A 71,443-nucleotide genomic window follows, 5' to 3' on the forward strand; every position below is an offset into this window, starting at 1 on the left:
TATCAAGTAGCAATAAAATATAATAAAAAAATTCCACCCAATTGGGACGAATTTAAAATGGCCGGAGATGATTGGTTTTCTGGATTTATGAAAAGACATCCACATTTATCTATACGAACTCCAGAAGCTACAAGCTTGGCTAGGGCCTCTGGTTTTAATTAAACCAGTGTAGATTTATTTTTTAGCCTATACAGAGACATTATTGATAAATATAAGTTACCACCATCCGCAATATATAATATGGATGAAAGTGGGTTAACAACTGTTCAAAATCATAGTAAAATAATAGCTCAGAGAGGTCAAAAGCAAGTTGCAGCTATGACATCTTCTGAGAGAGGAACCCTTGTATCAATAGCTCTCGCTATTAATGCTGTAGGAAATACTACACCAATGTTTATTTTCACATGGAAAATATTCTTTGAACATTTTATAAGAGATGGACCTAATGGTTGTATAGGCCGCTCAAATGGGTCCGGTTGGATGCAAGAAGCAGAATTTATGGATTACTTAGAACATTTCGCTGATCATGTGAGGCCACTATCTGAAAGGCCTGTTTTATTGATTCTAGACAATCATAGTTCGCACCAATCTCTTGGTGCCATAGATTTTTGCTTAAAATCTGGTATTATCTTACTCTCCTTACCTCCACACACCACTTATAAAATGCAACCCCTTGACAGGTGCGTTTTTGGGCCATTAAAAAAATATTATATTAACTCTGTAGGCTACTGGATAAGCAGCAATCCAAATAAATTATTTAGTATTTATGACATTCCAAAAATAGCAAGAGATATATTACCTCTAGCCCTAACTATTAAAAATATTATTAAATCATTTGAGGTAACAGGCATATATCCTTATAATTCTGATATATTTGAAGAAATTGATTATTTATCCATAATTTTTAAAGACAATAGTCAGACATCATTAGAAAAATCTACATCAGAACTTCCTGTAAATTTAGAAAATAATACCTTACTGGCCTCAGAGCCACAAGAGGCTACAACTTCTCTAAATTATAATGATATAAGTCAATACAAACAAGATAATTTATTTGATATTGAGAATATATCTCCATTTCCCGAAATTGTGAGAAATATAGACAACAAAAGAAGGAAAAAATCTGAAATATTTACATCTTCGCCTTATAAAAAGATCCTATTATCAAAAATAAATAAAAAAAGTGGAGCCAAAATCTCAAAAAATATTATATTACCTCTGGGTAATAACAAAGAGAATGAAAAGAAGTTCAGATTAACTAAAAATATTAAAAAAATAATTGAAAATATTTGCATTTTATGTCACAAAAAATATAAAAAAAATTATGAAAAGGAAGATTGGTACCAATGCATGGGTTGTATTGGATGGGCACACGGAAGTTGTGCCAAATTTGATAATTTTTTTATGTGCAATAAATGTATTTAAATACTTATCTTTCACTATGTTTATGATTAAAAAAAAATTTTATTATTACTTTTTTTCCCCAAAATAAATTTCCTAAATTTTGCTAAAATTTTTTTTATATAGTTATTGATTATGAATTACAATATTAACAAAAAATCAAATGTGTCATAGTTTTTAGTCTTACTGGATTACTCATTTAAAATTTTAAATTTATTTAGACCTCTATTTTATGAGTGTCCCAACTATCACATATGTGTGTCCCAACTAGTGTTGTTAATCGGCTTAGCCGAGTCGGCTGGAACACAACTGACCCAAATTTGGGGTCGTTTTTTTCGACCTCGACCCGAGTTCAAGCCGTAAAAAAACGACCTCGATCCAAAATATGGGTCGTTTTTTTGGACCTCAACCCGAGTCCAAGCCGAAAAAAACAACCTAGACTAAAAATATGGGTCATTTTTTTCGACTCAGACTTAAAGCTTGGTTGTTTTTTTCGACTCAGACTTGAAGCTTGGTTGTTTTTTTCCACTCAGACTTGAAGTTTATTTTTTTAAGGCCAATGTGTAAAAATATATTTTGCAAACATGTTAAATTAAAATTTCAGTGAAGATGTAATCGTCATTTTTGAACCTTTTTCAATTTTTTTAAGACAAATGGGTAAAATTATATTTTGTAAACATGTTAAATTAAATATCAGTGAAGATGTACCATAGGAAAGTGAAAATTGTCATAATCGTCATTTTTGAACTTTTTTCAATTTAATTGAAGCAGATAGATAAGAATATAGACTGTAAACATGTTAAATCAATTTTTAAGTGATGAAAAACCTTGAAAAAATTAAAATAGCCATGTTGATAATTTATTTGGAATATTTTGAAGAAAATGGTTAAAATATAAATTATAAACTAGTTAATTAAAATTAATTATTTTTACCCATTTGTCTAAAAAAAATTCAAAAAACACGATTATGACAATTGTCACTTTCCTAAGGTAGATCTTCAATGAAATTTTAATTTAACATGTTTACAAAATATATTTTTACTAGTGCTGTAAACATTTTTTAAAAAATCGAACGCGTTCAACGTTCATTGACAAAGATCGAACGCGTTCACGTTCAAATTCAAAAAAAGGAACGCGTTCAAGTTCATGAACGCGTTCATACGTTCAAGTTCATGAACGCGTTCATACGTTTAAAATTTTATGATAAATTTTTTTTAAAATTTAATTTGATATAAATAAATGCCATATATTTTTCAACACATTATATTAGCCATGATAAAAAATAATAGTTTTATTTTGATAATATAATTATAAATACAATATAATAGAGCGATAAAAAAATAAATTTATAAAAAAATTTTCTTATTAATTTTTAATAATAATTGCTTTTCAAAATTTTCATCTGATAGGCATGAACGCTTGTTAGTTAATACAGCGTTAGCTATACTAAAGACTCGCTCAACAGGGGCAGATGAAGGGATTGCGGTGTTATACTTGATAAATAATTCTTTTAAAAGGGGGAATTTATTAAAAACATTTAATGTTTTATCCATTGTTTCAAAAAATTGAGCTATGTTATCATCTACCAATCTGCCCTCTTCTTCCTCGTCAAAAAAAAAGGATATCTCGGAATTGATTTTAAAACAGTGAAATATTTTTGATATTTGGGCCATGGTAATTCTAATTCATCTAATATTGAATTTTGATTTTCAGAATCTGATGATAAAATATTTATATCCATGCAAATGCTAATCTATTAAATTAAAATATAAAATATTCAAATTAATAAACTTTAATCTTATCTTCTCTAGCAGTAGCACTATGGTACGTTAATTGCAATATGAAAGAGGAAAAAGTAAAAACAGCTGATTAAAAAATATAAGACTTTTTTGTTAAAAAATTGGATTAAATATTAATTTTTCAAATAAATAAAAATATAAGACTTTTTTGTTAAAAAATGCGGATTAATATTAATTTTTCAAATAAATAAAAATAAAAAGTGTTTTTAAAATTGAACGAACGTAAAATTGAACGCGTTCATCAAAGAAAAGGAACGCGTTCACGTTCAAAGTTCGTCAAAAAAAAAGGAACGCCGTTCATCAACTTTTTTTAAAAAAACGAACTTCGTTCAAGAACGCGTTCATCGTTTACAACACTAATTTTTACCCATTTGCCTTAAAAAAATTCAAAAAAGTTTAAAAATGACGATTATGACAATTGTCACTTTCCTATGGTACATCTTCACTGAAATTTAAATTTAACATGTTTACAAAATATATTTTTACCCATTTGGCTTAAAGAAATTGAAAAAAGTTCAAAAATGACGATTATGACAATTGTCACTTTCCTATGGTACATCTTCAATGAAATTTTAATTTAACATGTTTACAAAATATATTTTTAACCATTTGTCTAAAAAAAATTCAAAAAAGTCCAAAAATGACGAATATGACAATTGTCACTTTCCTATGGTACATCTTCACTGAAATTTAAATTTAACATGTTTATAAAATATATTTTTACCCATTTGCCTTAAAAAAATTAAAAAACATCCTCAATGAAATTTAAATTTAACATGTTTACAAAATATATTTTTACCCATTTGTCTAAAAAAAATTCAAAAAAGTTCAAAAATGACGATTATGACAATTGTCACTTTCCTGGTACATCTTCACTGAAATTTAAATTTAACATGTTTATAAAATATATTTTTACCCATTTGCCTTAAAAAAATTGAAAAAAATTCAAAAATGATAATTATGACAATTGTCACTTTCCTATGGTACATCCTCAATGAAATTTACAAAATCTATTTTTACCCATTTGTCTAGAAAAAATTCAAAAAAGTTCAAAAATGACGATTATGACTGAAGAATTTTGAGACACTTCGTTTAAATGATTTTGAGATCGGGTCGTAGTCATAATAATTTATTATCGAAATGGTTTAACAAAATAACTTAATAAAAATTTCAAAATTATTTTAAACATAAAAATATTAATAAAGATTTTCAAAATTATTTTACAGAAAAAATAAAGTATATCTAAACTATAAAAAATTCGTCCCTTTTTATAGGGAAAATAAAAGGCGCAATTATAAATTAAAATTAAATTGGCGCAAAGTGAAAAAAAGAACGTTTTTGTGGAACCGAGTTGTGTTAGTTTTATCGTACATAATTGGGAATAAAACTTACCCCCCTAAACTTCCCGAAACTCAAAATATACCTTGGGATGCAGGGTGGTCTCTCGGACCCAACGGTCTAACTCATATTTTCGGATCACCTTACTGAGGACTCCTAAAGTAAGAAATCCAGTAAAGTGAGAGAAAACACAAAAGCCATATGTTTTATTTTCACTGTGTTTAATTTAAAACAAAAGAAGGACCAAAAAGAGAAATCTTTTTTTTAACTTTCATTTTATTGTAAACAAAGGATGGGTATTAAAAATTTTTTTATTTATCTTTAACATAAACAAAAGAGGGGGATTAAAAAACTTTTTCATCTTAACTATAATAAAAGAGGAGGATAAAAAAAAACTTTTTTTTTCATATTTAACAATGACAAGTGTCACTTTCCTATGGTACATCTTCACTGAAATTTAAATTTAGCATGTTTATAAAAAATATTTTTATCCATTTGCCTTAAAAAAATTGAAAAAAATTAAAAAATGACAATTGTCACTTTCCTATGGTACATCTTCACTGAAATTTTAATTTTACATGATTGCAAAATATATTTTTACATATTTGCCTTAAAAAATAAACTTCAAGTCTGAGTCGAAAAATACCACCAATATTTTGGGTCGAGGTCGTTTTTTTTGGCTTGGACTCGGGTCGAAGTCGAAAAAAACGACCCATATTTTGGGTCGAGGTCGTTTTTTTCGGCTTGAACTCAGGTCGAGGTCGAAAAAAACGACCCGAACTTAGGGTCGGGGTCGCGACTCGCAGCGTTTTAACAACACTAGTCCCAACGTACACAGAGTCTGTCATCGTTAGGACAAAAAAATATTTTTTTTAAAATTAATTTTCTAAAAAATATAATCATCATAAAGTGTATATTAATTATTTCAAATAGCCTATACTTTTGGGATTCCGAAGATGTTTTAATTATTCAGATTAGTCTATTAATATTTATTTTAATTATTAAGGTTTGAACGAAAAATGTCCAAACCATCCCCGGTCTCCCCTACCATTTTCATATGTTATTAAATGACTGTCTTTTTTCCTATAGTAGGTGTTGGTTAAGTCAAGGTCGAATGCTTGCGCAAATTTCAGTACATGCTTTCCTTCATCATTCCTTTCTCCGTACCCAAAATCACCATGATGCCTTTTGTAGCTATCTCTTGTTTTTCCCACATGCGCATTTAAGTCACAACCTATTATGATTAGGTCATCCTTAGGGATTTCCATTACAGCTTCATCAAGGAATAGCTCTAAAGTCATCTTTCTCTTCTTCCTTGCAACCCGTTTGAGGAGCATATACTGAAAGGATGTGTAGTATTGATTGACCAATGCAGAGTTTTATCTTCATTAGTCTATCAGAGATCCTGTTGACTTCTACTAATGAGGAGGTTAGATCTTGAATGAGGATGATGCCGACACCGTTCCTATTGCTAACAATCCCATTATAGTACAATTTATACCCATCTCCAATCATTAAAGTCTTCTGGCCTTCTCATTTCGTCTCTTGTATGCACGCTATATCAACTTTTCTCTTGTTCAACATTGATGCCAATTCTCTTATCTTACCTTTAAGTGTCCCAATATTCAAACTTGCTAATCTTGTCTTCTTTGCTTTGACCATTATTCTACTTTTCGCAGGATGGAGGTCTACACCCTGCGCGTCGCTTGGAGGGAACGCCCTAGCTTTCATATTCATATTTTCATTAGTTTCCTTCATTTTGTTTATTGGACAAGTATCCTTCACCAGGCTGTCCAGGCCTGACGGTGACCGGGGTGTTATCTCTAAGCTCCGTAATTCATCTTACCATATGTCTTTACACATTAGTCATCGAAGAAAAACTTGAAAGTTTTTATGCTCCTTATCAGGATTGAACCTGCGTCCTCTGCGTCTTTCTGTTTCCAAGCATACATCTAACCCATTAGGCCGAATCATATATTCTAAAACTATTGAGGGGTAAAATGGTTATGGATCGCTTAGTCTAATGGTAAAAGTATATATTAATTAAAAGTTTGGTAGTTTATGTGGAATATTGCTACCAATAATTATTGAGTTAATGTATTGAATTGTAAAATTTGATATGGTAAAAAATATTTGTAGTTGAATGAGTTTTTGTTTTAAATTTTATAGGATTAAAATTCAAAAGAATAAATGAAGTAAAATATGGGGGTCAAGTGGTGTTAAAGTTTAACTTGCTTTAATTTTTTTTATTTATCGTTGGTAAAAGAAGGTTGGAAGATAAAATGTTTATATGAGTTGAGATTGTAATGAGTTTGTTAATATAAAGTTGTTTGTTATAAAAACTAATTAATTATTAAAGGATTAAGAAATAAAAGTAGTAGATCATAAAAAGAAAAATTGTAAAATTTGATAATTTTGATAAACGGTAAAGTTTAGTTTGTTTTAATTTTTTTTATTTATCGTTGGTAAAAGAAGGTTGGAAGATAAAATGTTTAAATGAGTTAGGATTGTAATTGTCAATATAAAGTTGTTTGTTATAAAAAGTAATTAATTATTAAAGGATTAAGAAGAAAAATTAGTAGATCGTAAAAAGAAAAATTGTAAAATTTGATAATTTTGATAAGCGATATTGGGAAGAGAAGAAACGTAAATTGCGAAAAGGCAACTGGTGGTTAAATGGGGAAATAATTGAAAATATAATGGTAAGAGAATAAAGAAATAATAAAATGAAAATAATAATGTTGTTGTTTTGTGTAATGGTTTATTATGTAAAAAAAAGGGGGTATTGTGAATATGTTGTTAAAGTGATTAAGTTCTTGTTATAAAAAAAAGAATAATAATTGTATCTGGGATAATGTTAAAAGGAATGAATAGTGATTACACTTTGCATGTAATTTAAAAAAATCAAATTAACTCGTAATATTTCCTCCAATCAACTACAATGATTCGGCACAATTAACTATAATAATGCTAGAGTAATAATAAGATAGAATGATCAGGACTGACCAATGATGCCATAGATCAATCAAGCTATGACTCATTAACCAGGATAATTTTTGATAACAACCAAAACAATCGCTTAATCACATATCAAATCGTCGTATACGTTAGAAATGAACGATACAATAGTACAATAGTAAGATGACAACTAATAACAATAACGTATAGATATCAAGAAAATATCAACGATGCGAAGTTCTCGCTCAACGTCGATATCAAGTGAACATCAATGATGTGAAGTTTTGGATCAACGGTAATGCTGTCAGGGATATTATTGATGAACATGGAAGAATTTTTTAAAAAATTATTAAATTATAAGTGATTCATGCATTAATTTTCGTACGATGATTAATTTTTATTAATAGTTACGGGAACATTGTTGGATGCACTACATTGAAAAGGGGGTACATGTTGTATTATAATAAATATTTATTTATTATATAAAAAAATAATTGATAAAAAAATAATTGATAAAAAAATAATATTGAAAAAATAAATATATATATTTTGTTAATTCTTCGATTTGTGTTATGTTTGTAAAGGTGGGAATTTAAAGAAAAATATTTAGAAGTGTAAAACAAAATCTATTCTCAAAATTCTATAATTCAGAGCTTCTTTAACAGATAAGTTCAATGAATGTGGATCTAGCCAAAGGTGAAAGACTCGAAATAAATTAATAATGGAGTTATTCACAAGAGGTAGATCTCAATCCTTCGGTTTTACAGAGATCGGAAATATTGTTAGGGCTGTCAAGGATTTTGCCCATTCCGTCTTTACTTTATTCAAAAAGGGATCGTAGACTGAGAGATGTTGGTCGATTAGTCTATGTGCCTGAAGATGGCTAGCAATGAACGCTCATATTGAGATCGACAGTGGGAATCTTATACCAAGTCCGCCATGTTTGGAAGGAAGTGTAGCTTGATGTCAAGCAATGTGAGTAAACTTGATATTTAAGCAGTCACTAATAATTACTCGTATTCTGGTTTCGAATCTTTTCAGATGCAACCTTTCTAAAAATAATGGGCTCGATTGTAGGGCGTAAAGAATTTTAGGGATGTTAAATAAATTCCTTATTAAAAAAAAGACCTTGTGAGCAGAGAGACAGGGAAGAATGCGTTTTAAATTTTCAAATATATCGTTCATATAAGTCCGTGAAGTTGGCGGAACGATGTGAGAATCAATTAACAAAACCTATGCCAATATTTAGAGTCCTAATTGATCTTCAAACCAAACATCAGCGGAATCAAAGGTTAATGAGTTATAAGCAAAATAAGGAAAGTGTGAAATTTTGAAGCTGGCGGAACGATTTGAGGATCAATTACCGAAACCTATAGCATTGTGTAGCCCGTTAATTGATCCTAATTGATCTTCTAACCGGAAAGCAGCGGACTGAACCGTTACTGAGTTATGAGCAAAATAAGAAAGTGTTGGCACTTTGCCAAAACCGAATAAAATATAATGATCTGAAACTTGGCAATTATGTAGTATTCAATATGAACATTAATAATCTCCAAGCTGGATATCGGTAACACTAACCGCAACCGAGTTATAACCGTTTTAAAAATGTGAAGTTAGCGGAATTTTTTTTAAAAGTGAGGATCAATTACCGAAATTTATGCCAGAGTGTAAAGCGTTAATTGATCCTCTAGAATCCTTAACCGCATACCAACGGATTAAACCATTGGTGAGTTATGAGCAAAATAACAAATGTTGGCACTTTGCCAAAACCGATAATAAAAAGGAGTATGTTTTGAAACTTGGCAATTATAGTATTCAATATGTACGTTAATAATCCCCAAACCGGTATCGGTATCACTAACCGTAACCGAGCTATATCCGTTTTTAAAAAGTGTAGTTAGCAGAATTATTTTTAGAAAATGAGGATCAATTACCGAAAATTATGGCAACGTGTAGTTCGTTAATTGATCCTCCAGAATCTTTATACCAGCGGAATGAACCATTCGTGAGTTATGAGCAAAATAGTTAGCGGCTTTTCTAGAGAAGTCGAAACCCTTCTCGGTAGGTAGAGTTACAATGTCAATTTCTATGTGTATACTGCAGAGAAGATAGAGATCCGAAAATCCCTATTTACCAACTTCATAGTATTTTCAATCCTATTCTTATCATATTATGTTTATATATATGAATAATTATATCTATCTCTAGAAATTATCAAAACGACTAAAAAAAGTTATTAATATAAATATAAGTCCAATTCCATTATGTGTTCGAAAATATAATTCTCAAGCGTGATCTCTTTTAGTTTTTTTATCAACGTAACACTAAAAACTGATATAAATTTCATCTTTAGAGCATCCATAATTTTTCAGGTCTAAATTTGACTTTGAAATATTATTTGTTGATAACTCACTACCCTTTCACTTATTGACATTCCGTTTAAAGAAGATAGAGGATCAATTAAAGCACAAAATATTGACTTTAACTAAAAAATAATTGCTCGAATTTAAAAATTTGACAAAATGCCAAAACTTTTCTATTTTGCTCATAACTGAACGGTTTATTCTGCTGGTATACGGTTTAAAATTTCTGGAGTATCAATTAACGGGCTAAACATTGGCATAATTATTGATCCTTTTTAAAAATTACGCTAACTTCACGTATTTAAAACAACGGTTATAACTCAGTAACGGTTAGTGATACCGATATCCGGTTTAGAGATTTTTAATGCACATATTGAATACTAAATAATTGCCAAGTTTCAAAACATAATCTTTTTTATTATCGGTTTTGGCAAAGTGCCAACATTTTTTATTTTGCTCATAACTCACGAATGGTTCATGCCGCTGGTATATAGTTTAAAAATTCCGGAGGATTAATTAACGGGCTACACATTGGCTTAATTTTCGGTAATTGATCTTCACTTTCTAAAAATAATTCAGTAAACTTCACGCTTTTAAACGGTTATAACTCGATAACTGTTAGTGATACCGATATCCAGTTTAGAGATTTTTAATGCACAATTGAATACTAAATAATTTCTAAGTTTCAAAACATAATCTTTTTATGATCGGTTTTGGAAAAGTGCCAACATTTTTTATATTGCTCATAACTCACGAACGGTTTATTCCGCTGGTATATGGTTTAAAGATTCTGGAGAATCAATTAACGGGCTACACTTAGGCATAAATTTCGGTAATTGATTCTCACTTTTAAAAAAAATTCCGCTAACTTCACGTTTTAAAACGTTATAACTCGGTTTCGGCTAGTGATACCGATATCCAGCTTGGAGATTATTAATGTACATATTCAATACTATATAATTGCCAAATTTCAGATCATTATCTTTTATATTTTTGGTTTTGGCTAAGTGCCAACACTTTCTTATTTTGCCTCATAACTCAGTAACGGTTCATTCCGCTGCTTTCCGGATATAAGATCAATTAGGATCAATTAACGGGCTACACAATGGTATAGGCTTCGGTAATTGATCCTCATATCGTTCCGCCAGCTTCAAAATTTCATACTTTCCTTATTTTGCTTATAACTCATTAACCTTTGATTGATGTTTGGTTTGAAGATCAATTAGGACTCTAAATATTGGCATAGGTTTTGTTAATTGATTCTCACATCGTTCCGCATACTTCACGAACCTCGTTCATATCGCTAAAAAAAAGAATTTACTAACTCCTCACTATGGGAGAGCCCAAATGCGATAAATTTTTCAAGGGGACATGCTTAAAGCCAAAAACGTTTAATGGAATTGTATTGATTTTACAATATTTGGTTTTGATTTCGTTGGAGATGACCCCATCATCAATGAACCATAAATGTAGAGGTAGCAAGCAATCATTTTTATTTTAGTGATCAAATCATGGATACCCAGACAAAATATGGAGCCTAGGGGATCACCCTGTTGAATACCTTCAGAAGAGGTTAAGATATAATGGCCAAATACCAAATGGGATGGTTTTTTATAGGATTAAAGGATATTGTTTGTAAAAGCTGGGAAATGTTTTATGAATTGTGAAATGATTAATTTTCTGTGAATGCTATTGTAAGAATTTCTAAAGTCGATTTTAACAAGGTGAGAGCTATTGTAGCATTCTGAGAATAAATACGAGGTATATATGCAGCCGCTTTACATCCTGAGCTAGTTCCAACACCTAATTGAAGAGGAAGAAGTGTGTTAGAAACTTGTGCAGAAATCCTGCTAGCTATAAGCTTGGAACATAATCTACTATATACAGTACCAAAGGCAATAGGCCTAATATCACCATTCTTTTTTCTCAGGGCGACAACCTTGGCTCCAAAAGAAGACCCTTACGAAATCTGGGACCTCACCATTAATGACATTGTTGCATAATTGAGTTATTTTATCCAATAAAGAGGTTTGACTGTTGAGGATGGGAGTAGTTAATTCTTGAAGAAATAAAGGTTAAACTCCTTCAAATCCAGGAGCCGCGTCCTTCTGAAAAGATCTATCTGATTTAAATACTTCTTCCGAAGTGAAAATCGGAGAAGGGTTCTTAGTTTCATAAATCACTATAGCTTCCAGTGTCTGGGGATGCTTTTCTAGTAGTCTTTGGTATGACACCGCGTCCACTGGAGCGAGTGTGTCAAAGGTACATAGTTTGAGAGCACCATTTATGTCCAAATTGTTTATTTTGTTATCGATTAGCTTCACCTTGAAATTTATTCGTCCTGTTTTTTATTGCAGGTGTGAGTTATGATATCAAGGGGTTCATAATTGATATTAGAAGATGCTAGTTTAATATTTATAGTAAAAGAATTACTATTCACAGCAGGAATTTGGAAAGATTTGTGGCCGAATAAAAGAAAGGCTGACCATGCATCCTTAGAGGAGAAGTTCTTTAACAGCCTACCAATGTATTGAGTATAATTGGTTGAAACAACTTGTCTGGCCTATTGGAATTATAGAAATCAACGAGGTTAGGGCAGTCCAAAGAATTGGTCAATGAAAGAATTGGTGAAATGAATATCAGGGATATTAGATTCGAGAATGCTTGATGTTGCAATATTCATGATTTGATGAGATAAAACAGATGACTGTGTTACAGGATTCAAGAATTGTTGGGGATTGTTAGGAGAGGAATAGAGGGGACTGAGCCAGAAAGGGGGCATCTTTGTCCATTCACACTATGGGCCCGCCATTCCCAACTATTAAAATAGAGTTTCTAATAGAGAACATAAACTTCTATATAACATAATATGCGGGTCTACCATTGGGTATTATAATCTGATGATCATATTAATATTTTTATTATATCATCAGAAAATGAAAACTGATCACCAGCGTCTACATGGCAGAAAATTTGATGGAGGCAAACCCCTCCAAAATCTACCCATACCCACCTAAAAAAAATCCTGTGGCCTTCGGCCGCAAAATTTACAGACCTACGATGGTATAGTGATTTTATTTAAAAAATCTTATCTGCCACCATTTATAACCTTACAACATAATTCTATTTACAATCTTTCAAGCCTATTTAGGGAAAAAAAATTTAAAAATTTGTAAGTGATAATGAACTTTTATTTAAATAATGCAATCTTTTCATAATTTGGTATTCACTTTATTTTCATAAAATATATATAAGTGAATTAAATGAGATAACATATTAATATTTCTATGAAAAAGATCTAAAATATTGTAAAAAATATAAGACGAATAAATTTAAAGAGGTATATTTAGCTTGATTCCACATAATTAAAAACATGTATTGTAAATAGAGCTATTATATAAAATATTAGAATAAAATGAATTATTATTTTGCATTGAAATTATAAAATGTTAAATTAAATATACATTATTTAAAAGCCTATATATTCGCTGTGAAAAAGATACATTAATTATTTTATTAATAATTTGGATAACCTTATTGATGTTAAAGCAAATTGTGTTATAATATCATCAATTGTAAATTTTTCAAAAACATCAATTTCGCTGGATATTAACAGTAAATTTTCCAAAAATGGGTCCGAAATTTTATTCCGCATTCGAGTTTTGTTAATTTACTTTACTCATGGCTCTTTCGGCTGAACAGGAAGTTGTAGGAAGGGTTAATAAATATTTATATAATAAATTTAAATTTGAATAAGAATTTAATTGATTTAAAGGTCGGTATGGTAATATAAAAGAAAATTTTATCCATTTTTTTATTTTGGTCATGATTTCGCTGTTGATATTTTCTTTGGTAATTTGATCGTTTGCAATACCTTTAATTATATACAATTACACATAAAATATCAATAAATTACTTTCATCAATATATAACGCGTCATTCTTTTTAACTTTTAAAAGATCTTCGCAAAAAATGATTGATTGAGACTCCAAATATAAAGAGCGAAAATCATTATATTCATCAACAATGTTTTGGACATCCAATTGATAAGTATTACAAATTTCGGATATTTGCCATCCTTCTATTTTTTCATTATCCATAATTCCAGCGGGAGTAAAAATGGATATCTGTGATAAAAAATTTAAACAATCCTAATTAAATCGATCATTTAGGTGATTAATTATTGCATTTAGAACAGGGAAAAATATTTCCGTTCTATATCTATAATAATAAATAATAATTTAAATTTTTTTAATTTATTCAACTTGTTTTTTTTTGTTCAACATAATTATTGAATTCTGTTTGATCCAATTTGAATATTGATTTCATATTATACAAATCAGTTATTACATTATTCTTTTTCAAAAAACTATTAGATAAGGAATGTAATTTTAAAAATATATTGTCTCCATTAGCTATATTTTAAAATTATTTATAGAAATAGTAACAATATTAACCTTTTAGTTTTTGTAATTTATTTTTTGTATGTTGTATTAATTTGGTTACCAAAGCCAAATCATTACCAACTGCCTGCATTTCAATACAAGCCTCATGTGTACATTTCAATATTTCTTTCAAAATAAAAAGACTTAATATAAAATTTTCATCTTTAATTCTTGATAATAACCCATCGGCAATGGAAGAGGTGCTTGGGTCATTAGAATCTTTTAATTCAACTAATGATGCTAAAATATGTTCATAAACATCTAAAAAGATTTCTACAGATTTGTAGGATGATGACCAATTTCTGAAAATATATAAGTTTCAAGTTTCATTAAAAATATTTTATTTACCTTGTTGTGTTTTTAATTCTTTTAAGACTTGGACTTTCTCATTTGATATTTAACAAACACACCTTGACGTCTAACTCCATTCATAAATTATATAACTCATCTAATATTCCCATTGCCCTTTTCATTTCAATTTTGCATCCACAAACATGAGCAACTACTAAATTTAGCCGATGTGCATGGCACCAAATATAGATGGCTTTTGGAGCCTCTTTCAATATTAAAGCCTGCATTCCTTTGTATACTCCTCTCATATTCCCTGCACCATCCATACTTTGTCCAACCAAATAATCAAGAGGAAGACCAAGATCATTAAACTTAGAAAAAACATGTTTCTTTATATTTTCCCCAGTGGTTTCTGATGTTATAAAAACATGTATGATCCTTTCTACAGGATGTGGATGAAAGCTATGCATTCTTTTTTAGACACATCATATGTTCCATCTAATATGATGCTATAGGCACGATTCTCTTTAATTGTTTGAATAATGCTTTTTGTTATTTTTATCTTAATAATTTCAGTTATTTTTTTCACGTGGCCATATGACAGTAAATTTATATAAGGTCTCGAAATTTTATCTGATTTTTTTCTCCGCAATTTTTCGTTGTTATCCATGTATGCACGTAAAGTTGGAACCGTTTTTGCCATTAATTTTATGAGACACATAAAATTACCTTCATTCGAATTAGAACCCCAAAAGGCTATATTACATTTTATAAGGTACATAATGGCATTGATAATATTATGAACTATATTACGATTTTCCATGATTATATCAAGCTTATTTGATAGCAAATGATCTTAAATGCGTTTATTTGCAAGCCAAGTCATGTTTGCATATTCACAATCTTTATGAAGACAAGATGCTTCGTGTCTCTCTAAGTCACGCTTTATGTTTTTCCAATTATTTACCCCATGTTGAGTCCAAAAAGTATTGGACTTAGGGCCACCAAACATAATACAATATAGACAAAAGACTTTGTCTAAAGTAGTGCTATAAGATAGCCAATTGCTGGGGTTGAGGGAACCATCTATATTAACCTTTCTATAATAGGTTATATTCATGCTCCTGTTTAAAAAGTAAAAAAAAATATATTGGTATAGAAATAATGGATGGGTAAAAATTAATGAAAATAAATATTATTTAAAACCTCTTGTTAGTAACAGGATATTGAAATTTATTTGTACATGGCTGACAAGGGCCTACAGCAATTATGAAATTTATCAAAATATTTGTCATCCTAAATAATATAAAGTGAAAAGGGTCATTTGGTTTCTTTTTTTTGTATAGCTGAATAAGACTTGGACTTTGAATATCCTCATAATTTATTCCCTTCAAAAGTCATTATATAAATTTTATTTAAATATAATGCCTCATGCAAAGTAAGTGCCTCACTAGAACCGGGGATTGGATGAGGAGATAATACAATTTGTGAATCTTCAATATTGGAGATTTGCTATAAATAAAGAGTATAATTTGTTTACTTGTGAAAATCTTTTTTAATATAATTTCAGCCAAATGGTCATTTTATTCTTAGCTACATTATAATTAAGTTAATCAATAAATGTTGGAAATATTTAAATGTCCTAATTTATTTTCTTCAAAAGTTATCATATAATTCGTATTTAAATTAAATACCTCATCATGCAAAGTAAGCGCCTCACTGGAACTAGGGATTGGATGAGAAGATAATACAATTTGTGAATCTTCAATATTGGAGATTTGCTATAAAGAGTATAATTTGTTTACTTATGAAAAACTATATTTTTAATAAAATTTTAGTCAAATGGTCATTTTATTCTTAACTACATTATAATTAAGTTTTTAATAAAGGTTGGAAATATTTAATTAACCTCATAATCATAATTTATTTCTTTCAAAAGTTATCATATAATTCGTATTTAAATTAAATACCTCATCATACAAAGTAAACACCTCACTGGAACTGGGGATTGGATGAGGAGATAATACAATTTGTGAATCTTCATTAACTGAGATTTTCTATAAATAAAGAGGAGTTTAATTTCTTTCCTTATGATAACTATATTTTTAATAAATTTTTAGGCAAATGATAATTTTTTTTAACTACATTATAATTAAGTTTTTAATAAATGTTTTAATTCTACATGAATACATGATTGAGAAAACAGGTATTAAAAATATTATGAAGTCCAACATAAAGTTATCAGGTTACAATGGAAAGATGATACAAGTAATAGGTAAAGCACAAGTGAATGTAGAATACAAAGGGAATTCACATATTTTGAACGCAATAATCATAAACATCAATATGACTTTGTTAGATCATGTAAAAACATTTTTAAAATATACTTGAAAGATTCATAGGCATGATAGATGCAGATTAATATAAAACTGCGATCACATGAAGAAATCATAAAACAATATTATAATGACTATAAAAATAAAAACAATATTAAGTATAAATAAAATTGTGAAATTCATGATGAAAGTATATTATCTAAAGAAATTCTAATAGCTAAATAAAACAATGATAATAAACATACCTAATATAACACATAATGTAAATAAAGGGGATGAAACTTATACAGATAACATTATGAAAATAGTTGATTCCAAATCATATTTTATAAGATTTATATTTAAAAAAAGTAAAAGAATTTGAAGTCTTAATTCAATTAAAGATGAAAAGATTTAAATTTAAAAATTCCTAGAAATTAACATTACCTTATTTTACTACATTATATTAACTTAATAAGTTTTTTTAGTACTTTGGTTTTAAATTATTATTATTAACTTATTAAACATATTGTTAAATTGAACTTTATAAAGTATATATATATATATATATAAATAGTGTGATAAACAGTTAAAAAACATTAAATAATAATATATATAATTTATTTTCTCTATACCCTGACTACTTTAATATTAATATTATTCTGGTAAAATTTTAAATCAGTTTCTATTAATTCACAAATTTATAGTTACAATAATAAATAAAAATATTACTTTTTGGAAGTAAGATGTTATTGTCTTTTTTTGCAACTGGGTTTCAACTCCATTTGTGATATTATATGGAATATCACAATATAAAGATACCCAATTATTATTATCTCTTTTGATGGCTACCTTTGTAAATTTCATATCAGCTGGCTTGACATGAGGATGTTTATGTTTATAATGTTCATGTATCTTGTCACTTCTTATTTTAGAAGTTTTGCAATTTTTAATATTGCACTTAACTTTAAATATGGTTTTGTTACTTGGCATCTAGAAAGAAATAATTATTATAATATAATTTTTTACATATTATGTTTTTTATTATTCTTTGCTTGATGATATATGTTTTTATGCATGACTCAAAAAATTACCTAAAATTTATCCTGCTAAAATCTATAAATTTATTAAAAAACATAATATAAATATATTAATCTCTAAGAAAAGTACCAAATAGGAAATGTGTAAATATTAACTTGATAAAATGCTAAATGAAAATCGTTGACAAAGAAAATTTATATTATTTATTAATTGACAAATATCTTTACTTTAATTGACATTTTTCAGAAAATCAAACGATAACCATCATAATCGTATCAATTAATGGATTAAAAAAAGATTATAATTCAAATCAAAAATTACCCACCAAAAATCAATACCTACCCCCAAAAAAATAATGCCTACCCCCAAAAAATTAATATCAACCCCTTAAAATCGATACCTACCCCCAAAAATGCTAATATATTTTGGAGGCATTTGTCTCCTACTCCCCCCCCCCCCGGCCATGTAGACGCTGCTGATCACGAACTTCTTTGAATACAAGCATATATTGTTGCATAAGAATCTATAATACTTTCATTAATACCGATTACACATACAACAGTAACATTTATGTATTAAGTTAGTTTCATTAAAAATTATTAATATTGTAATGTAGTTGAAAAAATGTTAAGTTATTTCTTTCATATTAATTATATAAGGATGATATAAAAAATTCTATATATTAATATTGTAATGTAGTTGCATAAATGTTAGGTTATTTCTTCCAATAATATTGATCATATAATGACATTTTTATTGCATCTCATCTTCAGGTTTGCAGTTAAACTAGTTGTTCTATTGTATTGACAATCATACAGCTGTAAAACCGAACTCTAGAATAGAATATAACCTATTTGAAATAGAATACTTTGCAATTCATGAAGTCCTTTTATATATTTTCAAAAATATTTGCTATGGGGCGGGGGATTTCTTTCTCTCTTACCCCCTCCCCCTCGCTGGCTATGCGCCTGGATGACCTTAGTTAGAATCAAAAGACTAGTCAGTAGTGTTGTTAAACGGCTCGTTTTGAGCCGATTTTTAAAAACGGCTAACTCATTATTTCATCCAGTAAAATATTACGCAAGTCTGAAATTTTGCTCATCTAAGGAACAAAGGTCTAGACATATTTTATAGAATCTCGAGACTTAGCCAATATTTTTCTGGCTAACATATTGAGTTAGCCGTTTTAAAAAATCGGCTCAAAAGATTAGTTACGAGTAGATGAATGTTTCGTAGCCAATGTAAGATAATCGAATTTTGAAGCAACTTCTGTCGTTTCACATTCGGTTAATTCGTCCGTGTAAGGCCATAGAGAGGTAGCGTGTTGACATAAAAATTGCATCGGAGTAATATTTTTTTCCTTTAAATATTCATTTACTATGTTTATAGATTGAAATGAGGATCCAAAAGTGCTAACACCTAAGTAAAAAAAATAAAACAAAGAGAAATAATATAAAAAAAATAATTTATGTATTTTAAAATACTACCTGAAGATCGGTTATTGTAAATCTATGATCAAATTTAGTAAGCATATTTTGTTTAAGGGATGCATGGGAGGATTATCATATTCTTTTACAATTAAATGATATTTAATTTCACTACGAAATAATAAGAATAAATTTTTAGTAACTCCTTTTTGGACGTATAAAAATTCAACAGTTTTTTTGAAGGTTATAAGAAAATTTAAAAGTTCATGCACCAAGTCCCAATCGGAGTTAAATAATTTGAGATCCGGTTTCTCCATTCTATTTAATAAATATTTATAGGATTTTTGTTATTGCAAGTCACACTTTCTAGCATTATTAAAATACTATGCCAACATGTAGGCACATTTAATTTTAAGGTGTTTTCTCATATGGTTTTTGATATTCACTATCATCATCAAACCCCAAACGATCTTCATAAAAAAATTTATTATTATCCAAATCTAAAATATCCGATGTAAATGATATCGATTCAAAACATTTTCTATTTTCGATATCGTTTATATTTTCAAAATCCATTGTGTTGAATCTTAAGACAAATATAATTTCTCCCACTTTTTTAATAGTTTTCTATTTTATTTACTTTTTTTTAATTCCATCGACTGTCACTAATGTAATCCATGCCCCAAACATAAATGATGGTCATATTCTCCTAGACGAACACCTTTCTTTACATTGGGTCCTGCATCCGTAACCATTTGAATTTTCTTAGACCCTAAATCAAATTCATTTTCAACTTTTTCTATCTTGGAAAGAATAGTTTCAGCGGTATGTTTTTGAGTGACATGTGTGTCGCCAATGTATAAAATACAATATCTATTTCGTGAAATGTAAAGGTAATATAATTTCGCCGTCTATATTTGTCGGTCCACATATCAAAAGTTATAACACAAAATTTAGGACCTATATTAATTTGTTGACATATGTATGCTTTCATTATAATCTACTCCGGCTGAATGTTGTTCTATCTGGTAAATCTTTTGTATTTGAAATAATGCCATATTTCTACATAATAAAAAGTTAATAATAAAAATATTATGCCATTAAATGTGGGATAACAGTTTTATTTAAATATTATAAAATAATTAAATATTTTAACAGTTAACATAAAAATTAAGATTAAAATAATAAATTATATAATAATATCAATACCTTTTCTGTTTTACTATCCTAATCTTATCTTATCTAGCACGTTGCTCACAGACCTGCTCAAAATGAGCCAACGTGTATTATATGGATTGTTACAAAAATTTATAGCAAATAATATTTATTAATTTTAAAAATAAAATCACATTTTAATAATTCAAAAAATATTTAATATTATTTTTCTTCTAGTTACAATTCATAAATAATATATAAAATAAATATTATTTTTAATAATAAAAAATATGTATCACGCCGCCACGCCACCGAATATTTAAATCGGCGGCGGCGTAAGCGCCGATACTTTTTTGGGGGCGGCGTCGGCGTAGTCAAAAATTACCGGTGGCGCATTTGACCGGCGGCGCACATGTCTATCTATAATACATTATTTAGCTTATTTTTCTGACGCTGATTTTGAGATTTGTTATTAATCAGACTGGAAAAATATTTTTTTATTTTATTTTAGCGTTTACTTTTAATTTTTTTTGCTTTCCCTATTTAACAATTTTATTAATTACTCCTACAACCTCATTACTGTCGAAAGGGTCATGTGCAAAAAAAACTAATTAGAACAAGACTTCGGAGTACTAAAGATCCGTTTCTTAATATAACTATTTTATCAATGGAATAAAATTTATTTAGACAATTAAATATCGAAATTATAACTTATTTCGCTTTCCTTTTGGACGGGTTTTTTATGGGCATATTCTGCTTCTTTAGCTAAGGGAGTGTAGGAGCCACGGTGTGTACCCATGTTTCCACTATTCGCAATATGTGTATTAAATTAGATATTAAATGTGCATAGACTGTTTACTTGGGTTGATTGTGAGAGCATTACTAAGCCACCAAAAATCGGTCAAAAAGGGAGAAAATCGAGTATTAAAAAATAAAGCAAAAATAGAGAAAATTTATTTAAATTTAAAAGGTATAGAAAAGAATATTGAAAAACTTAATTAAAATTTAAAGGTATAGAAAAAGTATTCAAACATTGGTTTTTCTGTTAATTTGCTTTTCGTCATTTTAAGTGCTTTTCTGAAATTTTTGCGCATTTAGAAACCTTGTGTACTATTCTGAAATTTTGCACTATTTTGTGTTGTTTATTTTTGCTTACTTTTTACGTAATTTATAAATTTTGCATGCTTATTAAGTCATTTTGGTAGTTTAAGAATGCCGAATGTGACTAGTCTTTATCTTATGATAAAAAATACACAAATTACGTCAATTTGTATAAATAAATATTTGTGTTTTTATATTTATTATACATATCGATCCGTGAAATTCAAACATATATTTAATACTAAAAAATTTATCAACTCTTTTTCAATGATAACAGTATATGATACAATCTATTATCCCCGTTAAAGTTTGACTCACTGTAATATTGTGTGAAAATGTCCATCCAATCAAACTCTTCCATAATGATCTGTTTAGTTGGTGCATCTTCATTATTAAAATTTTTAATATTATCATCGGCGAAAGGCTCCTTTATTACAGTTGATTTGTCATTAAGGTTACCGCGATTATCAATTACCATTTCTTTTTTGTTAGAATTCACTGCTAATATCCCTTTAGCGAGTTGTTCAGGTGTAATTTTACATTCTTCTTGTATAATAGCAGAACAAGGAGATCTTTCTTCTCCTTCGAAATAATTTTTTTTAAATAAAATAAAAATTTGATTCTTAAGCAGATTTATATTATTGAAACTGCTTACTTATCGAGTGTAAAAAATTTTTATTCACTTATTATTAGAAAGTTCCATTCTAGTTATTAAAATTTTTTTTTAGAGAATTGTAATAATCACTAATAGAATTGGGGTAATTTTAAACCTTCTTCCAAATTTAGGTTTTCTTCATCTATTCCAGATAATTTATTTGATGAATGCTCCAGTTCAACATTTCGTTCATAACATGTTTTCGCGTAATTTCCACTTTCGGTCTTTAACTTTATAACCATCGATACCGTTTTTGGAAAACATCTATTCTTGAAAGCTACGATCAAAATAAGCAGAAGCTTATCCAGCTTTTGGTTTAATCCCTCGATGCCTATTTCATAATATTTTTAAAAGGATTTGCTTATAATGTTAAGTAAACAATCTAAAGCGAAGTTTTTTATAGTAAAAGATTTAATTTCTAAGTTTCAGGTTAAATGCTGTTTTAAATTAAATATTTGTAGGTTTTATAAATTTCCCGAGAAAAAATTAAAGATTATTTTTTACTTGATAGACATACAAAAAATATAGGTTCTAACCCGCCTGAAACCCGGTGGTAAATTTATTAGGTCTAGGGGTCCATTACATGTTGCGGACCGGCCAACTTTATATAAATGAAGAAAATATATCTTAAAATATTTAATTTATTGTCTATTTTTATGTTATGCGTTAAATTTAAATATTCAGCAATAACTTATAATTTAATGATGTTTTTATGCATTTAGTATAAAATATAAGAAAAAGAAAATTCCTACCTGATTTTTTAAAATTTATTTAATTCATTCCATAATTCAGATATTCAATAAAGGTAAAAAGAAAGAAAATATAACATAAATTTTGGGTCAGGCGGCTTAAAAATTGATAAAATTTCGGGTTAAGCCTGGTTTGGGCCGAAAAATTGAACATATTCATAAATCACCTTTTCCGTTAAAGTCGAGGGTTTTGGAGTTCAAATGGATCAATCGCAAACAATCGAAAATACTGATCCTAGATTCGACCTAATCAAAAATAATAAATTTTAAAAAATGAAGAGTGGTAAAATAACGTATTATCATTACTGCTTCAGATAGATTTTGGGGGTCCTTATGAATGTTAGCTGGCAAATTGGAGTCCTCTAAAAGGTGTTGCCTTATTTTGTGATCGGGAATTATTTGAGGGGCTTGCACTAAAACCTTGATAATAGCGCTATGCATGTGGGATACGCCTGAATAAATAAGCGAATAGTCAAATTAGAAGTATTAAGGCTCTAATAACAAAACACAAAATAATTTAGTATTGACCAATAAAAAAAACCAATCTAAATCGAATATAAAACTAATACTCAATTATGGGCCCAAAACAATATAAGAATACTCTTTTGCTAATTTTGATTTTATTTGACGATCTCATTTTGATTTGCAAATATTAAAAAAAATGAAAGTTTGCTGAATTATTAAAAAGTTAATCGATTGATACTAAAACCCTGTATTGGACATATTTTTTTCAGTTACGCTAATCCGATAATTTTTTTCAAAGATCTAATTCTGATTTTTTTAAAAAATAGGTCAGAATCAAACCCGATTTTTTTATTGGACTGTTGAAAAGGTAGGATATTTCAACGAATGCGGAAAAATTATAAGCGCTGAAGGAAGTTATTCCTGAAAAAAATATTTATAAAAACATTAGGAAAAGACAATATTTTATATTTTGTCGAAGTTGGAGGTCTGGTGTGAAATAAATTTTAAAATCAATATCAGGATATGACAAAATCCGAGTAAATGTCTGTTCAGGTCCAGGGTTCTAATTGATATCATGAATCGGGGCTCGGAAAAGTTAAAGTAACGTTTTTTTTGGTTCATATATTTTTGTTTATTCAAAAACAATTGTTTTTATCACTCATTTTGTAATATGTTTATTTTATTAAGGGCCCTGATACAAGGTGCTGCATATTGATATCTTCGTTTTGAGAAGGAAAAGAGCGGAACGGAGTGTTAAGAGGGGTCCATGCGATGAATCCGAAGTCTAATTAGCAATTAGGAAGAGAGATAGCTCAAGAGCGGTATGGGATAATGAGATGAGGCCAAGGCTGTTATATATTATTAGTTCTATTAAAAACGAATAGTGCATTATTCGTTTTATACGGAATAGTTTTATTATTATTCGTAATAATATTTTACTATATGTCTGTATTCGATTTGAATTATTTGATAATTCGTTATTTTAAATATTATAAATATAATTCATACGAAAATATATTGAGATTTTTTTAAAATTTTTTTATTGCACTTCCATTAATGAAATTTTATTCTAAATTTTAAATATATATTTCAATATTTTTTAAATTAGTATAATATAAATTTAATTGAAAATTTATATAAAGCAAGCTCAAATTATTAAATTCTTCATTTAAAAAGTAAAATGGCTTTGCTTCAACTTCCGCGCATCTTTATTCACGTTTTTGTTATTAATTTTTGCGTCTTTTATCGATTGAAATCCAAGTTCCTTTTTAGGGTCAAGGCTATAATAGGGAGCAAAATAGCCTAAGTCTATACTAATCACATGATGTCAAGGGGTTTCGGTCATTGAAAGTATAAAGCTGAATGATTGCACTCTATTATATTTAGAGCAAAGTTGTTAAACTCTACTTTTAAAAGTAGCGCGCTACCGCTATTTGTCAAAAAAAGGTAGCGCGCTATTAGCTATTATTTTTTTAAAGTAAGGCTACTTTTTGTAAAAAAAATTTAGAAATAAATTTGTTTTATTTTTTGCTTATAATGTAATTGTATGATAGATAAAAATCAACATTTATAACTATTTAATTACAGTTAGTTTTGATTATAAAATAATTTATGTAAAAAGACTATAATTTATGTAATAAAAATAACTATTTATGGTAATATTCATTTCTTCTTTATTTTAATGCATTTTAATAATAAAATCATTTCTATACTATATCATTCCCAAGTTTAGAGCGACGATCAGAAAGTTTAAGTTCCGACAAACTAAATATTCTCTCAACATCAGTGAAAGTCATTTTTGTGGTTGTAACTAGGGCATCTTTGTTTGTTATGAGACTATTCAGCTTTACCATGAGCCTATCACGTGATCTCTGATCATCGGAATTGATATATGACCAGTTTAGCTTAAAATTGGGATAAATCATAAATTTTATTTGCAAGTATATCGTATGTCTGACATCCTATTATTTTTTTAAAGGGTTAATGCTATATATCTTCTTTTTAAAATCTTAGGGTCTAGCCAATGACCTGTTTGCCAAATATTCACTAAAAATATTAATATCAGATCAATATATAAATATAAATAAGTTTTTCCCTTCTGTTATGTGTCCAAATATCTGCCGTGGTATATATATAGGATGTCTTTGACAACTCTACTATTAGAGAATCTTTAATCACTTCAAAGTTATCTGCTATCTTAATTATTAGTGTCTGTTGACATAAAATAGGGGATAGAGTTTTAATCATCATGATAAATGAGGGATTATCAACCTTGGACATTGGCTGAGCTGTATCAATTATAATGACAATGACTTTATCAGCCAGTATCTGAGAAATATTGGCATGCATTATTAATCAATTTGGCTTGAATTGAATTGGTCTTTTTGGATGTAGTCTCCCGTATACCAAAATTATTACGATGTTTTTCTATCACTTTAAAACTGTTGGCATGAACTTATAAAATATATGCTATTAGAATTTTAAAAAATCACCTTTAGGTGTTATTTGAAGTTATAGCTTCTAGATTTATTTGAAGATATTTTTTACATTTTAAACTAATAAATTTGTAGCCACTTTTCGTTTTTACATTAATTTGAAAATATTTTTCAAATTTTGGAAATGGAAAAGTATTATTGTTATCAAGAACATTTTCTTCCAAAGTACCTTCCATTTCATTAATATCATTGTCTGACTCATTGACATCGATTTGGATATCCACTTTAAATAATTTACACCCAGTGGCCCCTACACTTTTTGAGCGAATGAAGCAGAATACTCCCATGAAAAGTATCCCCCCCCCTTCGAAAAAATGATAATTATGACACTCATAAATTTCAAAAATAATTTTTATTGCATCAATTTTTAATATATAATATAAATAAAATGCAAAAAATATAACTTTATAAATATTATTTTAAATTAATAATTTAGATAAATTAGGGGAAGAGAAAGCGAAAGAATTTATAATTTCATCAGTATTTAATTGTTTAAATAAAAATTTTTCCATTGATAATATGGTTAAATTATTGAGAAAAGAATCTTTCATGGTAATGCGCAGTCTTGTTTTAATTAATTTAATTTTGCTCATGACTCTTTCGGCAGTACATGAGGTTGTGGGAATGGTTAATAAATATTTATATAAAATTCTTAAATTAGGGAAAGCAGAAAAATTTTAAAGTAAACGATAAGGTAAAATAAATGAATAGTTTTTCCAATCTGAATCGTAAGTCCCTGAATTATCATCATCATCAGAAGAAGCTAAATAATGTATTGGTAAAAATATTTTAATTAAATAAATTTACAATTCTCAGAATCTGACAAATCTTTAGATTCTTGAACCTCTAGGTCATGAGTAATAATTACATCCCCATTTTGGCCATCTTATTTCTAAACTTCAACATTTCTTCGAAAATTTTACTTGAATTTAAATTGTAAATTCACAGATATCCTCGATATCTTCTTTAATAATTGATTTTTCTGCCATTCCCTTTGGCGTAAAAAATGATGTTTGATGTAAAGATTTCATGGTATCATCATTAAATCTTTCGTTAAACTGCATAATAATTAAATCGAGTGCAGCATAAAACACACCTAATCAAAAATGTAGATTTCTCTCCTTCATAAAATCTTGCGCCTTTGAAAAAACATCTAAAAATTCAGTGTTATTATCTATTAGATTAAAAAATAATTAAGACAATAATTTTTATTATACTTCTCAAATTAATCAAGCAATCTTTTGCCAATTGAATTTGATTTATTGCATACCATATATCCTTCGAAATGGTTTGCAATTTTGTACAAGTCAAACTTGTTATCAACAATATTTTATCCAAAATACAAAGTGATAAGATAAAATCAAATTTTCCTATTCTAAAGACTATAGCACTAGCCATAGTGGAAGTGGCAGGATCTTCAAAATCCTTCTGCCCTCAAGGCATCATAAAGTAGAAAAAAATTTACAATAGCTTTATATGAGGATAACCAGCTTCTAAATAAAAAAACATTTTAAATCTAAATAAATAAGGTACTATTACCGAGTGGTATTATTGATGCGTAGAAATCGTTCGATTTTTTCAGATCATTACACTGAAATTTTTTGAGTACCTCATATCTTTTTACACCATTAAAATAGACATAAATCTCATTTAGTATTCCTAGAACATTTAGAAGTTCTTTAATTGATTGGCATAATTGAACAACGATTAAATTTAATCGATGACAATAACACCAAATAAAATCTGCCTTTGGCGCCTCTGCTCTAATCAAGGCTTTCACACCATTGATTCTTCCACTCATGTTTGAGGCGCCATCATAACTTTGCCCAAATAGTTGTTCAAGAGGTAAATTCATCGAGCCAAGTTTGGATATTATATTATGCTTTTTATCGAGACCTGTGGTATTTCCCTTACAATATATGTCAATCAGTTTTTCAACAGGCTTCGGCGTCTCACTATTTTCAATATATCTTACTATCAAAGCTATTGCTTCTGAATTCGAAACATCGTATGTGCATGATTGAAAAGCACCTGTTAAATGTAATCTCATTTTGAATTTTTTTTATAACTATATTTTTCATGGTTTCAATGAGAATGTTTATGTTATTATATGATAATAGGTTTGAATATAATTTCGTTTTTAATCCTTTTTTCTTTCTTCATTTTGCTATATATACATTTTTAGTATAGGTTCAGAATCTGCAATACACTTAATAAGGACCATCATATTGATTTCTTGTTGCCTGTTACCCCAGAAGGCTTGGTTACGAGATATTAAATAATCTAAACATCTTATTATAATTCTTATAATAGAACGGTTATTATCTACACATTCTTTCTGAGGTGTTATAAATTTTAATATCGAATTTTTATTATGAGAAAGCCTTCCATAATAGGCCATCATATGTGCCTGTGAAGATTCATGCAGAATAATATCACGATTAATATTTTGCCATTTATCTAGACCTTCACATGCCCATTTTGAATTTGCGTGTGGACCACCAAATAAGAGACATATTAAGCAAAAAACTTTATACATTTTAATACTATAAGTAATCAAATTTCTAGGAATTTTGCTATTGTCAATATTGGTTAATATTTTTAGGCATATTTTAAAATTGGAAAAATAATTTATGACAAGAAATTTCGGATAACAAATTTACTAAACATCGACCAAAATTTCCCTCAATATATTAAATTAAATATTAAGTAGGGGGTCTTATTGTTACATTTATAAACCAGAAATCACATGATCATGATGGATGTAAAAAAAAAGTACCCCCACTCAAATTTACTGAAGCAGTTGCTTAGGACCCCCCCCCCCGTTGTAGGGGCCCCTGTTTACACCAGATGATTTAGGTTTATAATACAAATTGAAAATATAAATTTCAATTTCAAAATTAAATAATAAGTCGTAAAAATTATAATTAATTAAGATATTATATTTAAATTTTCATGTTTATAGTTCAAAGGTAAGTAGGCTCGAGGTTTGACGGAATGCCAGCAGATTTCAAGGCCCTGGCAATAGTATCATTGCATTTTGAATGTCTAATGAATCTGCCTCTACAATGCTTGCAGTGCAAATAGTGACGGCCTTTGAAGTTAACCGATGTTTGACAGATACAGTGATAGGATTTCACCATATCACAATTGAGTCAAAGACCGATGGCGTGATGTAGCTCATCGTTGCTTAGAAGCTGGTAAAAATTTCGCGATGGAAAAGCCTAGAAATTCGTACTCGATACCTGCGGAAATGGAGAAGAGTAGAGAATAGTCCTCGGGTTGGCTTCTCGATTTAAGGTATGCAATGGAGTAGTTACTAGAGGCTTATCCAAGTTCTTCTGTAGTGCCGATGAGGGATGATCGACTAATGAGAGAACTTCTATAGAACAATTGCCTGCAGAACAAGAAGTCAGGATGTTTTATGAGTGTGTGTATGATGGGTCGCATGACAGGCGAGAGGATATGAGCACATTACGGAAAGTAGGGAGGGCGACCTTATGCCAATGCCAACTAATTTGGTTGATAAGGTAGCCTGTAACCAAGTAGATCTCCAAATTTAAGATTGAGTGTATCTTCCGTGAGGCGTTTAATCTCGAGCTCATGCGCAAGTGTTGTTAATTGGTTGGTTGTGTAAAACCCAGACCCGGGGTTTGGGTCTAAAAATCGACCAAACCAGCTCTGAGCACGAACCCCAAGCATAGACCCGGGGTTCAGGCCTATCGTTTAGACCCGGGGTTCAGATAAATGAAAAGTAAAAAAAAAAATCTCATTTTCATTTACTAATCTAAAATTAAATCTTATTATACATTTTATTCTAATTAATTATTAAAGCTTTGTTTATTATTTTATTATACATTAATCTCATTCTCATCTCATTCTTACCATTTAATTTAAATATTTGTTTAAATTGGATTGGGGTGCTTTTGATTGGAATCTGTTAAATTCACATTCAGCATGCGTTTTTTTATATTTGTGAATTATTAATTATTATTTTTCAGTGTTGTCTTGTTGGTATAACGATTTAATAAACATATTAAATTAAAAATAAAACCCATTGTTGAGATAGAAATATTTTGTTTGTAAAAATAAATAAAATAACATAACACATTATTTATTTAATTTTAAAACTTGAAGTTGAAGTTGAAAGAAAATGTTAAAAATAAAAACTTCAGATAAATTAATTTTAATTAAATTTAAAACTATATTTTATATATTTTGACTTCAGAATAGGCAGGAGAAAAAGATGCTTTTTAGAAATTGAACAAACCCGGCTAGAAAGTTCGCACCTCATTCTGAACTAAAAATGATCATAGCGATACTAATTTATTAAGCCAGGGCATGCTGAAACACGTTTTAAGAAAGTTTCCATGGCCCCTCGACCTGTCTGTTGTTTTGAATCCTTTTTTAATACCGGAAATTATTTTAAAACTTAAAAAAAAAGAAAGGAATTATATTTTGATTTAAAAAATTTTTAAAAAAGAAAATAATTTATGAATGAAATTAAGAAAAATTTACATTATTACTGGATATATAAAATGCAAATGTGTTATTCATCTGAACCCCGGGTCTAAACATAGTAATTACTTACTAATTGCTGGTTAGCGAGAGGAAAATATATTACAATAATGTATTATAGTGATCTGCATCGAGCCTAATTTTTCAAGCCCTGCCTGGCCCAAAAATTTTTTAAAAATATTTTCCGGCTTGAACCTGTATTTTTTACCGATCCGGCACGAATTTATTTAAATATAGAAATTAATTTTTATAATTACTCAAAATAAAGGATATATGTTATACGGCGTCTAGTTTCTAAAAATAAAATTAAATATTATTATTTTACATAAAAAATTCAACATAAAATTGATAAATTTTGATATATTTAAAAAAATTTCTAAGCCCCGACCCTAACTGGCCCGAATTTTTTAAAAAAAATATTAGGCTTGATCCAGCCCGAACCCGATTTATTTTAAAAAAATGGACCGAACTTTTGCAGATCTCTAATGTATTATACAATATGCCACACTCTCGTTGGAAACAGTTATAATTATAAATTATATAAAAATTATTTTATTTCCTTTTTTTGAAATTTCGGAAGAAAGGGAAGCTTTTCAAGAAGAAATATATTTTTTATTTATTAAATTTTAATTATATATTACTAGTTAATAACCCGCCAAGAATGACGGGATTGAGGGGTAATTAGTTTGTATATATGGTACTAAATATACTTTATTAATATATTTTATAAAAATATTAAAATTTTGGCGATTAAGAGGAAAATTTGTGAATCACGCCTCATAAGATATTCTTAATTTCTGATTCATCTATCATCGAAAGGGAGAAAAGTATGATGGCCCGTCTTTCTTGATGGGCAAAATGAAAAATATATAACTAAGAGTACCAGAGCGTTAGTCAGCATTGCTGAGTCTGTCAAAAATGACGGGGAATGAGAATTTTCTCCATAGGGTAATTCCATGACAAATTAACCACGATTCGGCCGACCCCCTTTGAATTTTATTAAATTTGGTAAGTAAAGAAAGGTTAGTGTAGTTAAGAAATAGCCAAAATTTTAGCCTCGTAACATTTATATTTTTTGAGATATTAGGGTTCAAAGTGGCAAAAATGACGTATTTTTACCATTATCTGCCTTAATTCAATTAAGCATATCTTAAAAACTACATAATTTTAAATAACAAATTTAATATCAAAATTACGTACAAAGATTCTACTTTCAGATAAAAAAAAATTTTAAATTTTTTTCCAATTTCCGGTCACTTTATTTAATATGCAAGGACTAAAAAAGATTTTTTGGAAATAATACAACCTTCAATTTTTATAAAAAATTTAAAAGACATTACTAAACTCTTCCTTTATATTTCTAAAAAAAATTAGTCTGGGACGCGGCCATCTTCATTCTCAAAATCGATAAAAATGTTTAGAAAAGTGTTTAAATATTTTCCCAAAAGGCGTCTTTGTATAAAATTATATATTAATCCGTTTTTAATGGTTTTTCTTAAACTATTTGATATAATTAAAAGGATTATTCATCTTGTAAATGAAAATAACAATAAATGGGGCTTTCATTCAATTATAGAAATTATCTATCGATAAAAGAAATATGGCCGTAGTTATACATTGTTGTCACAAGAAAGTAAATGAGCTACCGAAAGATTAGAATCTTTTAAAAGTGAGTTATTTTTTAAATTTATATTATATCAATTATTTTTAATATTTAGGGGGCCATTTATGAAATGCACAAGATTCTGATTCATATATTCAAAAACTATAAACTTGGTTGAATATATTTTATTAATATTCATTAAATATATGTTATAGGGGCAAAATTTTTTATAATAAATAAAGTAATAAATTGAATTTCTTTATCGATAGATAATTTCTATAATTGAATGAAAGCCCCATTTATTGTTATTTTCACTTACAAGATGAATAATTCTTTAATTTATATCAAATAGTTCAAAAAAAACCATTAAAAACTGATTAATATATAATTCTATACAAAGACACCCTCTTTCGGGAAAATATTTATATACTTTTCTAAACATTTTTATTGATTTTGAAAATGAAGATGGCCTCGTCCCGGATCAATTTTTTTTTAGAAATATAAAGGAAGAGTTTAGTAATGTCTACTAAATTTTTTTAAAAAATTGAAGGTCTTATTATTTCCAAAATATAGTTTTCACCTTGCATATTTAATAAAATGACCGGAAATTGGAAAAAAATTAAAAAAATTTTTTTTATCTGAAAGTAGAATCTTTGTACGTAATTTTGATATTAAATTTGTTATTTACAATTATATAGTTTTTAAGATATGCTTAATTGAATGAAGGCAGTTAATGGTAAAAATACGTCATTTTTGCCACTTTGAACCCTAATATCTCCAAAAATATAAATGCTACGAAGCTAAAATTTTGGCTATTTCTTAACTACACTAACCTTTCTTTGATTACCAAATTTTAAAAAAATCGAAGGGGGTCGGCCGAAAATCTCATTTTTTTTGCACATTTGACATGAAATGACCCCTTACTCTTATGATAGTTGTTGCCTGTTATTTTAAAATAATAAATTTATATTATTTATAACCCCTCCCACTTTCAGGCCAGGTCCATTCCATTAAAACTAAGTTTATATGCTATGTTTTGAGTCAAAATATATTTAAAGCTTTTACTTGATACCCATATCAATATTATTTGTTAAAATATTAATCTTTGCCTATTATTTAATATTGAAAAAATTCCCAAGCAAGATCCAAGGCTATAATTTTTGAAAAAATTTCCCCAACCCCAACCAAAGATCATAATAATTTTGGTAGTTGAGAACTGGAATAAAATATTTAAAAAAATCATAATGAATTTAAAAATACAATCTTAATCAGATTTTATGGGCCTTGGCTTAATTATTTTAGGTCAATGTCTGATCTATAGTTAATAATAAAAAAATTCACAAGAGTCCAAGCTGATAATAATTTGAAAAATTTACCCAAGCGTAACCCAATATAATTTATAAAAATATTTTCCAAGCCCAGCCCGACCCATTATAATTTAAAAAAAATTTTCTTAAACCTGGTCAACCGATAATAATTTAAAATTTTATTCAGCTTCCAAGAAAAAAAATATTTTCCAAGCCCAGCCCAACCCATTATAATTTAAAAAAAAATTTCTCAAACCTGGTCAACCAATAATTTTGAAATTGTTTTTCCAAGCCTGGAACTTCCAATAAAAAAGATAAATATTGATATATTTAAATTACTTTATCATAATATAGTTTCATATATAAGAAGAATTGTATTACAAAATTTAATATAGAAGGGGGGTGACTGGAAAGAACGTTTGTCTATCGAATGTTAAGTCAGTGGTTTGAATCTCGTTGATGTATAAAAAAATTTTTAAAAAAGTTTTCTTTTTTTAAAAAAAAATAATTTAACATTAGAGGTATATACTATAGTCTCCTTCGATTTATTTAACATTAAGATGATAGGAAAGTTGATACCAAAAATAAAAATTAACATGAAGATGATAAGAACGTTGATACCAAAAATAAAAATTAACATATACGAAAACGTTTATTTCTTGATTACGGCGATTATATATATTAGATTAAAAAAGAAAGAAAAGTCACTTCTTTTAACAATATGTATATTTATTATTTTTTATAAAGAAATTTATCCCCCTTATAATTTCCGATTACGTGAAGTGAAACGTGTATTAGTATTATTATTAAATATACAATAAAAGGGGGTAAACAAAGTAAGATTTTATTTTAATTTAATACATATTGAGGTAAGTTTTTTTCATCTTTAAAAATATATCAATTTAAATGTATTAAAAAATAAACCCGGGCCGGCCCCTGTTTTACAGATAAGATATATTTCTTATGCTACCCTGTCCTTGCTGATTATTGAGTTAGCCATATTTAAAATTACTAAATACATCGTGTAAAAACTTTTTTAGATGCTGATACATTTACAAATGTATCTCGATGCAGAAATTGAGCTATAAAATTTATTGAGTTAATATCACATCTATATAATTAAAAAATGATTTAGATTTTAAAATCGTGTACAAATCTTTTCTTTATTGAAATATGGGAAGAAGCCAGAAAGCTGTGGAAAAAATTTTCAAATAAATTATTGCACACTATTATATCAGAAAGTTATAATGACACCCGGGTCTAAACCACGGGTTCGTGCTCAGACCAGGCCCGAGCACTTAATTGGATCGTAAATTAAGCAAATTAACAACACTATGCGCATCGAGGTTGACATCATATTGTAAGATTCGCGTCAATCGGAGTGTATATAAAATTCTCGGAATTAGAAAGTAGTTCTTCAATAGAAAGCATGGTGAGCTGGGAGGCGGGATAATCTACCGTGCATGAGGGATATCTCTTATGAAGTAATGACAAGAAACTTGATAAAGGACTCGTCTTTACCTTTTGGAGATGCAAGATGTGTCAGAGTTCAATGGTGTATGATTGAACATAAGATCGTTTAAGGTCAATGATCCCAAGGAGACAATATTCACTGTTGTCTGGATTAATTCCCAGTCCTAAACTGATCTCGCTGGATTTTATTATCTTGATTGCCTTCATCACTTTATCAGGTGGCCCGCCTAGTATACCATCGGGTAATTCCATAGATAACGGCCGACCTTTTTAATTTCGATAAAAATCTGCATACTGAGAAAATAAGATTCTTAAAAATTGAGATAAGAAAAAATAATGATGTTAAAATTAAAATTATATATCATTTTGTAACTATTAGAGGCCTTTTATTAAATATAAAGAATTTTTTTTAATATTGTTGTGGTTTTTATTTACGTTATAAACTTTAAACTCAGGTGTTTCGCTTTCCAAATTTTTTTGAATTTAATATTTTCTTATTCACTAACACTATATCTATTCAGTAAAAAATTTTAACTTGGGACAGCCATGGATTTTTTAGTTTTTGCGATTTAAAAAATCTAAAAAATAAATATTTTTTTAAAAAATAGATGTCGCTCGTTTTGTGAAAATTATTTTTTTTTTAAAAACTTTTTTCCATTTTTAAACATAAATATTAAGATTTTCCAGCATTAATATCATGAAAAAAATATTATTTAGATCGTTTGATAGGCTTACTTATTATTAGTACATATTGATAACTTGTAAAAATTAGTTGTTTTTATAATAAATGATTAAATCTTAGTTACGATTTCGATATCTCCTACAAGAAATATTTATAATGTATAAATATAAATGCGCAAATCCTTTTAAATCTAAACACTTTAATTATAAAAAAACTTGCGTAAAGTTATGACGGGGGTGACACTTTCCAAACATTGAGGCGGGACACAATATTTATGATAAATGTCGTAAACGTTTATCACAAAAAATATTGAAAATATAAATTCTGATAAGCGAATATGTAAATAACATCAATTGATACAATCAATATAACTTTAAACAAATTGGAATATCTCCTATTAAGAAAAAAAACTAACCGAAAAAATTTATCAAAAAAAGGTAGCGAAAATATCATAAGCTATTTCAGATATAATAATTAACAATCCAGAATCGGATACAAAAGACAATAATGATATACTCAATATAAATCACAATATCCTAATTTATCAAAAAATAAACAAATATCAATTGCTGACCATTCTACCTCCTAATTGGAGCGCAAATAAAATAAAAAAGGAATTCAACGCTACATATCATATGGCTTATAATTCCAAAATCATTTTAGAAGAAAAGGGGATTCTTTCAACTCCAAATCGAAAGCCTGCAAAATATCTCAATCAAAAAACAGTTGATATTGTTAAAAAAATTTTGCAGTGATGAAGTTAGTAAAAAATTGCATATCTATCATTGAAAAGGGGGAATGAGTGAACGCTCAAAAAGGTTAGTTCTTAATAATTTAAAAGATGTATATAATCTTTTTAAGGTGATTAATTCAAACATAACTATTGTATTTTCGAAATTTGCTAGCTTAAGACCAAAAAATTGTATATTAGCAGTGGCTAGCTGAACACATAGTGTGTGCATTTGTAGCATACACCAGAATGAAACTTATGATTTTAGGCTGTGAATTAGCAACATTGACTAAAAATGGTGAGGATATATTAACAACTTATAGAGATGTTATAGGCAGAATGACTTGCAATCCCCCGTTACCCACTTGTTATATTGGTGACTGCAACGAGTGTCCTGGCTCGGCACTCTTAAAAGAACGCATCGAAAAATTATTTATAAAAAATGATATAGCTCTTGTTAAGTTTAAACAGTGGGTTTCGGTAGATAGAACAACTCTGGAGACTATTTCTCAATCCTCAGACGAATTTATTAATTACTTTTTCGATAAAATGAATATTCTCATAAGCCATTCATTTATTTGTGAACAACAAAGTTCTTTTCACAATATCCTTAAAAATAGTTTAGAAAATAATGTATCTAATTATTTGTGACTTTTCAGAAATTATTCCTTTATTATCCAAGACGAAGTTCAGGGTTATCATTGGACAACTTCGCAAGTTATGTTGCATCCATTCTCGATTTATTATATAATAGGAGATCAAATAAACAGTCTAAGTTTTGTAGTAATATTGGAATCCTTAATTCATAATACTGTTTTATTCCATTTATTCCAATCACATTTGATTCATTTAAAAAAAAAAAATTCGACACTCCACCAGAAAAAATTCACTACTTTTCTGATGGTTCAGCAGGAATATAAAAAGAGGAAAACTTCATCAATGTTTGCTACCATGAAATCGATTTTGATGTTCAAGCAGAATGTCATTTTTTTCCTACGGCACATTGTAGAAGTGCCTGCGACGGCATAGGCGGCACAGTAAAAAGATTTTATACTGATCAAATAATTACACCTTTACAATTTTATAAATATATGGAAGAGCATATAAAAGGTATAAATTTTTCTTATACCACCATACCAGAGTATGAGGAAGAAGAGATAAGGCTAAGTGAGAGGTTTAGTAAATCTATCTCAATACCTGGGACACAAAAAATTCACGTAGTGTTTCCGATTGGTTTAACTAATCTCAACACTAAACTATATTCTAGCAGACATTTATTATGGAAAATATAGTATATCCACGTGAGGATCTTTTGATTGAGGATCTTTTAATCGATGAGATTAGAGGATATATAAACTGTGTGTATGAAAACGATTGGTGGTTAGGATTTGTACAAGAAGTGAATTTAATAAGAGAAGAAATAAAAATTAATTTCTTAACCCTAAAAGACCAGCAAATTCATTTGTTTATCCAGCGGCACAAGATCTCCTTTTCAAACCAAAAAATAATATCTTAACAATAGTTAGAGAATCAACGGCTACTGGGCGTACATATTATTTACCTCAAAATTATCAGGAGTCAAAAAAACTAAATTTAATGAAAAACCGAAAATAGGTATGATCTTTCATGAATTTTAATTTATCTATTATATTTACCAAATTAATAAAATATAAAAGAAAAAAATGATTATAACCGCAGCTAAATAATCTCATTTCATGAATCTAAAAAATCTTATTATTTATGTTAAAATGACATATAACTTATATTTATATAATCATTATTTTTTAACTTATCTCAATCTTAAAAAATCGTATTTTCCGAAAAAAGATCATTTTTGGCACTTTTAACAATTGATATCTCAGGACCTATTAAAATTTTGAATTCATTGCTTTCTAATGATATTCTCTCACTATGCAAAATTTTAAAATTAATAAGGTCGGGCCGAAAAGTTATCGCTTTGGTATAGAATTACCCATTCCTTTATTCTTGACGATATACTATCAAATCCCCCCTTAGATTCGATGCGACTCCCTCAAGCTGGCGACAGACTAGGGGGTCTCAAATGATTGAAGACCCTTCCGGTCAAAGCCTTGGTAATCTCTTATCAGATGAACAATAGAGAGTAACCATAAGTTTACGACTAGGATATGATATTGTTCAACCTGATAATTGTTTTGATTGCAATTCTTTGTTATCTCTAAGGGGAGGCATGGACTTTACTGTTTATAAATACCGTATCGCTTGAACAAACACGTTTACTATAAATTCAGGGTAAGAATATTGTATTTTTTAATATAGATATTTAAATTATGAGTTTTTCAATCAGCTATATCAACCATAATCTTATAATTTTGTTCAGCAATTTGAAAAGCGGTTACTGGAACCTTTAAAAAATAATTTTAAAAAATATCTTCTGATTAATAAACAATACCTTAGCCAGTAATGTGATTGCCCCTTATGTGTTACTGACGGAGAGCAAAGTATATATTTAGAATTTTCATATATGCATACATTATTTTGAAGATATTTGTAAATCTAATTATTTATAAAATATTTCTGTTTTAAAATAAAATATTAACAAAATATATATTTAATATCGTAAAAAAAGTAAAACCATGAGAATCAATTTGAAGAGATGGTCACATTTGAAGGTCTAACGGTAAAAAATTTTTTTAATTATATTATTTGATTACATTAATTATATCAAGTTATTTTATATTTTATCTTAAATATAATTAAATTAAAAATTATTTGATGAAAATAATTTATAAAACAAAACTATGATAACTTTTTTAGCACAAAGAGTAAAGATTTCGCCATTTTTATTAATTCTAACATTAAACAATTATTTATTAAATACAACGCTACCATTCCTTCTAAAGAACCAGCTAAAAACTTATTCAGCATCGATAAAAATGTTTTTACTGATAGGAGGGGATTGATAAAAACTTTGAAAATGTTTTATTGTTAAAATCAAATAATATTTAGCCTTGATGTTAATTTGTACCTATTGCTTTTATTATTAAATGTATTTGTTAATTATAAATAAATAAAATTTTAAAATGCATAATATCGAATATGGGGAAAATATATTTGCATAGACATCGTTGGATATGTTTAGAAATATTTTAAGTATCGTTAACAAGTTTTATCATATAAACATTTAATTAGATCACTTAAATCTTTTTAACTTCTTAAACTTTCTTCTATATTTTTGTTTTTCTCGTCTTTCCTTCTCTTATATCATTAAAAAAAATAGATAATAACTTGATTCGGAGCAAGTTTGATTAATCGAAAATCCCACTTTGCACATCCACCAGATGAGAATTAGTAGATAATTGGTACTTTATAATTGATTTAGAAAATATTAAATTATTTATACTATTTAAATAAAAAAATGATATTTTCGGCCCGATCCCCTTCGATTTTTGTAAAATTTGGTAAGCAAAGAAAAGTTATTGTAATTAAGAAATAACCAAAACTTTAGTCTGGTAACATTTATATTTTTGGAGATATTAGGGTTCAAAATGACAAAAATGACCTATTTTTATCATTATCTGCCTTCATTCAATTAAACATATCTTAAAAACTATTTAATTGTAAATAACAAATTTAATATCAAAATTACGTACAAAGATTATACTCTTAGATAAAAAACTTCATTGATTTTTCCAATTTTCGGCCATTTTATTTAATATATAAGAACTAAAAACAATTTTTTGGAATAATACGATCTTCAATTTTTATAAAAAAAATTATACCTTCTTTTAAAATTATAAAAAAAAACCGATCTGAGACGAGGCGAGCTTCATTCAAAATCGATAAAAATGATTAGAAAAGTGTATAAATATTTTCCCGAAATGGGGCATCTTTGTATAAAATTATTTATTAATCAGTTTTTATTGGTTTTTCTAAAACTATTTGATATAATTTAAAGGATTATTCATCTTGTAAGTGAAAATAATAAATGGGGATTTCAATCAATTATAGAAATTGTCTATCGTAAAGGAAATTCAATTTATTACATTATTTATAATTATTCAAACTTAACAATTAGATTTTCGAAATTTTCTAGCTTAAGATCAAAAAATTGTATATTAGCAGGGGCTAGCGGAACACATAGTGTATGCGTTTGTAGCATATACCAATATATTAAACTTATGATTTTAGGCTGTGAATTAGCAACATTGACTAAAAATGGTGAGGATATATTAACAACTTATAGAGATGTTATAGGCAGAATGACTTGCAATCCCCCGTTACCCACTTGTTATATTGGTGACTGCAACGAGTGTCCTGGCTCGGCACTCTTAAAAGAACGCATCGAAAAATTATTTATAAAAAATAGCTCTTGTTAAGTTTAAACAGTGGGTTTCGGTAGATAGAACAACTCTGGAGACTATTTCTCAATCCTCAGACGAATTTATTAATTACTTTTTCGATAAAATGAATATTCTCATAAGCCATTCATTTATTTGTGAACAACAAAGTTCTTTTCACAATATCCTTAAAAATAGTTTAGAAAATAATGTATCTAATTATTTGTGACTTTTCAGAAATTATTCCTTTATTATCCAAGACGAAGTTCAGGGTTATCATTGGACAACTTCGCAAGTTATGTTGCATCCATTCTCGATTTATTATATAATAGGAGATCAAATAAACAGTCTAAGTTTTGTAGTAATATTGGAATCCTTAATTCATAATACTGTTTTATTCCATTTATTCCAATCACATTTGATTCATTTAAAAAAAAAAAATTCGACACTCCACCAGAAAAAAATCACTACTTTTCTGATGGTTCAGCAGCGCAATATAAAAATAATAGTGTTCAAGCAGAATAGCATTTTTTTCCTACGGCACATGGTAAAAGTACCTGCGACGGCATAGGCGGCACAGTAAAACGGTTAGTTGCCAAGGCAAGCTTACAAAGACCTTATACTGATCATAAATTACACCTTTACATTTTATAAATAAACGGAAGAGCATATAAAAGGTATAAATATTTCTTATGCCACTATACCAGAGTATGAGGAAGAAGAGATAAGGCTAAGTGAGAGATTTAGTAAATCTATCACAATACCAGGGAAACAAAAAATTCATGTAGTGTTTCCGATTGGCTTAACTAAACTCAACACTAAACTATATTATAATTCGCATACATTTATTGTGGAGAATATAGTATATCCAGGTGAGGATCCTGTGATTGAGGATCTGTTAATTGATGAAATTATAGGATATGAAACATGTGCATATGAAAACGATTGGTGATTAGGATTTGTACAAGAAGTGAATGTAATTAGAGATGAAGTAAAAATTAATTTTCTTCACCCTAAAGGATCAGCAAATTCTTTTGTCTATCCAGCTGCACAAGATATCCTTTTCATACCAAAAAATAATATTTTAACAATAGTTAGCCCATCAACGGCTAATGGGCGTACATATAATAAAACGAAATTATCATGGCGTCAAAAAAACTAAATTTAATGAAAAACCAAAAATAGGTAATATCTTTCATGAATTTTAATTTATCTATTATATCTTCAAATTATATAAAACAATTAAAAATTTTTATAAAAAAAAATGATTATAACCGCAGCTAAATAATCTCATTTCATGATATTGCTGGAAAATCTTATTATTTATGTTTAAAAATGAAAAAAAGTTTAAAAAAATAATAATTATAACAAAACACGTTATTTTATAAAAGAGCGCCATCTATTTTTGAAAAAAATATTTATTGTTTGATTTTTTACTTCATAATAACTAAAAAACCCATGGCTGTCCCAAGTTTAAATTTTTTTTATGAATAGATATAAAGGTAGAGAACAGGGTTGCCATGTCTCCCCCCATCAGCGGGAGACTTCCGCAATTTTTTAATTTACACGCAGACATTTCTCTCCCGCAAAACTACCACAATTGGAAATCTCCAGCAAAAATCTACCGCAATTTTTTAAGTTCTCCTGCAATTTTTTTTTTAGTATTTTAACATTTTTAATATGTAAATAATAATTTTGAGAGACATTAATTGATTATTTTTATATTTTTAAAATAATTTTAAGTATTTATTCGAAAAACATGCCTAGTTTGTAAATTTCTTTCTATCCTGTTTTATTTTTATCCAATAATAAATCAACATCATTTCATTCATATAAGTCAGTACAGGGGAGTATATTAACATCGATTGCAATACAAAAATATTCTCAAAAATAATAAATAATACAGATGCAACTACATTTGAGGAAATCGTATACATCTATCATGTAGTTCAACATTCACAGAGCTATATCATCACAATGTGGGTCGAATATTTTTCTCATAATATTTAACGACTCCAATATAAGTGCAAACCTTACTTGTGGCAGAACAAAAATGAGCAAGGCTATCAAAAGTGTTTTAGTACCTGAATCCTAGAGGTCAATTCTAGACTATTTGAAAGATGGGCATCCATATGCAATTCTAACAGATGCATCTAATAAGAGAAATATTAAAACATTTCCCTCGATCCTTCGCTATTTCAACAAGATTAAGAACATTTCAATAAAACTGTTAAGATTTTTTCCTCAGATAGTGAAAAATCCAACGATGTAGCTAACCACATAATGTTAAATATAGCTGATTCAGGGTTATCAATGATTTGCATGTCAGCTTTCTGCGCTGATAATGCCTCTGTAAATTTTGGCAAAAACCTAAGTTACCGATTTGAGGCAGCACAATAATGAATTAATACCAATTGGCTGTATATGCCATATATTACATTATTCTTGCAAGAAGGCAATGAATATACTATCTGAGGATGTCGAATTAATTGTGATGAAATGTTTTAACGAATTTAAATCAACTAAAAGAGTTAAAAAATTAAAAGAGTTGATGGTGGTCTGAATTGGAATGGTGTGAGTTGTTGTGATATATACCTATCAGGTGGTTGTCATAATACCTGTCATCGATAGAATTTTAAAATTTTACAAACCTTAAAAAAAATACTTCTTAAATAGAGATTTTAAAAGCTGTCCTAAAATTTTGAAAAATTTTTTCGAGTATGAAATGGCAGAAGTATATTTGGGATTTGTTTCACATGTAGGAAATCTACATAATGCAATTAATATTCCTTTGGAATCAGAATATTCTTTATTAAAAAAAGATTCACAAAATCATGCTACAGCTCTGTTCATCTCTACAGTTAAAAATTGATAATAAATTTTATGGCGCTATTGCTAAAAATATATTAAAATAATAAAACTCTAATTAATACATTTTTAAATGAAGCAGATATTTTTATTGACAATTAGAATTTACAATCAAAATTTGATTTTAATAACTCTATTAACAAATGTATAAATATTATGACATTTGAACAACCATCAATTGATGGTTTTTATAATTTAATAAATATATTAAAAATACCGAAAGACATTGATTTCTTGTTTGCGGAGATAAATACTCAAAGTTAGATGGTCTAAAAGCAGATGAGAAATGAGTAGAATTTTTTCGTAATAACGATAAATCTCCATGCTTGGAAAAAATATGCGAGTATGTCTTTTCCTTACCTCATTCTAAAGCCTTATCTGAGCGCATTTTTAGCCCGATGAGGACTGCCTGGAAAAAGGAGAGAAATCGGATTGCTTTAACAACATTAGAGGCCGAGCAAATATATAATATGTCATGCCAGGAATTTTATAAATATCTCAATAACGACGGTAAACATTTAGTTCTATTATTTAAATCTCAAATAAAATATAATTAAGTTTTAGAATGGCGCCATAAAATTATTATCAATTTTTAACTGTAAAGATGAACACATCTGCAGCATAATTTTGTGAATCTTTGTTAAGATTCTTCTGATTGAAACTACTCATTAACAGCATGTAGTAGATATCCTACTGTGAAATCATTCCTAAAAATACCTCTGCCATTCATTATTGAAAAATAATCTTTATTTAAGAAATATTTTTTTAAAGATTTATAAAATTTTAAAATTCTATATGGCGGGTATTAGGAACATATCGCAACCAACATTGTGCAGACTCAATTCTGTAAATACTCTCTGTTTTTACCAAATTCACTGAGGCATTATCAGATCAGAAAGATGACATGCAATTTATTGATAATCTCTAATTTGCTCTATTTACCATTATATGGTTAGGTTAGCTATGTCTTTGGATTTTTCACTATTTGAGGGGAAAAAATTTAATAGTTTTATTGAAACGACCTTAATTTTGTTAAACTAGCGGAGGAAAAATATTTCCCTTACTAGATGCATCTGTTAGAATTGCATATGTATGCCCATTTTTCAAATCGTCAAGAATTGACCTCCTGGATTTAGGTCCTAAAGCATTGGTGATAGCCTTGCTCATTTTTGTTCTACAATTATAGTTTTCATTTATATTAGAGTCGTTAAATAATATGAGGAAATTTACCAACATTGTGATGATAAGTATCTCTGTTACTACAAGATAAGTGATTACCATTGCCGCAATTGTAGTTGCATCTGTATTATTTGTTATTTTTGGAGTACCTTATTATGTATTTAAACTAGATACGTGATAATTAAGCGCCTATCCCTATAATGTTATACACACACGATAGATTTCCAATTGCGGTCGTTTTGCGGGACATTCGCATAAAATATATTTTTAATTGTAAAATTAAAATCGTTTTTTTTATAAAATTTTTTCTTGTTTACCTTTTATATTTAAAAAAAATCGTTGGTTTTTTTTATAAATTAATATTTTAATAAATCAAGATGTTATTTTATTTTGACCGACCTTGTATTATAAACTAATTTTAAAAGATAATAGACGAATAATAAAATCAATTCAAAATCCCGGCCGAAGGCCGGCACTTTTGCAATTTTTATATTTCTACCGCAATTTTCATATTTCTCCCGCATAATATCAAATTTCTCCCGCAATTTGAAAATTTTGACCTGGCAACTCTGTTAGAATAAGAAAATATTAAATTCAAAAAAATTTGGAAAGCGAAACACCTAGAATTTTTATGTTTAAAATTTATAACGTAAATAAAAACCGCAACAATATTATATTAAAAAAATCCTTAATATTTAATAAAAGGCCTTTAATAGAGTTACAAAATGACATATAACTTATATTTTTAAAATCATTATTTTTTAATTTATCTCTTTTAAAATCGTATTTTTCGAAAAAAGGTCATTTTTGGCACTTTTGACCATTGATATCTCAGGAACTATGACTAGCTAAAATTTTAGATTTGATGCTTTCTAATGATATTTTCTCAGTATGAAAAATTTATCGAAATTAAAAAGGTCGGGCCGAAAAGTTATCGATTTGGTATGGAATTACTCCGATATCAATTTAATATTGGAAATATCAGATCGGATCGTCCTCCAAAAAGTGGTATCGGTACACCCCTACATAAAATAATAGATTTAAATACAATTTGATAAATATAATTTTTCTATAAAACTTGTTAAAGTCATAGGATGATTTTAATGAAGAAAATTGGAACAATATCAATGAGGGGTAATCTTCAATCCATTTCGTTAAACATGAAGCTATTAATTCTAAGGTATGATGTCTTTTCTCCAGATAATATGAATGATCTTTTAATATAGGGAGTGCATAATAAATAATATACTTATTTAAAAAATTATTAAATCTATATTATATTATCGTTGCAATGTAAGTAAGAAGGTAAATTGTGCTAAATGCCTGCAAGACAGGTCCAAAGTTCTTAAATTGTATCTCATTAGGTAGATTTCTATATTCATTTCTTTAAAAATATTAAATTTTTATAGCAGATTTTAATGACCTCTAATTTAATCAAAATAATTAAATAGCTGCCCCCTCCAAGTTATATATAATAGCTTTTTAAAGAATATCTAGTAAAATTATTAAAAGCTATTTCAAAAAAGTAGTGTTAATTTCTGAATAAATAGTAATATTTTGTAATAATTAGGAAAAAAAAAATTAAATTTTTTTATTAGCAACTCAATAAATATTAGAGACCTGCTGGCCAAAACATTTTAAAATAAACATGCAGGGTCTAAAAATATTTTAATTTTTAATGAATATATCTAATTTTAGTATACATCAGCTATGATTAAACCCAGACCTGTGTCCCGCTGGGTAAAACCAGTGATCGTGTAAAATTTTTAAAATGCTATTTAATTTTATATTAAATTTTGAATAGGGTCATTCTGTAGCAATCCTATCACGACCAGGCCAAGGTTAATATAATCTATATCTGGGCAAAATTTTAGCCTCTAGCTTTAAGATTTTTGGAGATATCTAAGGCCAAGGGATAAGAAATCAACTTTTTTGGGAATGTTTGTAATAATTAAATTAATGATTGATTTTAAATAATGCAATTATATATAATAAATCTAGTATCAAAATAAAGCCTATATTTATTTTTAGAAAATGAAAGTAAAAAATTAATTTTTTAAAATCCACACAAAGAAAATTGGACATCACAGATTTTTATAAAATTTTACATAAACATTACCTACCATTCTATGAGTATATAGCCAACTCCTGAGCCATTTTCTGGCTGATTCATTAAGCCAGATTAAGTCTGAGTCAATATTTATATTTTTGTTCTAAAATAGGCTAGAAAAAATCTTCAATAACATTTAAATGAAAGAATAAACAATACTATACAGCAAAGAAATACAAAGATTGGATCCAAACGGTCAAAAGTTTTATTTTCTAACTTAAGAGTATTCACGATAATGTGGACCGCAAGGCAAATGATTCATTCCATCCTAATATATTAAAAATATTGGAGAAAATGAAGTATACAAGCACTCCCAGGCATTGTTCTTAAAGAAGAAGTCTCTATTTTGACCCCAATATGACATACTATCAAGATGATAAATTTGTTTATATTATAACTCTTGACATATTCGATCTTTTTTAAAAAAAATTGTATATAATAAATAAAATATTTCATCCTATCTTACCCTGAATTCATGATGGATCAATCAGCTGGATCGATCGCAGCGATTTTCATTCATAGTGCAAATCTATTTTATTAATTCAAAATGGTATCCATCATCAAATTATTATTTTTATACAAAATGATCTTGAAGATAATATTAAACCCTCTTAAGGTGAAATTTTATAATTATATGAGAATGACCAAAGTATTTATTAATTCTATTTTATCTTTAATTCTATATTATATAGGAAACTTATATACATTCTAAAACATGTAAAATCATTTTATATACAACAGCCACAAATTTTATTAAATATCCTATAACCATTAAAGAAAACCTCGTTTCTCTTAAGTAATAATAAAGTACTTTATTATTTAAATAAATTTTTTATCTAAGTATTTAACCACTGACTGTAGGTATCCTACTTTACCCTATTCCTTCAAAATGTGGGTTTCAAATCTAAAAATTATTGAAAAACATGCCTATCTATATGGCAAACCTTAGTAAGTATTCATATGCCACCAATTACTCTCATTGACTTTGTGAGATTAGTAAAGGTGTAATATATTGTATATTATATTTATGTATATTATTATTAAAAAGGAGTTTGAAATAAAGTGGAATTTACCTAACTGTGTTGGTAGTATTGATGGAAAATACTTATTGCAAAATTTAATAGAAATTTATCATGCTTATATTTATTCAAAAATCCTATATTATAGAAAAATATTATGTTTATAAATATATTTTTTATAAATTAAATATATTTAAATATCTTATTTTGTATTTTATATATTTTTTAATAAAAATAAATTTACTATTAATATAATCTAAACTCATTATAAAATATATATATGTTGAAATATGCCACTAAAAAAGCTATATAGTATATAATTTTATTTTTAAAAAAGCAAATAAGGTAGCAATATTTATGAAAATAGATTTTATTTCAAATATAAATATATATATAAAATATCTCTTTCAAAATATATACAAAATTTAATTAAAGACATTTACTATATTCAGTTTTTTTATTTTTAAAAATCTAGTATTCTTTCCTCTTCTAATTTTATAAGTAGGGATGTACCGATATTTTATATAGGATCGGATCGGGCCGATATTTCGCTCATTTTAAAATATCGGTTATCGGCAAATATTATAAAATTTTCCGATCCGATATAAAATGGCGCTTTTAACAAAATTTTAAAAAAATCTAAAAAACCATTTATTTTTATAAATAAAATCGAAATACATTTTTATGTTTAATTTTTTTAATAGAAATAATTAGTTAATAAACATTCTGCAACATAGTTATTTTTTTTCGCATTCTGTTTAAATAAGTGTTCATTAATCTCTTCAGTATCTGTTTTTAGTGATGCTAGTGATATTAACAGTCCCATCACTGCCGACATATCTCTGATATAAAAAGAAATCTTCGATATATTAATTTTAAATATTAATTTCAAATTTCATAATATATTTTTTTATTACTAATTATGTAAATAGATTAATGTTATTACTTTTTATATAAATAATAGCAATTGAATTGAATATAAACTATAACTGACCATTATAATATATTTAAATGACATATGTTATGGTATAGTAAAATTATAGATGTTGTACTAATAAAAAGTATATTAAAAATTAAACCCGGTATCTTTGCAGAATACAAAATTAGATATGATATCGGATCGGTTATCGGCCGATATCAATTTAATATCTGAAATATCGGATCGGATCGGCCTCCAAAAAGTGGTATCGGTACACCCCTATTTATAAGTGTTTTAAATTCATCTATTTTAAATATTTTTATAAAGCAAATAAACATAAATTACTAATGTCATTAAACTTTCTCTTAGGAGATTTATAATATGAACCACGAGATTCATCAGAAGATATAGATCCTTCAATATAAATAATATATTTTTAGACATTATTAATTACCAAACACAGTACTAAGCTTAATTAATGCAGGACTTTTATGAATTATATCATTCAATGTATTTCACTATCAATGAGATCATCTAAATAATAATAACAATGAGATCAGCTTAAATAAATACATTATCAATTCGAATGCTATATTTTACATTCATTTATCTCCCTTTTCCCTGTTATTTCATTGACACCTCTGTTAAATCTAGTGATATAAATTCTCCTTCCTTGTATAATGAGGGCTTTTGTAATTTAAATGATAATTTTATCTTGATTCGTAGGTTTGATATCTTTAAAGAAAGTCAAAAATTGAGTAATTTTATATTTTATTTTAAAAATGTAAAATATTTTGTGCTACATTCACCAAAGGCGATATTTAATGAAACAATATTCAAAATCGCGACAACAAATACAACATGATTTGTGTATTTAAAAAATCGAGGCAACTAGCATTTGCGAGTCAAATCGCGTGATAGGTAACTATGAATACAATATGATATTTACTGTATTTTGTATTTATCGCGTCTAAATCGCAATCGTGCCACTACGAATTCAGGGTTAATAAGCATTTAATTTTGCATCGCATTGCAAAATTAAAAACCATCATTATTTTTGATTTTGGATAGTTTATTTACAATATAAAAATATTACTAAATCCAATGGGTAATTACTATATTATGCATTTATTTATGAACATTTATTGTTTTAAATATAGTTATTTTAAGGTATTAATAAACATAATGTTGTCCAATTTTAACACATTCCTTTTTTGCAAATGAATTTTGAGCATGAACATATTCATGTTTGCTAATGATTGAATATTGTAAACAAATTCATTTTGGAAAATTTTTATAGCACTTGCTTAAAATGTGCGAAAAAAATCCTAACTGGGAACCAAACTAAGAATCCAAGCTGGGTAAGGCTTAAAAATATTATTATTTTTAATATCTAGGCTAGCCTAGAATTTTAACCTCTACAGGTCTCTAATAAATATCTATCTAATACTACTATGTTTAAATATTATTACATACATTTCCACATGCAAAGAAGTATAACATCAGCAATAAGGTGAGCACAAAAAGATGCACATAGATCTGGTAACTGTTTAATAAGGTAGTTTTCACTATAAATGTTGAACACAAAAAACTCCTCAATCAGTTTTTGCGATAAAATGCTGAATAGCTTACGATCTGTTATATTTTTCTAAATATAAATATGGTATAAAAAAATAAGTCTTCAAAATTATTTTAAAAAAATTAGTGATAAAATGTTATGGATATTATAAATATTTTTAATAATGTTGGTATATCAAACTTGTAGCCAATGAGATGTAAAATAAAGAAGCTGATTGGAATGGAAAGTTATAGCCATACATAAAATCTGTGACAAGACTCTCATATGATAAGGTTCTCTGCCAATTTTTCCAAAAATGAGATCAAAAGCCATTTGTTTTAATTTCAATTTTTCAGATTTATATTTTATCAAATGATTGTAATAGATGTATGATTGTTCATACATAGAGAATAGAGGTTCAATTTTCTTACTGGTTTTGTTTATTGGCCTAATATTTTGATTCTTCCCAGGTTCATGGTTAAAATATTTAGATAACTTTATTTTTGGAGAATTAGCAAAGTAGGTATATAGTAATTCAATCAATTTAAGCTCCTTGGTAGAATTTAATACCTATTTTTTAATAGATTTAAAAATTTTAGGCTAACAAAGAGTAAATATTTTTAAAATGTTAATATGTTTATATACCGTTAATTTATTTCCTCGGACACCATGTTTCTGAGAAAATAATATGTCTTTTAAAAACAAAATATCAGGTTCATTCTCATTTAATCGCCTTTTTTTTAATAAACGACTGGAACCTTTTTCTTCTTTTAAAATTTTTATGACATATACAAGATATAAATCTATCTCTTTTAAAGATTCTTCGACGTTTGCGGGGAATTCTAATTTCTCAAGCCGATAAAATTTTTCTTCAAAATTCATAAAATTTAGAATATGTTGAATATTTCTAAAATCATATGTGTGACGTTATTTAGACAATGACAGCTCTCAGTTTACAATTTGGATTACCACTATAAATCTTATCTTTTACTTAGAAAATTATTTCCTATGACTTATAATTCTGCAAATATTATTAAAGAAAATAATAGATATAAAATTTATTAAAATTCTCTTGGTACTAAATTTTTCCACCATACGTGGCAGATAAGGGTTTTTCCTGGTCTTCTATACTAGTGAACTAAAAATAATTTTAAACATAAAGTCAAATTGTTATATTCAGCGCCCGGTTTACTGGTTCCACAACCTGTGGAAGGGAAGGAATACTGAACAATTATTCTGAATATATTTTGTCATTTATTATATTATGCATACAAAATAAACTAGCATATAAATAATTAAAACAATACAAGACATTTCTAAAAAAAATAATTTTTAATACAAAATTTATTTATTACAGTATAAAATATTTTCGGATATAAAAAAAATTTTGCTTCTAGAGAATTACAGTTGATAAAAAGGTTAAATTTCATACATATGCCTCAATTTAATGGTTTTTAAAAACATAATATAATATAATTCTTAGCAACTTATTTAACAACAAAAGGTCATGAAACTAATATAACTCTCTGTTACCAATTTAGAAAATGTTTTATATAATGGACTAATAAGGAAAAATTTATAGGCCTAACCAAATCAACAATTCTTGAAGAAGAGATTATAAACGTCCAATTCAAATCATAAAACTATATGGTGGTTAGAGCTTCCTCTTAGATGATATGATGGAACTAGATTAGTAATGGAGAAAATTATTGGGAGATATTAAATTTTTAAAAGATTAACTTCCATTTTTAATAATATATAAACGACTACACAAGTTGACCATTATTGTTTATCTAAAATATGCAATCATATGCTCTCAGCAGTAGTGTTGTTAAATTGCCGGGTCGGGTCAGCTTGGCCGAAAATCCAGCATGGCTTGAGCCGAAAAAACGACCCTAAACCCGAGCCAACCGATTTAGCCATAGATCAGACCCGATCCGACCCAATGCGGCTTGCTGGGTTGGCTAACTGGGTTAAAAAATATATATATTGAAAATTAAACCAGTTTATTTTAATCCGGGTTCAATGTTTTTGATATTAGAAAGATGTTCAAAAATCTTTGGTTCTAGTAATAAATTGGCACTGTTATTATATCTTATTCCACGAGATAAAAATAAATTGTAAAATTTTTTTAAAACATATCTTAAGCCTAGTTAAAAGTTTTAGATACTAGAAAGATGTTCCTATGTTCCTAAACCTTTTGGTCTTGTAATAAATGGACACTGCTGTTATAATTTAATCCGTGAGGAATATATTTAAGAATTTTTTTTAAGGCGTTGTTTTAATCCTAGTTAAATGTTAATGATATTAGGAGGATGTTCTAAAACCTTTGAGTCTAGCAATTAATTGGCACTGCCATTATATTTTGCTCCACAAACAAAAAATAAATTGTGATAATTTTAAAAAAATTTATCTTAAGCCTAGTAAAGGTTTTTGATACTAAAGATGTTCTTAAACCTTTGGGTCTTGTAATAAATAGGCATTGCTATTATATTTTGCTCCACAAGGAAAAAATAGATTGTAAAAATTTTTTAAAATTTATCTTTAGACTAATTAAAAGTTTTTGATACTAGAACGATGTTCTTAAACCTTTGGGTCTTGTCATAAATTAACACGCTGTTATATTTTACTCCATGAGGAAAATTTACGATTTTTTTTAAGACGTTGTTTTAAACCTAGTTAATTGTTTATGATATTAGGAAGATGTTCTAAAACCTTTGGATCTAGTATTTGCATTGCCATTATATTTTACGTTATAATTTACTCCATGAAGAATTTTTTTAAGACGTTGTTTTAAGCCTCGTTAAATGTTAATGATATTAGGAGGATGTTCTAAAACCTTTGAAAATAAATTGTGAAAATTTTTAAAAAATTTATCTTAAGCCTAGTTAAAAGTTTTTGATATTAGAACGATGTTCTTATCTTGTAATAAATTTGCACTGCCATTATATTTTACCACGGGGAAAAAATAAATGCGAAAATTTTTAAAAATATATTTTAGGAGTAGTTTAAGGTTTTTGATACTATGAAGATGTTCTTAAACCTATGGGTCTTGTAATAAATTGGCACTGCTGTTATATTTTACCCACGAGGAAAAAAATTTATGAATTTTTTTAAGACATTATTATAAACCTTTAGAAATGTTTGTGATATTATAAAGATGTTCCAAAACTTAGGGTCTAGTAATTAATTGGCACTTCCATTAGATTTTACTCCATGAGGAACTAAATTATAAATTTTTCTAAAATTTTTATCTTAAACTTAGATTAAAGTATAGGATACTAAAAAATGTTCAAGAACTTTTGGATCTAGTAATAAATTGGCATTGCCATTTTATTTTACCTAAGGAGAAAAAAAATTATGAAATATTTATTAAATTTTGTTTTAAGCCAAGTTAAGTATTTTACAATAAGATGTTCAAAACTTCTGGGTCTAGTAATAAATTGGCACCAGCATTTTAAATTACTCCACGAGGGAAAATTAATTATGAATTTTTTTTTAAATTATGTTTTATAATTAAAAGTTTTTGATACTAAAAAATGTTCAAAAATCTTTGGTTCTAGTAATAAATTGGCACTGCCCTAATATTTTATCCCACGAGCAAAAATAAATTATCTGGAAAAGATAAATTATATAATTTTAAAAAAAATTATTTTAAGCCTAGTTAAATGTTTGTACTATAAAGATGTTCTAAAACATCTGAATTCACAAAGAAATTTCTAGTGCTAATATTATTTAACCCCCGCGTAAAATATAAAATTATATATTTATGTTTTGAATAAGGTTCATATAGTATTAACATACTGCTATTCTGATTCACTCCACGAGGAATGTTAAAATATAAATATTTTTATAAATTTGTTATGAAACTAGTTAAAAGTTATTTATACTATTAATTTTTTTTTTAACCTTTGATTTCATAAAGAGATTCCCATTGACATTATTTTTTATAATTCCCTACGTTAAAATTTAGAAATATTAAAAAATATATATTTATGTTTTGAACCCAATAGTAAGTTTGGGTCTAATAATAAGTTGTCGCTATCATTCTATTTAATCCACGAGATAATTAAAGATTTAAAAAATTTTACAAACTTTGTTTTGTGCCTAATTAAAAGTTTTTGATATTAGAAAAATGTTCCAAGGCCCTAGTGTCTAGAATAAATTAATATTGCATTTTTTTTAACTTGAATCTAGTTTAAATTTTTTGGCAATAGAAATGAGTAGTATATCATTTGAAACTTTTAAGGATTGGTATTGGAAAAGAAAAGACTGGGGAAGTTGATAGGTCATTAAAATTTAAGTCATTTGGATATATTAATTTAGTAAAATGATCTTAAATCGTCCATCTATATGCTAATATTTTGAAATATTTAACTATTACAAATTTTTTATATCAAATTTGGAAAATGTTTGTAAGACAAATAATTTTAGCAAAATTTGAACTATCGTAATTTGTGATTTATACAAAAATTGTTGGTGAATTTTACAAACATATATGATGTCAGGAAAAGTACGACAAAAATGGTTTTCTGATGGTACATTTAAATCGTCGCCACCTTTATTTACGCAAATTTATTCAATTCATGGGATTAAAAATAAAAACGTTTTACCTCTCATATATATATATATTGACCAATAGAAAGGATTATGAAACGTATAAAAGAATATTTACTGTTATAGGTGACAACTTAATATCAACTCCAAAAAAAATTATGACGGATTTTGAAATGGCCAGTGTAAAAGCTTTCAATGAAGTGTTTCCCAGTTCGCAACGCAAATGTTGCCATTTCCATTTTGGCCAATCCTTTTGGCGAAACATTCAAAAATATCCAGAAATATATAACAGATGTGGAATTTAATATACAACTTAGAATGATGGTTTGCTTGACATTTGTGCCACCCTTAAATGTAGCTGAAACATTTGAATTACTAATAAACTCAGAATTTTTATCTAATAATCAATTGTTACTTCAGCCTCTAATTGAAACTTTTGAAAAAGCTTACGTTGGTAAAACGTTTGGAAGAGGCAGACTACCTGCTTTGTTTAATATTGAACTATGGAATTGTTAACAATCAACTCTGAACGGGGAAGCGAAAACCAACAACGCGGTTGAAGGGTGGCATAGATGCTTTAGTTCCCTACTAACAAGTTACCATCCAAACATGTGAAAATTTAGTTATCTATATATCTATTATTTTAAAATGATTTAAAAAGTATAAAGATTTACTAATAAACTATATAATTTATATTCTAGGCTTAAAAAAACAACAAAGGTTGACAGAGTTAAAAATTGTTCAATATTATTCTGGTGAAACACCCTCTACCACGAGAAAAAAATATCGAAATCTACATGCGAGAATAGTAACAATTGTTTCTGACTTCGAAAATCGATCAAGATTAGATTATCTTAAAGGAATCTCTATTAATATAACATTGAATGTTTAATTTTTTAAAATTCTTATCTACAATAATAAAAATTTTATTTGTTTTTATATAATAGTCTCAAATTTTTTATATTTGCATTATTTTTTGTGACAAAAATATAGGAAGGTCTACTTTGGTATAAAATTTAGCTAGCTACATACAGATTCATTCATCAAGATACAGATTTTATGAGAGTATTTACAAATTCTTTTATATGTGACGTAGTCTTTCTCTACCACATCAATCCCACAATTAAATTTCAAAAATAACTACCTTTCGTCATGCATTATAAAATTATTTTAAAACTAATATTCCTAGCCCTTGAGTCATATAGTTGTTTTCCCTTACAAATATGATCATTTTTGATGAGCAACAAAATTAGAAAAATATTATTATAAAATAACACTCAAGTATTACACTAAAGGGCAAAGTTTAAAACGAGGATTACATTTTCCTTTTATTTATTAAAGCATGTAAATTTTTTTATATTGGGGTGTATTTGTCCGATGTTTTTTTCCATGGTTATTTTTAACCAGTTTTTGTCCAAATTAGTGATTCTTTTAAAATTTTACACTTCAGTTATATATTTCACAAACAAACTATTGGTTTAGACGATATGATATGGCAATGCTCTACTTCCTTCACATATTCAATAAATAAAAAAATCATTTTTTAAAAAACTTTTTATAATGAAATTTATTTTGTAAGGATATTTATTCTATATATAAATTAGATATAAAAAAATATGACCTAAAGGGATCTATTAAAATAAGAATACTTGCTATACCATTTCCTATTTTAACTTAAGAAAAGGACTGAGGAGAATATAATCAGGGGCTTGTATACATATCTATAAATGATAACAACCCTCTCAAAACTTTTAACCTCCTACCAAATATAAATAATTAAAAAAATAATATACCATTCATCCCTTTCCAATTTTATTCAAATAATGATAATTATTTCATAACTAACTATCCCCCCTCTAATTTCAATGATACTCCTTTAATGAGTTCGCAGTTCAAGTTACGATATTGACCTTGATATAAAAATTTGGGAAAAAATTGGTTGAATTAATTTTGTTATATTATAGCTCTAAAATTCCTTAAGGTTATTAATTATTTAAATATTGGCATTTGGTTAACTTTTTTTAATATTTGATTTGATAACAATGTAATTGAGCTTGGGTGGCTTCATGTCATGTCATGAATAATAAAAATAAAACTAAAATTAAAATACTCATTTTTTTTGGTTATATTTTTTTAAAAATTATTTTTATTTTTTTTACGTCATTAAAAATAATCTAATTTTTTTTATTAAACAATAGCTCACTAAAAAATTTTACAATTTATAAAATGAGAAAATTGAATAAGACACAGACAGACACCTATTTAATCAATTGAAATATAGCCACATTTTATAATTATTTTTTATTATCCTTCATTTATATACTTTTTTCAAAATTTAGAAAATGTTTCTAACAAACCCCCACCCCTTCATCCTTGTCGTGGTAAAATATGTAAGAGTAAATAAATAAACACTCCATTTTGCCCTGGTTTCCCGATATTGGAATATCTTTATTTTCTTAATTTGGAACATTTTTCTATTTATTTTCAAAAAATACTGATTTTTTTAAAAAAAATAATAAGTAAAAGTGCTTACAAATTGAGTAGAAGCGTTTAGCGGTGTTTTCATAAAACCGCTGTGATTTAAATTGAAATGATATTATTAATGATGAAAACTATTTTACGTTTTTTAATTTTTATATTGTTTAGTTAGACTTGTGAAATCAGCAAAAATAAAAACTAAAATAACTGAAGATCTAATGATTTATATCCATAATTTATTCTTCATAAATATTACAAATTTATGTAATCCAATAGAATATTTTGAAATTTTCTTTTGATAAATCATAACTTTGCAGTTATTTCTATTTATTAAAATACGAAAAGAAGAAAAAGGAGAGATCAAAATATTCAAATGAATTAGTTACTATTATATCAGAAATTTATATCGATGTGCATTATCTAAAAATTGTAATTAGGAGGTATTAATTATCAGTAAAATCATCTATAATTTTTAAAAATAATCTGAGAAAATCAATAAAAAATTCTTAGCTTTCAGTATATTTTTTTATCTAGATTGGAAAATAAGTATTTCATTTAAATGACATAAAAACACTTTAAAATTTTATGTGGGGGGGGGGGGGGGGGGGTTAAAATATTCTGGTAAAAACTTAACCCAAAATGTCCCCTCCATATTTACAACCATGAGTGAGTGAGACCAGAAAGACTAATATATTTTCTATCACATCAGATAGAGGTTACATGCTTATTAAAAACAATACGTAATAAAAAATTCTTAAAACATTCGCGTTTATGATTTAAGAAACTAATATATCAATTTCACTTAAAATGAATTCGCAATTTTCGCGGTCATGCGCTCGCTATAATAATTTCGCGCAAATACATTCGCGGTAGAAAATTCGCTATAAATGGTTCGCGATTAAAGTTTCGCTATAACGAGTTCGCGATCAAAGTTTCGCTAAAATGTATTCGCTCTAAAGTATTCGAGGTTTAGGTTTCGCGGAAATAAACTATAATGAGTTCGCGATCAAAGTTTCGCCAAAATGTATTTGCTATAAAGTATTCGCGGTTAAAGTTTCGCGAAAATAAATTCGCTATAACGAGTTCGCGATAAAAGTTTCGCTAAAATGTATTCGCTATAAAGTATTCGCAGTTAAGGTTTCGCTGAAATAAATTCGCTATAACGAGTTCGCGATCAAAGTTTCGCTAGAATGTATTCGCTATAAAGTATTCGCGGTTAAGGTTTCGCGGAAATAAACTAGCGATAATAAGTTCGCGATATTGTCTTCGCTATAAATGTTTCGCGGAAAAAAATTTGCGGAATTGGTTTCGCGATATTACCTTCGCTATAAAATTCCTTCGCGATAAACGACATTCGCGATAAAAGTTTCGCGAAAAAGTGTTTCGCGATAAAAGTTTCGCGGAATTGACCTGATACGGACTAATTTAATTGCTAAAGTTTTTAGTCGATTTTTTCTACTAAAACTATTAGTTAGTCGTCTGTTAGTCGACTAAATTTAGTCGATTAACAACACTACTAATTTGCATAGTTTTTCGCCAATTTTTCAAGACAAGATCAGACCATAATAAAACACTATTAAATTTGATAATAAAAATTTAAATAATGGAAATTATCTTTCAAAAATAAAACTTTTATGATTGTTTATAGCAATATTTTATTATTATAAATAAATATAAATAAAATTTAATGGTGCCAGCCAGGCCAAACGGCAAAAAAAGTAAGAAAAAGATTTAATATTATTTTTTTTGGAAGTAAATAATAATAATATTTATTCATATTTCATTTGCATATTATAACTAGTGTTGTTAAAAAGTTGAGTTCTTACGACTTGCGACTCGAGTCGTAGTCGTAAAAAACGGTTCCGACTCAAGCCGATCAAGGAGCCGCATGAGTCGGCTCTCTTAGTCGGCTCACTTAGTCAGCTCGCTTATTCGGCTCACTTAGTCGGCTCAGAGGGTAGCTTGAGTTTATTTTAAATTTAGAGCCAAAAATTATTTTTATGTTATTGAGAAATTTTAAATAATAATGTAGAATTTTATTTATTTATTTTTAGTGAAATAATTTATTTTATTTATATTTTATTTAATGCAAATAATATGTTTTGATTATAACAAAAATGGATTTATTTATTTGATTTTTTTTTTTAAATAAAAAAAAATTAATATTTTTGAACTAAAAATTTTAAGCAAAAAATATTTTTTGAAGTACAAAAATATTTTTGAAACATATTTTGCTGATTTTTTGATGAAATTTTATTCATTTGTTTTTTTATTCTTTTCTTAATTATATCATAAATAAATAATCTTTTAGGTCAAATCTTCTATAGTTTTTTTATATTATTTTTATAAATATATCTATATTTTAAGTTTATTATTAGAGGTGGCTTTTTCTAAATAATTTTTTTATAAATATATTTATATTTTAAGAATATTAAAAGAGGTGGTTTTTCTTTTTCTAAATAATTTTTTTCTAAATAATTTTTTCCTAAATATATCTATATTTTAAGTATATTAAAAGAGGAAATTTTTCTAAATAATTTTTTTATAAATATTTATGTCAATAATGCGACAATTGTCATATGCGTTATTTTTTAAGATTTTTGAAATTTTTGGACACAAAAAGGTTATAATATAATTTATATTGTAAAGATATTATTGTTCTAATATGTATAAAATATATATATATATAAGCCTCAAATGTCAATCAGATAGATTGTAGACATCTGATTGGAGAAAAAAAAATATTAATTATTATAATTATATATTTTTTTGAAGATATATTTTTTTGAATTATTCATCATTTTAAAAATTTTGTAAAATTTAAAAAGAAAAAATATAATTATTATGAATTTATTTTTTCGATATATTTTTTGATTGAAAATATTTTTTTTGTTTTTAATGAGTACGAAATAAAGTTTTTAAAGATTGTAAAATTCGGGAATCCAAGGATTAAAATTGTACCAATAAGGAAAATATATTCAGGAATCAAAAGATTTTGTGTTAATACTTAAAAAGTGTTGACCGTACTCCCAGGATTCGAACCTGGAAATTCAAGGGTATTCATTATTTTAAGGTAAAAAAAAACTCCTTTTTATTTTACATATTATATGTTACCTTAGGACACAACGCAATAATAACGTTTTTGTTGTTTGATTTTTTTTTTTGAATTTTAATTAACAAAATAGTTTGAAAATTTTTTTTTAGGTTAGTTCGATTAACACCCAGGCTTTATAATATAATATAACTTTTTGTGATAACGTAATTTTAAATTTCGTAATATGCGATGGTTGTGTATTTCGATAAGTATTCTGAGCCTACTTTTATTAATAAAATTGCCGTCTTTAAGGATATGGGTTATAAAATATTGTATCAGAACCTTAATGAATTGGATATAGGTCATCACTTAGTTACATTAGAATTAATAATAATTCTATATTTAATATATATACTTTTGAAATTTTTATGTGGAAAATGTACTTTGGTTGCGACCAAGGTATATGGTAATTGGAAAAAGGACACTCTGGTGTCTGTTAATTGTTTTAAGAGAATTTCGGACTTGGAAAGTAGTTTAAATGGAATTTTAAATGAAATCAAGAACGGCAAACCAGGAATGGTTGAAACGATGAAAGATAATAACGATGATCGTTTGGAATTTGTGGAGAGATCAGTGGTTATCCTCCAGGAATTAAAAGATATAAAAGAATCTATTAAAGATATTTATAGTGATGTATCCAGGTTGATTATTATGAATAATCAGGGTATAGGAAGCAATTCGGTGATGGAATTATTTCGAATGGAAAGAGTTTTCCAAAGATTATTGCTGACATAATTTGTAATAGGTGCGGTTACAAGGGTCATTATTCTAAAACCTGTATTGTAAAGGAACAGAATTTTAGAATGGGTTTTCCATTGCAAAGATCTAGTGGAGAAAATTCCAATGTAAGGAAGATTTCAGGCCTAGATGTAAATAAAGTTGATTCGTTGAAATTTGGATGGGTCTCGTATATGTTTTAAATGTAAAGAGACGGGACATATAGCTATAAATTGTGATTTACACTGACTATATGATAGCAAATGTAATCATATAGCAGTTAGAATACAGGGAAATAAAAATTTTAAGAAAGTATACTATAATAATAAAAAGAGATGGGATTCTCATAATTTTAATGGTTTTAATGAAAATGTTTGTTATCATGAAGATATAGTTAAAACGGTTGATTATAGTTTTAATGTGAATATAATGAAAAATAATGCTTTTATGGGAAAAATTTCCTGGTAGCATTGTGAAATATACAAATAGAAAAAATGTCGATAATTTTAAATGGGAGAATTATCCTCGGGATATTATTAAAAAATATAGTTATATTAGTAAAAAGCCTCGAAATTCCGAGTTGAATTTAGGAGGAAATTTAAATTCTAATGAAATGCATATTTCAGAGGAAATATATAGCGATCAGCCCCTTAAAACTTGTGAAATTTTAAGGACTGATGGAATAAATAGACTGGATCAATGTCCTAGGGTTAACTTGAGAATTGACTGCTGGTATATTGATATGCTATTTGACACTGGTGGGAGCATTTCGATAATGTCTTGTGAAAATTTTTATAAATATTGGCCTAATGGCGTGATTATTAAGGAAAATATGTGTTTAAAACAGTTCGATGGTTCTGAAATTGAGGTTTTGGGTAAAACTCAATGGTATGTGGTTTTTAATGATACTATCATAAGTTTAGATTTATGGATAGTAGGAAAAGCCGTGGAAACTATTATGGGGTGGGATTGGATTACCACAATTGGACCCTATAATAATTATTGGAATTTATTTATTATTGATAGCGAATTGGCTAGTGATAATGTTAAAAGAAAATTAATGACGGATAATATCCGAAGTGAACTTCAGTAGGGATATCTAAATTATTGAACGATGGAAATAGGATTGTCGTTAGTAATAATTTTATTGAAATTCCCGAAAAGGTAGGGATCAGTTCTGATCATACAGAAATAAATGGTAAAATTGATAGGGATCAATTTATGGAAATTGAAATCAATGGATTAAAAAAGATCGATCTGGCTATACCTATTTTGTTTAGAAAATATGGTATAATTTTTGAAGAAAAATTAGGACGTTTAAATGATTATCAAGTAGAAGTTAAACTTAAAGAGGGTTTTTCACCCATCTTTTTGGCTTGCCGAAGAGTTCCTTTTGAGTGGAAAAGGGAAATCGATGAAGAATTGGATCAATGGGTTAGAGATGGCATCATTATTCCTGTGGAATATAGTGAGTGGGCCACACCATTGGTACCTGTTAGAAAATCGAATGGAAAGTTAAGGCTATGTGCTGATTTCCGTGTAACCTTAAATAGATGGGTAGTGGAGGTAAAATATCCATTGCCTAGGATTGAGGAGATTTTGGCCAGTTTAAAAGGTGCCAAGTATTTTCCCAAAGTTGATTTTTCTTCGGCTTATTTGCAATTGCCTTTGAAAGAAGAAATTCATAAATTATTTACTATAACGACTCCGAAAGGATTATTTGCCTTTTGTAGGCTACCGTTTGGATTAAGTGTGTCAGCGCCGATATTTCAGCGCACTATAGCATCCGTTTTCCAGGGCCTGGAAGGAGTTTATTATTATATGGATGATGTGTTGGTGACTGCTATAACACCAGAGCAACATAATCAACGTTTGGAAGAGGTTTTCAAGCGGATTCGTGATAAGGGTCTGAGGGCCAGCAAGGAAAAGAGTGTTCTTGGGGTAACGGAAGTTATCTAATTAGGACATCGGACAAATGGAATGGAGGTGAAACCTCTGGAAAAAAATTTAAAAAATATAACAAATATGAATCCGCCAACCAATAAAGCGGAATTGCAATCATTTTTGGGTATGGTAAATTATTATCATCGTTTTGTGGAGGATTTTGCAAAAGTGGCATCTCCATTGTATGGTTTATTAAAAAAAGGCGTTCATTTTGTGTAGAAAATTGAACAGAAAAATGCTTTTGATATTTTAAAAGGAAAGATTGGTGAGGAACCGATTTTGGTATGTTTTAACAATGATTTAGAGATCATATTGGCAGTTGATGCATCCAACAAGGGGGTTGGAGGTGCATTGTTACATTTAATGGATGGTGTGGAAAGACCCATCATATTTTTTTCGAGAGTTTAAAGGGAAGTGGAAACTAGATATTCGGTTATTGAACAAGAAGCCCTAGCGGTTATCTTTGGATTAACCAAATGTCCTGAATATTTGATCGGTAAAAGATTTATAATTTACACGGGTCAAGCCGTTAATTCATTTATTTAAAAAAGATAATAAAGAGTTAATGCTGTCTCCCCGGTTGCAACGTTGGTGTTACTGGTGGGAAGTTTTAATGTGGAAATCAGATATCGCAGGGGCAAGAAAAATTGTTTGCCTAATATTTTATCTAGGTTAGGATCCAGTGAAGGGGATCTTGACGGTAACAAAAGTATAATGGTGAATGAAGACAGGGTATTAATTTGTTCTTTATCATATACGTTAAAGGGTGGTCCTACGATTTGGGAGGATCTTAAAAGCAATACCTTAAGGGATAAGGAATTGGGTCGAATAAATTATTTTTGACGGGACAAGAGCCGTGGAAAAATAGTAGTAAAGTTTATAAAAAGATTGAAAAGGAATTGTCCATAGTGGATGATTGTTTGATGCGGGGTAATAGAGCCGTAATTCCGTTGAAATTACGGAGTAAAATTGTACGATTGTTGCATGCAGGACATCAGGGTCGAGATTTGGGCTCGTGAGTATGTATGGTGGCCTGGAATGAGCAATGATATTGAAAAGATTATGAGGAGTTGTGTTCCATGTAATTCGTGTGCCGCTATGCCCCGGAAGGAAATAGGCAGTTATTGGCCGAGACCTGAAAAGCCGTGGGAGCGTATTCACGTGGATTTCTTTGACTTAAACAAGAAGTCGTATTTTTTAGTTGTTGATGCATATTCTAAGTGGATTGAATATGAAGAAGTTCATGGATTAACCACTAGAATTGTTATCAAATTATCACAAAGGTTATGGGCTAGATTTGGGATTCCAAAGACAATAGTGTCTGATGGAGGTCCGGCCTTTGTAAGTGAAAGTTTCAGAGATTTTTGTAATGCATTGGAAATTAAACACGTATTAGCTCCACCATATCATCCCAGTTCCAATGGACAGGCGGAGAGAATGGTAGCTATCGTGAAAAATTGGATTAAAAAGGCCAAACAAGAAAGTAATGATGTTTGGATGGCCCATTTATATTATAATAATTCCAGAAACCGAGTGGGAATTACTCCGGTGGAGTTATTTTTGGGAAGAAGGACCAGAATGCCGTTGGATTTCTTAAAATCCAAAGATGAAGCGGGTGTACCTTCGGTTGATAGGATTGTAATAAAATATCCTGTGGGGAGAATTATATAGGCCTGTTTGTTTGATAACAAAGGGAAGAAATGGGAAAAGGTCGTATAGTAGAAAACCTTGGTTCCAAATTAAATGAAATTTTGCTAATAAATGGAATTACGGTAATCAGACATAATGATCACGTAAGGTTAGGAGAAAGTAAGAAAGGATAAAGATAATATGGAAATGCTTAAATATTAATCTTATCTGATTATTTTTCCAGAATCTTAGAGTATTGGAATCATATAGCATAATATAAGATGAATAATGAAAATTTATTGTAGTAATATAGCATAATATGTTAAATATGAATAATGAAAATATTGATTCTTTTGGGATACTCTGATAACGATACTTGCTTAGTATTGGGAGTAAGATACTATCATAAAGATAGGGGTAGGCTTATTTGTGATTAAGTGTTAATGGAATCCATTAAAGGATGCTTAATTGAAACTTTGAAAAGCCTGGAAAATAAAGGGATTTTATATTTCGGAGGGAGAACTCAACATCCTATAATTATACGAGCAGTTGTTTTTTTTTTCAAGGAAAGTAGAGAAAAAGTTAATAAAAAATGTAAATTTTTGTGATGGATGGTCAGTGGAAAAAGAAAAAGAAAGTTATGTTTTTTTGTTTTCACGGACGGTTTACTTTGATGTTGCTATGGTTATAAAGAAAAAAAATTCAAATTGTGTTAGACAATAAAAAGACTATAAACTTTGACCTTATGGTTGAACTAAGACTATAAACTTTGACCTTGTGATTGAACCAATGGGATTCGCAAAAGTGAGAAGACAATTCTGGAAAAATTTTCGGTCGTTTCAATTGATGTTATGGAGGGCCAGCGTTATTCAGATCAAGCCAACGATTAAATGCTGACTATCGTTATTCAAGTCAAGCCTGCAATCGCATGATGATTATCGGTACAACTAGTAATCAAGCTCAAGAGTATATAAATATGGAGTAAAAAGGGACAACTGGATATCCGTATTTTTCCTTATGAATACATTCTAAAGAAAAAAATTCTCTATATATAAGCCTCAAATGTCAATCAGATGGATTGTAGCCATCTGATTGGAGAAAAAAAATTATTATTATTTAATGTAAAAAAAATAATAATTATTATAATAATATATTTTTTGAAGATATATTTTTTTGAATTATTCATCATTTTAAAAATTTTGTAAAATTTAAAAAGAAAAAATATAATTATTATGAATGTATTTTTTCGATATATTTTTTGATTGAAAATATTTTTTTTGTTTTTAATGAGTACGAAATAAAGTTTTTAAAGAGTGTAAAATTCGGAAAATATATTCAGGAATCCAAGGATTAAAATTGTACCAATTCGGAAAATATATTCAGGAATCAAAAGATTATTTTTTGTGTTAATACTTAAAAAATTATATTGGAAAAATGATAATTATCATAATAGGAGGTATTTTTAAACATATAAGATTTTTTTGTGATGCTAATGGGCAAAAAGATGTTTTTTTTAGCCTAAATAGGCTAAAATAGGTATTGCAAACATTTAAATAAAACTTCAGTGAAGATGTACCCTAAAAAAGTGACAATTGTCATAATTGTTATTTTTAAAGTTTTTTAAATTTTTTTGACACAAGTATGCATAAATATAGATTGCTATTATGTTAAATTAAAAATTTAATGAAGATGTACCCTAGATAAATGACAATTGACATAATATTTTTAAAGTTTTTTAAATTTTTTTGACGTAAATAGGCTAAAATAAGTATTGCTAACAACATGGCTAAATAAAACATCAGGGAAGATGTACCCTAGAAAAGTGACAATTGTCATAATCATTATTTTTAAAGTTTTTAAAATTTTTTTGACGCAAATGGGCATAAATATAGATTGCTAAGATGATAAATTAAAAATTTAATGAAAATGTACCCTAGATAAATGACAATTGTCATAATAGTTAATTTTAAAGTTTTTTAAATTTTTTTGACGTAAATAGGCTAAAATAAGTATTGCTAACATGTTTAAATAAAACTTCACTGTAGATGAACTCTAAAAAAGAGACAATTATCATAATTGTTATTTTTATAGGTATTTAGATTTTTAAATTGTTTAAATTTATTAAATAGTGAATGATAAAAGTAATAAATTTAAAATATAATTGTACCTACATATTATCATCACCTTATGCTTATAGCCCAGCCTACTTTTACATGTGTTTTATCACTTGTTTATTTATATTTACAGGTAAATATATTAAAAAACTCTACTATACCCTCTACCCTAGCCCTATATTTTAAAAAAAATTTGACATAAAATTTTTGTTTTAGATGTCTTTACATATTGTGAAATAATTTCTATTTTTAATTCTTATAAAAAACAAGACGCTAATATTCTTCTGTATAATATAAGTTTCTAATTCATGATAAACAAACTTAGAAAACATTCGGAATTTACTAGTCTATAGACTCAAATCAATTGAATAAGATTTTACTTTTTAAAAATTAAAATTCTTTTTTTAGATTTTTTATTTATTTATATTATATAATTTATTTATTTTTTTCGCTTGATTTATTTATTTAATTATTATTTTTATATAAATCATGTTCGCCTTCGCTTATGCCATTATAAATGGAAATAATTAATAAACATAAAGAGAAAGTTAATAAATAAGAAAATTATTATTAAAAAAAATAGACTACATAAAAATAATTTTTTTTAAATATAAAAATGGATTTTTCTCTTTCTAATTCTCTGAAGATTTCCAATCGACCTCACAGTCGCAGCAGGAAATTGAGGTATAATTATGTATTTAATTTTTTTGTTAATTATAAAATATAATTTTATTTTGGTATGCTTGAAAATGAACTTATTCTTATTTGAGCAAAACTATAAATACTAATATCAGAGAATCTCTGACTTGCAGTATCATATGCACGGCCCGGCCCGCATCTTTTTTAAAATTATATTCGCGGCCCTAATTTTTTAAAAATAGATTATAAATATTATTGATTTTTATAACTAATAATGGCGATTTCAAATATTTGGTTTTAAAATATACGGCCCGGCCCGATTTTTTTATAAAAATTTTTCAGAACCGGCACGGTCCGGGTATATTTAAAAAAATTAAAATACGGCCCGACCCTAAACTAATGATGGGCATATTAAATGATATAATTATATATATAAATTCTGTGGCAAAATAGGAAATTTGCAATTCAACCAGGTTTCTATTTTTCAAATTATTTTGCTTATGATTTTTTTTTTCAAAATTTACAGAAAAGAAATAATTACGATTATGTAATGTAATAACATTTACTGAGTTAGAAATTTTTAAAATAAAATAAGTTTCTATTTTAAGATTATAGTTCCTGTTGTGTTTTCTTAATGAATTATATATATTTAAAATTATAATAATTACAAAGAAAATTTCCTGCTAATTATTTTGATAGGATTTTTTTTCCGGCTAATTATTTACTAGAATTTATTTTTCCTGGGATATAGTTATTTTAAAATCTAAAAAATGGGGAATTTATTTCCGGAGAATAATTTTATATGGTAATTTTTTTCCGATAATTATTTTTTTTATTTTCGAATACCATTCGAAGAGCCAAATTTTTCAAGATAGACCCGCGAATTATTTTTTAAAATAATTATTTATTTTATATAGACTTCTACTGAGTCATTAAGGTGTAGTTCAATGTTGGAAATGAATGGGGATGATTCTGTGAATAGTTCTGATATTTTTAATATTAAGAATTATTTCTACCATACTCCAAAAAAGACACATAGGAAATGTTCTTTATGCCAGAAGATGTATCGAGTTAGTACGGCGATAAGTATATATTTTTTAAATAATCATTCATAATTTTTACAAATATTTTATGTGTGTTAATTCAATAAAAATACCAAATTACCAGAGTTGTTAAACCATATTTTTATAAGTAGCGCGCTACCGCTGCCCATCAAAAAAAATGTAGCACGCTATTAGCTAGTATTTTTTTTTAAAATAACTTTGGTTACCTATTAATATTTTTATAAAAAATATAAATTTGTTTTATTTTTTGTTTATAATGTAAATGCATAACATAATATATAATACATAAAAAGAGAAGTTTTTATGGTTCTAATTATGGCCTTTTTGTCTGCTATCTAGCGCGCTATCTATCAATCAATAACAAAAAAGATCCAGCTACTTAAAAACTCTGATTAAAATAAATAATTTTAATTTAATTAGATTCTCGACATTATGTAAGCCTTCATTAGATGAATCTATTAATAATATAAAATTTAGACCTGTGCGCCGATCTGATGTCTCAATTTACAGCGGCGGTATTTTATGTTTGCCACCGCGAGTAATCAATTATCTTATATATCCTAGACATTTTATTTTTAATAATCATTTTATTTAAATTAAACTTGAGTAAATCAATTATTCCTTCCTTTATTGTTTATCACGGCGGGGCACAGGTCTAATAATATCTAATAGCTTATTAATCAGAATAGGTTTTTATATCATCTATATCCTTAATATTTCGAAACTTTCAATAAGTTTTACTCCCCAATCACATTTTATAAATATTTTTAGCAAATTTACGAGGGCATATGAAGTCTATACATCCGGGAGAATTATCCACCAAATCATCGAAGTCCCTGATTCATTGTTCGGAGCCAGAAAATTATCTGATACCGAAAATCTATATACGAATAAATTAGTCATAAGATGCCTAATAAAAAATAATTTATCGTTTAATGTATTGGAAAGTGAAAGTTTCAAGGATATGTTCAAATATGTTAATAAAAATATAAAGATTGTCTGTCGACAGACTGGCAAAAAGTATATATCTACTATATACCAAAGCGCTAAAGACAACATATAAAAATTTTAAAAAATGTAAAAGGCCTTATTTCTTTAACCACAGATCTATAACCCAGAATTCTATATCATATTGGGCTATCACTGTACATTTTATTGATGAATTCTGGGTGTTGAAAAATTTTTTATTGGACATTATAGAGTTTCCATACCCTCACAAAGGGGAGGACATATGTGAATTAATTATATCGTGTTTAGAAAACTTTACAATAGAAAAGAAAATATTAACCATCACCCATGATAATGGGTCGAATATTATAGCAGCAATGGATTTAATTAACCAAAATTTCCAATTTAAATACAAAAAAGGCATTAACAGTCAGAGATGCCTGGCACATATAATAAATATAATTGTGAAGGAAGACATCGATTCGTTTTCTAACGAGTTATCTACTGGAAAAAAATTTGTTAGAAAATTGCATAGAAGTCCTAAATGTATGCAACAGTTCATCAAGATTAGTGGTGTGCGAATACCGATGGATGTGGTAACTCGATGGAATAGTAAATACATAATGTAGTATTATAAAAATATTTAATGTTCAATAATTATTTATTTTTTATAGAATATCCAGGCTGTGATAGAGTTGGGAAAGAATATTTTTGGGGAAAAGAATTTTTGCTTAAATAGTGACGAATGCGATTTTTTAAGGCAACTAGAATTATTTTTATACCCATTTTATAAAATAACATGTGAAATATCATCTGAAAAATCCCCTACAATAGGGATGGCAATTCTCTACATCGACAAAATTTATAGGGAGTTAGATAGGCATGCTGCCTATCACTCTAATGAGGCTATTAAAATGGCTTCCATGATAATGTTAAAAAAATGCGCCATATATACATCCCTCATGACAAAATTTGAAAACTACGTAGGTAGTTTTCTTGACCCAAGGATCAAGAAAAGCTTTATCCCTAGTTTTATGAATTCATCCGGATATTATGAAAGATTTAAAGACTTATTTAATAATTAACAAGCTTCATCCAGTCAAGAATATGATTATGAGGATCCCGACTCTACTATGATGTCGGTAAATATATTGAATGAGTTGAGAAGGTAAATATAATTCTAATTATTTATATACAATCATTCATATTTAATATTTAGAGATGCCTGTGTTAAGCATCCGGCTTTAGACGAGATTGAGGATTATTTGGCGGATCCTGTGGCTAAGACAACAGTGGATGTTCTTGGTTGGTGGTCTGGAAATTCCAAGAGATTCCCTAGGTTGTCGAATATGGCGAGAGATTATTTAGGGCAACAAACAACATCGGTTGCGAGTGAAAGATTGTTTTCAAGGGCTGCCGATATTTATACCAACAAAAGAAACAGAATGTCTTCGTCAACTCTGAAAGAATGTCTTTCATTAAATTCATGGGACATTAATATTTTAAATTTAAAGGAAGATTTATGGAAATAATTTTTTAGCAGATTTTATTTATACATTTAATATAAAGTGAATGTTTTTTTTATAAATAAAGAATATATATAGTTAAAAAATGCGTCCCTATTTATTTTTTTTAAAATTTATAAAATAGTTTTATCGAATCGACGTAAGATATAAAATAGATATTTTAACTAAATGATCTTGTAATGAAATGAACTTGACCCTAGCGTAAATTCCGACTGTTTTCTAAGTTTATTTTTCATGAATTCGAAGATACAGAAGAATATTAGCGTCTTATTTTTTATAAGAATTAAATATATGAAATTATTTGACAAAATGTAATGATATCTCAAACAAAAATTTTAAGCTAAATTATTTTTAAAATATAGGGCTCAAGTAGAGGGTATATTAGAGTTTTTTATATATTTACCTGTAGTTATAAATAAAACATGTGATAATATACATGAAAAAGTAGGC

The 71,443-nt window shown here is 27.7% G+C and overlaps 1 protein-coding gene and 2 long non-coding RNA genes across 3 annotated transcripts; all 3 read right to left on the reverse strand.

The window, feature by feature from the left end:
- Positions 1-14,150: 14,150 nt before the first annotated feature.
- Positions 14,151-14,675, reverse strand: LOC135922239 (uncharacterized). The gene is made up of 3 exons (XR_010570805.1): positions 14,653-14,675; positions 14,317-14,606; positions 14,151-14,274 (listed from the first exon to the last, which is right to left on the reverse strand). It is a non-coding gene; the product is annotated as an uncharacterized LOC135922239 (long non-coding RNA).
- Positions 14,676-15,665: 990 nt separating this feature from the next.
- LOC135922585 (uncharacterized) lies at positions 15,666-16,378 on the reverse strand. Its single transcript, XR_010570967.1, has 3 exons — positions 16,290-16,378; positions 15,802-16,107; positions 15,666-15,719 (listed from the first exon to the last, which is right to left on the reverse strand). It is a non-coding gene; the product is annotated as an uncharacterized LOC135922585 (long non-coding RNA).
- Positions 16,379-21,856: 5,478 nt separating this feature from the next.
- LOC135932021 (uncharacterized) lies at positions 21,857-51,128 on the reverse strand. Its single transcript, XM_065469360.1, has 9 exons — positions 50,929-51,128; positions 50,485-50,853; positions 50,202-50,373; positions 45,756-45,891; positions 39,579-39,655; positions 23,345-23,490; positions 23,206-23,284; positions 22,405-22,620; positions 21,857-22,216 (listed from the first exon to the last, which is right to left on the reverse strand). The coding sequence occupies exons 2-9, from the start codon at positions 50,686-50,688 to the stop codon at positions 21,888-21,890; spliced, it is 1,359 nt and encodes a 452-aa protein (XP_065325432.1). The 5' UTR covers positions 50,689-50,853; positions 50,929-51,128; the 3' UTR covers positions 21,857-21,887.
- Positions 51,129-71,443: the final 20,315 nt, after the last annotated feature.

This window comes from Gordionus sp. m RMFG-2023, chromosome 1, assembly GCF_954871325.1.
Source record: "Gordionus sp. m RMFG-2023 chromosome 1, tfGorSpeb1-WG-v2, whole genome shotgun sequence".
Classification (NCBI taxonomy): domain Eukaryota; kingdom Metazoa; phylum Nematomorpha; class Gordioida; order Chordodea; family Parachordodidae; genus Gordionus; species Gordionus sp. m RMFG-2023.

Bases quoted from the DNA above. Each gene is read 5' to 3' on its own strand.
- LOC135932021 (XM_065469360.1), bottom strand. From the start codon at position 50,688: ATGTATGAACAATCATACATCTATTACAATCATTTGATAAAATATAAA. The intron at 23,285-23,344 runs GTAATGATAATA...ATTTTTGATTAG, and splicing joins CCCAAAATCTATCTGAAGCA to GTCGAATCTAGGATCAGTAT. The intron at 22,621-23,205 runs GTGATTTATGAA...ATTATGAAATAG, and splicing joins CCTCGACTTTAACGGAAAAG to GCATCGAGGGATTAAACCAA.